This window comes from Rosa rugosa, chromosome 2 (genome assembly GCF_958449725.1).
Source record: "Rosa rugosa chromosome 2, drRosRugo1.1, whole genome shotgun sequence".
Lineage (NCBI taxonomy): Eukaryota > Viridiplantae > Streptophyta > Magnoliopsida > Rosales > Rosaceae > Rosa > Rosa rugosa.
Genome location: NC_084821.1, coordinates 42,894,886 through 42,955,833, shown reverse-complemented (window position 1 = coordinate 42,955,833; position 60,948 = coordinate 42,894,886). Strand labels below are relative to the sequence as shown.

General features: G+C 37.8%; 7 protein-coding genes and 2 long non-coding RNA genes across 11 annotated transcripts; 4 read left to right on the top strand and 5 right to left on the bottom strand.

The window, feature by feature from the left end:
• Positions 1 to 6,820: 6,820 nt before the first annotated feature.
• On the top strand, positions 6,821 to 9,790 carry LOC133734134 (ribonuclease 3-like protein 2). Its single transcript, XM_062161770.1, has 4 exons — positions 6,821 to 7,488; positions 7,611 to 7,766; positions 7,904 to 8,280; positions 9,093 to 9,790. Exons 1-4 carry the CDS (start codon positions 7,096 to 7,098, stop codon positions 9,244 to 9,246), a joined length of 1,080 nt encoding a protein of 359 aa, XP_062017754.1. The 5' UTR covers positions 6,821 to 7,095; the 3' UTR covers positions 9,247 to 9,790.
• Positions 9,791 to 10,454: 664 nt separating this feature from the next.
• On the bottom strand, positions 10,455 to 13,261 carry LOC133734190 (alpha-1,3-arabinosyltransferase XAT3-like). Of its 2 annotated transcripts, none has more exons than XM_062161825.1 (4): positions 12,985 to 13,261; positions 12,149 to 12,370; positions 11,964 to 12,047; positions 10,455 to 11,812 (listed from the first exon to the last, which is right to left on the bottom strand). In XM_062161825.1, the coding sequence occupies exons 2-4, from the start codon at positions 12,255 to 12,257 to the stop codon at positions 10,647 to 10,649; spliced, it is 1,359 nt and encodes a 452-aa protein (XP_062017809.1). In that variant the 5' UTR covers positions 12,258 to 12,370; positions 12,985 to 13,261; the 3' UTR covers positions 10,455 to 10,646. The 2 variants fall into 2 exon arrangements, with proteins under 2 accessions (XP_062017809.1, XP_062017810.1); XM_062161826.1 differs by having other exon boundaries at positions 12,149 to 12,342.
• A 3,986-nt stretch (positions 13,262 to 17,247) lies between these two features.
• On the top strand, positions 17,248 to 20,492 carry LOC133734463 (uncharacterized). The gene is made up of 3 exons (XR_009858312.1): positions 17,248 to 18,445; positions 19,119 to 19,195; positions 20,222 to 20,492. It is a non-coding gene; the product is annotated as an uncharacterized LOC133734463 (long non-coding RNA).
• Positions 20,493 to 23,639: 3,147 nt separating this feature from the next.
• Positions 23,640 to 24,766, bottom strand: LOC133733430 (uncharacterized). The gene is made up of 2 exons (XM_062161050.1): positions 23,977 to 24,766; positions 23,640 to 23,887 (listed from the first exon to the last, which is right to left on the bottom strand). Exon 1 carries the CDS (start codon positions 24,625 to 24,627, stop codon positions 23,983 to 23,985), a length of 645 nt encoding a protein of 214 aa, XP_062017034.1. The 5' UTR covers positions 24,628 to 24,766; the 3' UTR covers positions 23,640 to 23,887; positions 23,977 to 23,982.
• A 2,242-nt stretch (positions 24,767 to 27,008) lies between these two features.
• Positions 27,009 to 31,825, bottom strand: LOC133730795 (condensin complex subunit 2-like; the record flags this gene model as incomplete). The annotated part of the gene is made up of 13 exons (XM_062158317.1): positions 27,009 to 27,501; positions 27,783 to 27,893; positions 28,290 to 28,435; positions 28,790 to 28,820; positions 29,369 to 29,616; positions 29,701 to 29,845; positions 29,987 to 30,282; positions 30,377 to 30,577; positions 30,670 to 30,730; positions 30,802 to 30,875; positions 31,022 to 31,139; positions 31,228 to 31,329; positions 31,544 to 31,825. Coding segments are annotated over 13 exons (2,043 nt in total), but the record flags the coding sequence as incomplete, so codon positions are not given.
• A 213-nt stretch (positions 31,826 to 32,038) lies between these two features.
• On the top strand, positions 32,039 to 36,251 carry LOC133734127 (prohibitin-1, mitochondrial-like). The gene is made up of 6 exons (XM_062161765.1): positions 32,039 to 32,132; positions 32,846 to 33,030; positions 33,526 to 33,642; positions 34,524 to 34,694; positions 35,059 to 35,271; positions 35,756 to 36,251. The coding sequence occupies exons 2-6, from the start codon at positions 32,857 to 32,859 to the stop codon at positions 35,933 to 35,935; spliced, it is 855 nt and encodes a 284-aa protein (XP_062017749.1). The 5' UTR covers positions 32,039 to 32,132; positions 32,846 to 32,856; the 3' UTR covers positions 35,936 to 36,251.
• Positions 36,252 to 40,649: 4,398 nt separating this feature from the next.
• Positions 40,650 to 43,940, bottom strand: LOC133734128 (uncharacterized). Of its 2 annotated transcripts, XM_062161766.1 has the most exons (6): positions 43,715 to 43,940; positions 43,375 to 43,531; positions 42,470 to 42,520; positions 41,481 to 41,603; positions 41,142 to 41,234; positions 40,650 to 40,946 (listed from the first exon to the last, which is right to left on the bottom strand). In XM_062161766.1, the coding sequence occupies exons 1-6, from the start codon at positions 43,846 to 43,848 to the stop codon at positions 40,890 to 40,892; spliced, it is 615 nt and encodes a 204-aa protein (XP_062017750.1). In that variant the 5' UTR covers positions 43,849 to 43,940; the 3' UTR covers positions 40,650 to 40,889. The 2 variants fall into 2 exon arrangements, with proteins under 2 accessions (XP_062017750.1, XP_062017751.1); XM_062161767.1 differs by lacking the exon at positions 41,481 to 41,603 and having other exon boundaries at positions 43,715 to 43,933.
• Positions 42,537 to 43,349, bottom strand: LOC133734129 (uncharacterized). Its single transcript, XR_009858101.1, has 2 exons — positions 42,930 to 43,349; positions 42,537 to 42,840 (listed from the first exon to the last, which is right to left on the bottom strand). It is a non-coding gene; the product is annotated as an uncharacterized LOC133734129 (long non-coding RNA).
• A 498-nt stretch (positions 43,941 to 44,438) lies between the features above and the next one.
• LOC133730793 (uncharacterized) lies at positions 44,439 to 47,166 on the top strand. Its single transcript, XM_062158316.1, has 4 exons — positions 44,439 to 44,468; positions 46,181 to 46,183; positions 46,274 to 46,844; positions 46,940 to 47,166. Exons 1-4 carry the CDS (start codon positions 44,439 to 44,441, stop codon positions 47,164 to 47,166), a joined length of 831 nt encoding a protein of 276 aa, XP_062014300.1.
• Positions 47,167 to 60,948: the final 13,782 nt, after the last annotated feature.

Genomic DNA, 60,948 nt, shown 5'->3' with positions numbered 1-60,948 from the left:
AAAAACAGGGAGCAAACCTGCATTGAGGCGCAAGAGAATAAGACAGGATGATCCAACAGGCAACATTTGTTACTTTGGCTTATAGGGAGCACAAAAGATACAAGTATTATTGGTACTATGCTATTAGAACTAGTAAGCCTTAAAACCTCGTTTGGTTTGCGGAATTGAAGCATCAGAAAAGAAAACTTATTCATTTCCTGTGTTTGGGATGCAAAAGAAAAGAAAACACTTTATTGAAGGAAGGGAAAATAAGGAGGACTTATAGCTCCAATGATTTATTTTTCTCACTTATTTCCTTACATTTATTACTCACAACAAATATTTTGTTGCATTAATTACAAATTCTTTAACAACTTTTCTAATAACTTTTTTTATATTACCAAATATTAGAATTAGACCTGTAAATGGATCGGATTTTGATCCAGACCCGCTCTTGATCCGTGGCTATTGGACGGGTTTGGATTGAAAATTTTGATCCGTTAATGATCCGAATCCGTTAACCCGTTTATTTAACGAATCAAATACGGATTTAGGTCGATCCGATCCGTTAATGATCCAGTCCGTTTTCCTAATAATAAAATATTATTTTTATTAATACATTATTATTTTTTGAAAAATATAAAATATTAAGAATTTCTAATACAATTTTTTAGCAAAAATCTAAAGGAGGGTCTTCGTAAATAAAGTCCATTAGTCCATCATCCAAGAAGCATTATTGATAAAGGCTTTGTTTAGTTTACTAAAAAGCTAAGAAGGTTGTAGAAGCGCAATTAATCTCATACACATATCCTAACGTCTCTCTTAATTTATCGGGTGTAGGGAATATTTTGATAATGTAATTCTACTTTCGGTGATACGCTTCATGTTGTTTTAATATTTTATGAGGTATCATGATATAAACTTTATATTACTATTGAAAATTTAAAAATATTTAAAATTATAAACGGATCAGATTAGTGGATCGAGTATCCGTTAATCCAGCGGATACGGATTTGGATCGAGCTATCAACGATCCGCCGGGTTAACAGAGTGGGTACCGGTTGAATTTTTTATATTAGTAAACGGATTTGGATTTAGGCCGATCCGCTCCAAATCCGGTCTATTTACAGGTCTAATTAGAATAGAAAGTTCATGAGAAATTTAATTTCTCATCTTATGAGAAAGACAAAGAAATTACTTCTGTTTTTGTAAACCAAACGAGGCCTGAAAGTAACACTGGACAGTATAAGTGGCTAGCTAGCCCTCACTGCTATGGCTAAATAAATAAGGCATAGTAGCAAGCGTTTGTTAATCATTAATATTGTACACTATTACTTAATTGTGGTGTTTTCGAAGCTTGTAAGTTCTAGTAGCACCGTGCCGATATAACTAATCTTGTTTTTAGCTCTCTGGAAGCTAGAGCAACAAATGTTGTTAGATCCTCCGGTCAAATTCTCTTTTGCTTCTTTGCAGGTTTGCTCCCCTTCCTTGCAAACTAACCACCGGCCTGCTTGTAACAATAGATGTATGGCTATATATCAATCAATATATGACTGGAGGCCATATAAAAATAATTTCAGATTTGCCACCGAGTAAAGTGAGAGAATATTTTCCTTTCAAGGAGTATAATTACAAGGAAAATATAAAGCAAACCTTTAAAATCCCAAATGTTGCTCTTTAGATTTCGTTTACTCATCTTTTCTATTCACATTCCCAGCTGCATGTTTCATACATATATATAGTCTCATTCTAGGTATTTTTGTCTCTATCACTTTATATTACTGACTCTTTCAGTTCTTAATATGTTTTTGGCCCTTGTTAATTAATTACTCTCACAATCTAAGTCATATGGTAAGTCCTCTCCTAACGTGGAAAATATTTCTATTGGCCTGCTTTTGAGATAACGAGCTTCTATAACTAGTGTCTTGATGATTATGCAAATTGAATGTGGTTGGAGCCTAGTTGGAAGGTCTAGGGACAATCCTCAAGGAGGATACGAGTAGTTCCTTGAGGTTTCATGAAGTCCAAAAAGTTTCCCAAAACACAGATATTCCAGAGGTTTTGGTCGCTAAGAAACAGGTCATGGAGTTATTTTTTATTTTTATTTTTATTTTTATTTTTATTTTTATACAAAAAGAAATTTATTAGATGTTGAAGCTCTTTAGGCAACCTGAATTTACAACATCAAATAAAATGGCTCTAGAAGCCTGGATAGGAATGACATTGGACCAAAATTGGTCATTATCAAGAGGATGTCCTATATTTGCCTAAAGCATTAGTTATAAAGTTTGCTTCTCTAAAGATAAGGTTAAAAGAGATACAATAAAAAAGACTTGCAAGCTATTGAATGTCGTCAGGGATGATTTCATAATTCTCAAAGTGGTGTGAAATTAACTCTGGCAGCATCAATTATAAGTTTTGAAACACCTTCAGCTTGAATACGTCTGTAGCCTTCCTGATAGGTAGTATTGAGGCTATCACACAGGTCAACAACTTGAATTACACCAATTCTTTTTGCCCCAGAAATAAGAACTTTGCCATTGAAATCTCATATTAGAAAGCCACTAGGAGCAGAGTTGCTAGTAACCGAGCCATCAAAATTTATCTTGACAATGTATGGTGGGGGAGAAATCCAATTTATGGTTTTGCTGTTTGGATTTGGATCTTCCCTAACTGTAACCCTTTTAGAATTGTCCCAAGTTGCAGACACAGTAGCTGCAGCAGCTATTACTGAAGATGGATTAGGCCTGGTTTGTCTGAAGATAAAGCCATTTCTTGCCTTCCATGCATACCAGCCACTAGACAGTGAGAATTCTAAAAACTTTAGAAAATAGGCATCGTAGAGTTTCATACAAGATGTTACAAAGATATCTTTGTGGTAATTCTCAAGGACCATTGTCATGTTCCTAGATGGTTTCATTACATGCAACATGACGTCATTCAGAGTGCTTTATAAGTTGGGTTTTTGTCCATTTACCACATTTCTAAGGATTTTTTTCCCACTTACCCCATTAAGTTTTTTTAATTCCCTCTTACCCAAAACACTCTAAGGAAGTCTTCCCTAATACCCATTAAGGTTATTTTTATTATTTTTAATACCATTTTACCATCACCCCTTTGTTACTTAGAGATAGAGAGAGAAAATGGAAGAGAGAGAAACCATAGGAGACTTTGCCGGAGTCCATCACCCGTCGCAGGATTCCGGCCAACTTTCGCCGGAATCGGGTCACCGGCTGCCACCCACCGGATTTTTCTGAAAACCTCTATTTGCCCCCAATAGAGGTCTATTGCCCCCCCCCCAATAGAAGTCTATTGCCCCTAATACACGTCTATTGCCCCCTAATAGACGTTTCGATTATCGAAATGAGAACTAATTTTCCTAAATTTAGACAAATAAAACTTTGATTCAAGAAAAAAAACGAGGAGATTACATCAATTCAAAATGTCTATTGCCCCCCCAATAGACGTCTATTACCCTCCAATAAACCTTTAACAGTGCCCCCCAATAGCCCTTTAATAGACCTTTAATACCATACATGTTCCGTATTATTCAATTTCCAAAAGAAAGAAGAGAAGCCAAATTGGAGTATTTGTGTATTTTGCCAAAAAATTCCCTAGATATAAAAATACTATACCCAAAACTGGACATGCAATAAACAAAAACTTATCACAAAAAAGAAATTATCTAATTTTCTTGCTAATGAAGAAAGACAAAAGAAGAATGAATAAAAAAACATTAAAAAAACAGACAAAAGAAGAATGAATAATAGCACCCATATCCCATACCTAACAGTTAATCACCATTCTCCTACAATTCTACGTGGCTACGTCCTACCTCTCTTCTACCTCTCTTTTCATTATCCATTCCTTCTCTCTTTAAGCCTTTTTCCTCCTTTCTTCTGTTCCATTCTTCCATTACACTATTTGTATATTCCCTAGCCCTACTGCAAAGCTCTAAGACAAACCCAACTCTGCAAAAATGGTGAATGAGACTGCAAGCACTACTCTTCCGGTCAAGGCCATCTATTTCCTTTAATAGAGATCTGCAAGCACTACTCTTCCAAACTCTCCTCCTCCATACCCTCATCTCTCCGCCAATGCCCACTCCTTGAAATAGCTGAAATTTCTGAAGCACCACAGTCGGATTCGTCTTCTCTGCCATTGGATCCATGTTCTGCGTTCCCGGCGCCGACAGCCCAGACTGAATCTGTGACCTACCGCCGACAGCACTGACGACCGACGCTCTTCGACATAAAATTTCCAATCCTATGGGTAATCGGTGATCGGAACGATAAGGGCGAGTTGCTCGACGGCGAAATGTTTCTCGCCGGAAAGAGATCAGAGAGGGGAGGGGAGGGAGGGAGAGAGAGAGAGAGGGGATCGAGAGAGAGTGGTTTTATGAACAATCGGTAATTTTATAATTCTTTAAAGGTTAAAAGTGACATTTCGCAATTAAATGGGTTAGTGGGAATAAAAATTTGTTGATGGGGTGAGTGGGTGAGTGGGCTAATGTTGTGTCATTTTTGTGCATTGGTTCAAGACCCCTTATAATTAAGTTACAACCAATAATAAAAAGGATTAAATACTGTTTACTCCCTATACTTATAGAGTTTCGTCGTTTCAGTCCCTGACCTTCAAATTTCACCTAAAAAGTCCCTGAACTACCAATTTTCTCCCAATTGGTCCCTGCCGTCAAGCATCCGTCAAAGACTCCGTTATCTTGCTGACGTGGCGATCGATTCTCCCCTAAAAAGTCTATTTTGCCCTCACTTAAAAAAAAAAAACTCTTTTTTTTTTTTTTTCGTTTTTCTCTTTACCTCTTCGTTTCCAGCTCTCTCCCTTCCTTCTCTCCTCCTTACTGTTTATCTCCATCTCAAAATTGTTGGGCTTTGCAATCGTAAACCCTAGCACTTGCACATATTTGCATCCCTTCGCACCTGAAACCAAATTCCATCACCTTAACCTCTTCCATATTCACCAAATTCTAGCACTTGAAACCAAATTCCCTCACCTATCAAAAACTTTATTTCCGTGTACACTGTACCTTGCTTCCTCAGAAACCACTGACCCCAAATCCTTCTTTCTCCGATTCTTCGTAGCCCTGATTTGATTTCCTCCATTCAGCTCTCAATTTGTTAGAGTTTCATTTTGTGAAGTGAATGCTGGTTTTTTGCGAGCTCTGAACTCAGCGCTTCGATTTGATGGCGGCGAGGACAATAATGACCGCCGCCGGAGCTGCTATGATTATGTACTACATGTTTGGCCGGAGCTGCTCACAGACATCCCAAATCTTTAACACCAACACCGCAACTCACAGACCTCCCAAATCTTTAACACATACACCACTAAATGATCTCCCAAAACCAAGTCAAAATTTGCAACAAAACCCAAGATGATCTCCAATCCAATAATCCTCACTAAATGAACAAACTCACATGATGATCTAGACCAACAACAGAGAGAGTTTCCCAGACCAAAAAATCTGAAGCATGCTAGACCGGAGCAATGTGCTGCTATAAACTTGGTCCGCTTCGACTTGTAATGCTCGACCCGAATTTGACCCTGGTGGAGCCCCGGACACGCTAGCACCGCCGGCCCGGACTTATGCGAGACCTCACACAGTCCCTTAGGGTTTTCCACGGTCACAATTGTATCAAACGGCTTCTAATCATTGAAATTAAAGACGACAATCTTGTGGAGAAGAACAACTACGATTCGGTCGCGGCGGAGCTTAACCTACTTGACCTCGAACCGGAACGAGCGCTCACTGACGCAGCGGGACTGGAGATCTTCATAGATCATGACCTTGTTGGGCTGGCAGAACGAGGAAGCCGCCATTTGTTTTTTATCGGACCAATGACGGGGGCTATGGGGCCATGGTGGTGGAGGAGAGGATTCTTGGATCTGGGTGGATTAAGATCGGGTCAGATTGATCGACTTCGATTGGACACACAAACTGGATTCTCTATAGGCGGTGACAAGCACAAGGTGTGCTCGTTAGAGGCAGATGACTTGAGTGGCTGGCTTAGCCATGCAGATTGGGGTGATGGCGGAGATAAAAAGAGGAGGAGAGAGAGCTGGAAGAAGAAGAGGTAAAAAGAAAAAGAAAAAGAAAAAGAAAAAGAAAAAGAAAAAGACAAAAAAAAAAGAGAAAAGAAAAAATAAATTAAAAAAAGAGTAAATAAGGGTATATTAGACATTTTAGCGTGAAATTAATGCCACGTCAGCAAAATAACGGGGTCTTTGACGGAAAGTTGACGGCATGGACCAATTGGGAGGAAATTGAGATTTCAGAGACTTTTTAGGTGAAATTCGAAGGTCAGGGACTGAAACAACGAAACCTTATAAGTATAGGGAATAAACAGTAATTAACTCTAATAAAAATAAGAAAAGACATACAAGAGAGAAACATAGGTTGAACTCCTAGGGTAGGTAGATTATCTGTGGCTCAAATGTAAAGGCGATTATGGTGATTAGAGTTTGTGCTCTATCGAAATATCGGCTCATGATATCTGTAGGTGCTGGTTATGCATTAAGGTAATCAATATGTCATATTCTTTGTTTGGAGAAACTGAGATTTACGCCATCATTTTCACCCTTGTAATATTTTGAATTAATGAAAGTTAATTCAAGAAAAAAAAAATTAGGTGGAATTGAGGAACAGATTCAGAGTACCGACGTGCACTTATTCTAACAGGAATGAACGGCTAGTCAGCTATGTGATTTAGTGTACATTTTGGTAATTAAAAAAAAGTTGATTACAAATATCAAAGACTGAGATTATATAATAGACACTACCGGTGCATACAAAAATTTTCGGTGAAACCACGCAGAAACTGCGGTCTTTAAATTACGGTATACTCTCCTTGGAAAAAAGTTTAGTCGGAAGAAAGGAAGGATGACATCTCCCACCTACCCAGGAATTTCTCGCCCATCACTCACCTTCCTCGAAGCAGCCGAGAAAGAAACAATCGACAAGAAGAACAAATAACTTTAAGAAACAAAAGAGTGAGGCATGAAGACCGTTGGATAAAACAACGAATAAATTGCAGACCCTTCGTGTCTTTCGTTTTCCTTTTGTTATTGAAAACCTCATCCACCAACAACGTTTGCAAAATGAACGGAGGATCTTACGAGAAAATCCCCACCGTGACACCACTCGACCTCCACACGCCGTCACCGGAAATGAAAGAATCGGTGGAAGCCGTGGAGCGGATCGTACACTATGACTTCAAGAACAACAAGAAGCTTCTAGAGGAAGCTCTCACCCACCCCTCCTTCCGCACAAGCGACGCCGTTTCGTATCAGCGGCTGGCGTTCCTCGGCGACGCCGTTCTTGGCCTCGCTGTAAGTAATTACCTCTTTCATGCTTACCCTGGAATTGACCAAGGTGACCTCACTGAGCTACGCTCCGCTAACGTCAGCAAAGAGAGGTTCGCACGTGTCGCTGTGCGACATGGGCTTTATACCTACGTTCGCCGCACTGCAACTGCTGCTCTCGATGATCAGGTATATATGCGTGTCTATGATTAGTTCGTTTTGTTTTTTGTTGGTCATTTTGAAAAGACAAACTTGAATTTTAATTTTTTTTTCGTTTTTCCTGGATAAAATTTGTGTTAAAATTTTATTAGGTTAGGGAGTTTACTGAAGTTGTAAGCCGAGAAGAGGAGAAGACGCCGGTATATAGAGGTTCTGTAGAAGCCTCCAGAGTTCTTGCAGAGATTGTGGAGTCTGTGGCTGGTGCTATTTTTATTGACTTGAATTTTGATCTCGAAAAACTTTGGAAGGTATGTACTTGATCGAGCTTCCTTTAACTTGATATAAGAAGTTTAACTGTTTAAGAAGCTTTGTTAAGTTGTTAAGTTTTGAAGTGATTTGGATTATAACCTATTAATTAGTTCTAGTTATTGATCTATATTTGCAGATTTTTAGGCATGTTTTGGAGCCTATAGTTACTATTGAAGAGTTGCAGCAACAACCTCACCCCGTCACAAAGTTGCATCAGTTTTGCCAGAAGCACGGGAAGCTTGCCAAGATCGAGTGCGAGAGAGATGAGACCAAGAGTACTGCGAATGTGTATGTTGATGGCATGTTTGTTGCCTCGGGTTCTTCTGAACAGAAAAAAATTGCTGAGGTCAGTGCTGCTGAGATGGCTCTGTGTAACTTGATGCAATCGATGTGCACGAATGATGCGTCGGTTGAAGATGCTGCTGGAATTGATGGGTCATTTCCTGTTGAAAGAGCAAGAAATGAGTTGCATAATCTTTGTGCCAAGAAGAAGTGGCCTAAACCAATTTACACGTATGACTCTTTACTTGTGAATGAATTTGATTTTATGATATGCTTGCTACTTTCTTTTGTTGGCGCCTCCTATTAGATTTAATTTGTCAGCCCCACATGACCCCTATAGTATAGCTTAGTCTCGAAGATATGTATGTGGTCTAGCTGATGCACATTAGAACCATATTGAAAACATTATAAAACAGAATTAATTATGGGTTTGGACAATTGCTTTTACTCTGTATAAATTTCAAGTTGGCAGGACTATTGTTTCAGCCTGCAAGATGCAAAAGGTTTCAGCCCTGTCCTGTTAAGAATTCAAAGGGATTGGGAGATTGATTTTTTTTTTTAACAGATAATTGTTAGATTTAGTACTCATATAATTTCACCATGTAATGTTGGTTCTTGCTTTCTGTGGGTGTGGCATGGTCAGATCCAAACTTATTTTTAGATTTGTTTAGTTGTTGAGAGGTTTGCAGTCTACACAGTAGGATTAGTAGTTTGCAGACTGGGGCATTGCTCTCCATATGGCATAAGAAAGTCTAGAAAGAGTAGAGTGACAATGTTGCCATTACTTCTCTTTTGATAAGCTGGTGATAGTCTGTTTGATCTTCCTTTTTTTCTTTTATTTGTGACCTCTAATTCATTTCTGGAGCTTCATTGATACTATAGGTATGAGAAAAAAATCTTTGTAGTTGTGTAATTTGGGTCTGTACTACTGTAATGCTTGTTGGTACGTGATTACTGCTAATATAATATTCCATATTAAGAAACTAATAAGCTGATTTTGAGATGTTTTGTCAAGTAAATCCATATTTATTTTTCTATTATAGCACCGAGCATGAAGAAGGTCCTCCACACGTGAAGAAGTTTGTATCCAAGGTAACTATAGATGGTGTGCTATCTGTAACAGGAGATGAAAAGTCGAGACAGAAACATGCGAAGAATTCTGCTGCTTCTTTGATGATCCGCCGTCTGCAAGACTGATACATCTAAAGTTGTTAAACAGTCCGAACACATCAGAAAGGCAAGCCAATGAACACCGCCAATTCAACATGGAAATTTTACTGTAACAACGCTTGAGCTCTACGCACCACGGCCATCACCTGAATGAGTGTTTCATTTCCGGTAATGGCGGTGATACGCAGAGGGTGAGGGGTGTTAAGTTGAAGAATTTCATTTTGAATTGACGCGGTTCACTGTCAAAGACTGAGAGAGTTCTGGAGTCTTATACAAATGATTGGTGGTGTAACTTCAGATGTAACGGACAAACTATCCGAGAAGAACCCCCAGTGTTATAGAGGGAAACTGTTATGGGTGCTTATAAGTTTGAAACATTTGGTTTGTGCTTCTTATTTATAGAGGGAAACTGTTACAGGTGCTTGTAAGTTTAAAACATTTGGTTTGTGTTTCTTATTCATGGATGCTTTGGACCTATTTGACATGTTGATCCTGATTGGAAGCCATGATAATTCCATATTTGGATATGTTTGTTATTGGTTCCGGTATACAATCAGACTCATTTTCTTTAGCTGGAAATGGAAAAAATGATCTTCAACCCCTTTAGGTAGCAACATCTCCTATTCTCCTCGGGTGTTTACATTCTATCTTTCATGTTTACGAACGAGCCTCAGGGTACAAAAATCAACGATTAATTACAAAATACCCTCCAAACTATGAGGCTATTTTCATTTTCATACCCAACTACCAAATTTTTGCATTTGCATACTTTAGTTTCCTTCCTAACATTTTGATACCTTGACCATTAACACCGTTAAACTTCAACTGATTTACAATGATTTGAAGAGCCAGACAATTCAGGGCTATGATTTACATTCTAATATTACATCCTCAAGCCTGACTGTTCTTAAGGGAATGAAATCAGAAGAGGAGGGAGAAGTAGAGGTTTATAGCTGCTACATATCAATGCATAGGTTCAAGACCTAATATTCTAGCTTTATATGTAACAGCCTGCAACAATAGCCACAGTTGGTGGAAACTAATTTGTTTGTAGGATTAGAGCCTGTAACATTTGGATTGTGCTTGTAGTTTACTGATGGTCTGGACCTGTTCACATTGTGACATTATTGGAGGGAAAGGCAATTGCAGTTGTTATATTTTTTTTTTCTTTGATTCTTGGATCCAATTAGCCTCCATTTTTCACAAAAAAAAAAAAAAAAATTAGCCACCTTTGTTCTCTTCATTTTATTGTTAGGGTTTTCACCTAAAATATAAAATGCAAAGTGCTCATTCAATAAAGATACATTTCCAACTAGTTGATGCCTGTATATTTCGTTTTCAAGAGCAGGAAGCAAGTGATACTAAATTGCTAGTGACATTTGACACATGAAGAATAACTACAATCCTAAAATATCCTACATGGTTCTTCAATTTTCGGAAGTAGAGTGTCCTAGAAGTTTCATGGCTTCAACAAGGGTTTTCCTGAACCTGACCAAGTTAATCTTGAGATTCTGGCCATCAACATAAACAGCCCTGGCAGCCTCATAGCCCTTCGCGAATATAGACTCGGGATCAGTAATGACTGGGTGATCAGGACCATAGACATCAAAGAGGGAACTTTCCTCTGCTTTAATTTTGTACTCCAAGTATTCCAACCCCATTCCAGTACCTACCGTTTCTCCATAATAGGCAGCCGAAGCCCAATCTAACCCCAGAGGCACCACTTGCACCATCACTGCCTTGGTTGGCAAGAACACTGCATTTGTAAGGCCAGCACCATGAGCTCCAACAATGACACTGCATGAGTTCACCAAGCCGGAAAATGTGTCCAAATTTGATGTCTGATTGGGCGTTGCCACAATGACTTGAAAGCCTAATGCTTCCATCATTTCCACTATTTTATCTTCATTCAGAAACTTCCTTGTTTCGCTACGAGATAGATGCATTAGCATCGGCCTTTGCCTTTTCATCTCCGAGACATGCTTCATTTTCAGCATAAATGACTCTCTAAGGAATTGCTTGAAATCAAGCATAGAGTACCCTCCTGGAATTTCTGTATAATTTAGAGCCAAGTTTTCATGATATATCAGCCCCATGACAGCTCCAGGAAAGCAGTGAACACTACCATTCTCAACCGGATTTATAACATCATGACTGGACAAATGGGATAGAACTCGACTGTACTTTTCCACCCACCAAGGCTTAAAGTCAGTTATAACAAATTGAATGCGGGATCGAAAGTGGTGGCAGGTGAGGAACAAGGGGATGATGATCTCATTAAACTCATGAAATAGGTTTCCTGTGAAGCCACCTGAGGAGAAGATCACTGCTGGAACTCTGTGAATAAAATCGCAGGCTGGTGGTGTAATGTTACCATGTAGTATTCGTACTGGTGTGACGATCTTCATTGCAGTCTCATCCTCTTTTCTTGCATATGGCTTAACCTTGTATTCAGATTTGGCTTCTTTGGAAGGTATATAAACTGTTGATGCATTCTTGTCAATTATGACTGGTTTATTAGTCAAACACAGTTCAAAGTGAAGGTCAGAGTGGCAAGACAACCCAGTGGTATCGAGCTGAACTTGATCTTTTCCTGCAGTATGCATCGATGTATATTAATATTGATCCTCACATAAATTACAGAACCAAAATAGAAACCATTTTTGCAGCTGTGTTACTCAATAGTGACATGTATTTGGAAGCAAGTAAATGATCAAAATGGTCATGTATAAGAAGGACTAGACCTCTAACCAGTCTTCTGAAGAGAAATCGCAGAGGTTCTTCCCCTCCAACGCTCTTACCATCCAAATTGGATACCTTGTGCTTCCCTTCAATTTCAAACTCAAAATTACTAAATTCAATGGTTAGAGAAGGAAGGATAAAATTGCAATCATCACATTAATAGTAGCAAAATGATCTGCATACTTACATGTCTCAAAGGGGTTTATGGTCAATGCAGCATAAAGCAAACCAATGGTAAGAAGGCAAATCATGATTGAACTTGCACCAAGCATCACATTGTTCGATTCTTTGGCCATCCTGTATTGACTTGAAATTCCTTTTCGAAGACTTTAAGTTGTGTATGGCATGAACAAGAAGAAGACCTCGACAAACCATACTAATCTGTTTTGTAGAGTAACCGTTTAAGTGCCTACTAATTCAAAGACTTTGCGAGTCATTTTTTGTTCCACATCGTTAACCAGCAGCCATCAAGTTGTTTGAATCCTAATAATTTATAATACTTTTAATATATAATTTGTATAATAGAGCAACGTGAGCTGCATTTCATAATCAATTTGTTGTTGCTTCTGCTGGAGTCACATGAACATTTTGTCTGTATATGTAATATTGGTTGTTAGCTCATGGTTTTTTTAATTGCCTAATGATTCGATCACCTTCATAGACATCTTTTGCTTCTTTTTAAGTTCTTCATTAACTAATACAGATACATATAATCTAAAAATGACAGTTAAGCTCTGACTATTCTTATTACTTCACATGCCACAGCTAGAAGCCTGGAATGCCAGATGAAATAGCACAAGATAGAACGACTAACTTGTACAGAAAGTGCGTCTCCAACCAACATTCTAATGATGGAGCAGTAATAGTAAACGGATAGGTAATGGACGTGAGTAACACATAAGCAATTATATGCGATTATTGCAACAAATTTATTGATAGCCAAATCCATACTCGATCGAGGACAAAACCTAGCCAACTTAAAGCTAATGGCAATGCATGGTGCAGAGGAGGAAGAAAGTAGACCTTGAAGATAGAAGGAGGCAGCCAAATCACCCAATAATCCACATTGCATCATCAATCTCCATCAGGGAACAGGTTAGGGCATATCCACATTGTCCAAGGCTCAAATATGGTTCCAGGAAATCCACAATATTGTTCTCAACTGACTTAAGATTCTTTTGAAATCCTTGACAACAATGGTTTCTGGATTAGTAACCCTATTTTGCCAAAATGACCAGGTTCATCTTTGCGATATCCTAAGGATTTGATTCCTCTTCTTTCTAATAGTCGTTTGGGTTTGGAAAACTTTAGCTCGTAAGTCGTAACCTCTAGGAGCCCAAAGGACATCAACTCATACTCTAAAAGATTGTGCCTACCATAAAAAAATAAAAAGATACACGGGAGTGGACAAACATTTCCTTGAGGAAAGCAAAAATAAAAATGAACACAGTTGTAATCGCCATTCCGCCTTACCTCTATATTAATGAAAATCTCTATGATATTTATCAAGAAAAAAAAAAAATAAACACAGTTGTGCCGACAACAATTTTAATTTTATAATAAAAAATATATATATATATAGACTGGGTTGGTTGGGGTGCGCACTACCGATGACATTTTAAGGTTGGCATGCCGGAGCTGGTCGGATGCCGAAGGCGGTGATGAGGCGATGGGTTTTAACCCTTGGCCCAGTTTGGTTTATTTTTAATTCTATCTGCTTTTTTCTTATATTGTTAGTTTGTATTAGGCCTTTAATTAATTAATTATTTTCAACTGGTCGCAACATTCTAGGGGCATGACGATCAGATTTATTCTCTGGTTGCAACACAGTTGGAAAAGTTGTTTATGCTTTCTATTTTTTTACCATATAGACCCCTCCTGTTGGGAAGCATTCATGCTCTAAAAGTAGAAAATCAACAATTAAGATGTTGAATGTTTCCTGGTGGGAGGCTCGACTTGAGCTACTTATGAGGAAACTCATTCAGTAGTTTTTGATGTTGTCACAATGACTACACAATTAAATAGGAGTATGATGGTTCTAATTTTATTTTGCTCTATACTAGTAATTATTTTGTATTTATGAGTGAATAAACATATGTAAGTGTAGCATTATGTATCGGGAACTTATATTTACTGGGCATCTCATGGCAAGTTCTTTAGTATGTTACCTGCTTGATAATAAAGTTATCATTTCTACTTAAAAATAAATAAATAAATAAATAAATTTTAAAAAAAATTCTAGCCTTGGACCAGTGTATGTTAACTCAAAAAATCATATTAAAACTAAGGGAGCCTTTCTAATGAGGACCACTAAAATGAGGACTAGTTGAAGACTTTTGTGTTAATTAGACCCACTTTTCGATTATATTTTCGCAAATCAACCATTAGATGTTTAAATATTTATGTGTAGATCATTTATACAAATTTTCAACCAAATTGAAAATCGTTAAGACATTATAATCATGATTTATCAGTTACGAACATGAACGGTTCATGTTTGACATATTTGGTTAGTCCATTAATTTGATCTAGTTCGATACCTTAACGATTAGCAATTTGGAATAAAGTTTTCAAAAGGGATCTACTCATACATACATAAACATTTAATGGTTGATTAGCTGTAATGTAATCAAAAAGTGGGTCTCCCAAACCGTTGATTAAAAAGTCTTCAACTAGTTCTCATTTTAGTGGTCCTCATTAGAAGGGTTCTCTTAAAGCTAATTCTATAAGTTATTTATTACAACCATGACCACTTGGTTTAATGTCATAAGTCTTCAGTTCGATGCTTGGAATTGTAAAATTGTTAATTTTTAATATTTTTTATCCAATATAGGGTAATTTAGGTATTTTTATATTTGGTAAAGCCTAAGCATTTGAATGTTAATTTGATAGATAGATAGATAGATGGACATACACATGTTTACCAACAAATTTATCATTGGCAAAAGCCTTTGATAAAAAAAATTACAAACAAGGATATATTTGTACAAACCAACGTTTCGTCGTTAGAAACTTTCAATAAAAAAAATTACATAAAAAAAAAATAGGACTCACTAGTGTCTACGAATTTTTTGTTGACAAAAGCTTCCTATAACGAAGTATAAATATATGCACTTGAGCAGTTGTGGTGATGAATCTTAGCCACCGAAAGCTTCCGATTAAAAAAAAAATTTGAAATTATAGTAAGAAGGATGCACATTTGCTTTAGAGAATGAGTCTTTTATAGAGAATGCACTTTTACCAAAGGTGGATTTGGGGTCGAAGACCCATATGATAGCTGGTGTGATGTCATCAATTAGCGGCGGCTAAGGAGTTTTTGATCGGAAAACTTTCAGACTATGGACATGTCCTCCATCTTTTTCCTCAATGATGATCCAATATCTTGCATTCTCATCCTCCGGGTAAGAACAGATTACAGATGTCGTAAGAGAACTACTTTGAGCGCTCAATAAGATGTATGCCACAAAGTAATAATGCTGAGAATTTCTTATAAATTTTTTTTTTAAAGTAATAATGCTGAGCTTATCTAATTTTTTGTTTTTGTTTTTGTTTTTTTTTTGAGAAATGAGAAAAGATTATTTAACTAATTAATTTATAGTTCAATATTTATTTGCAAGCGCAAATCGTTGCGATTTGCTTGGAGTAGCTGCATGAGCTTCTTGCAATCGGTGAATCAGCAAGTCTTGTTCTCGATCGAACTGGTACCATTCAAATTAAAATTGTGGTGATGGAGGTTGGGGACTTGGAGGTGACAGATCATCGCCGACATTTTCCAACGAAGTGGGGTGTGGTTAGAATTGGTAGATGGTGGCTGCCGAGCTATGGAGGTGTTCTTTTCGGTTTTAGTTTTTGGATCTATGTTAGATCTCAAATAAGTCCATATTTTTTCGAGTTAGAGTTGTTGTAATGGACGTAGACAAGTGGTTGGAGTTGGGTAGCTGGTTCTGTAATAGGACCTAGGTTTTTACCAGCTTAAGGCCGTGCATTTCATTACCAGCCTGTATTGATGGATAGCTCACATAATAATTATCTATTGTGGTCACTTGTCTCAATTATTGCTGCCTATTTTGGTCAATTAAGGTCGGGCAACTGCTTAAATCTGTCTTCATCGTTGGATCTATTGACATGTTAGTCTCTCCTCTTTAGAGTGATGAATCTTAGGGAAAGCCTTTTTTTATTTTTTATTTTTTATATTTTTTATTTGACACTCTCTTTTCGGATTGTTCGAGGTATACCAAAAGCTTTCTAGGCCCAGAGATTAATCTGCAGGGAGCCCGAACAAACAACAGGGTATTGCAGCCTCTCCTTTGGCCACGTTTATAATTCAGTAAATAATACTAAATGACCAACCCAGCGTTCGAACGTATGACATGGGGGTTCCACATCTTGAATATTTCCGTTGTGGGACCCAGTGCATCCACTGAACCACTTGCCATGGTTCTTAGTGTTAGTCTGTTGATGCTTGTCTTCGGTTTTAATCCCTTATTTGGTGTTGTAATTGTGGTCAATTTGTAATTATAGTTTGTTGGAATGAAATTTCTCTTAATAAAAAAAAAAAAAAAAACTCTTTATTTAAGCTTTATATTTCTAGTTGTGTTGTAAACAGAGTTGTAGGTGTGTTGATACCCAAAAAAGCACAAAGCATGCCGTACGCACATTTCAACCCCGATAAGGAAATACACATGCAAAACGTATTCAGAAATACAAAAAATTACATATCTTCTTGAACATTTATGCCACGTATGTGGACCCAAGCCACAAATACGATCTTGGGGCTTGCAGAAGTGGGTATGGTGTGGAAGGTTACGGAAACACATAATGCTTGTTTATTGATTTAGCGCCATCGGTGGTCTCCGTCTTGGGCCTAAGACCCAAGCCCGGTAACTTGAATCAATAGCGAATTGGTGAATATGAGATTTGGGCCAACCTCTTTTCCTTAAAACTCAAAGCCCAAAGAAGGCCCAAAACCCAAAGAAAATAAGATAGCCCAGGCCTTCCTCATCTTTCTTCTAGCTTTGCTTCCTTTCCCTGCAGCAGTCAAATACCCAGTTCAGACCCAAAGATCTTTAAGAAATATTGATTCCTCCTGTTAGCTGGCAAAGGAGAAACTTTCTAACCAGTAGAGAGATATCATTTTCTTCCTTAAACGATGAGGGCACAATTCTCAAACTTTCTTGTCAACCTCGTTCCAGGTTTTGTGCCACTGCAGCTGTTTTTACTGCAATTTTGTTGATGGCGACAACGACCTTCTCCCTCTCCCAAAGCTTCATCTCTCAAGTAAGCTTTCTTTTCCTGATTTTAAGGCATAAATTGTGTCTAGGTGAAGAAGTGTTCTATCTAGAAATCATGTGTTTCCAATGAAGCCTATATAAAGGGTGATTTAGGATTGAGATACTCATCCAGCACAATCAAGCAAAACCCATAAAACTTAGAAACACCTATAGCAAATCAAGATGTCAAGCCTTCAAGCATAAGTCTAGCTTTCAGCTATTTTCCCAAAAACCTCCTTCAAACCCATCTTCTAGAAACCCAAATCCAGAAAACCCCCAAATTCTCTCACCGCAGTGTGTTTCTAGCTCCCACACCATGTAATAACCCATTTCTTTTAATCAAAGCAAAACAACATTGCTTTTACTTTCATGATTTTGATGCTTTACCTTTAATGATTATGCTTAATTAGTAGGGTTACTGTTTGAGTTGATTGTGATCGACCGACACTCACACTCTCCCTCTCTCTCACTCACACTCTCACTCTCTCTGTCGGCCGAACCCAGCAACAAACAGAGCACGGTTTCTCCAATCTCTCTCTAGCACCACAGACCACCAAATGACACCGGACCACGTCCTACGCCTTCACCTCTTCCTTGCGCAGCTGCCGGTGGTATCTTTTGGCCGTCTCGTGAGCCGTACACGGCGGTGGAGCACGAGGCCGGTTTAACCCGATTTGGTCCCGAGCTTGATAACTCGAGCTACAAGCCACCAATCCTTGCCAAACTCCATCCTCAGGTTCGTCTCAACCTTCTGAAACTCCCAGAAGCACCCTTGCACGGCGGCGCGGCTCGTAGCAGCTGCTGAAGTCAACCCCGAGCTAGATCGAACGGAACTTTCGATCAATATATCTCGAGCTACAGACCCTATTTTTCTGTGATTCTTGAACCAATGAGTCCGTCTTGAGTTTCTTAACAACTCTCTAGAAGGAATCGAAGCCTGAAATTGAAGTTTTGACGTCGAAATCAAGCCTTGCCGGATTCTGCAAAATTCTGGAATTTTTCCGACCACCGAAGCTTTCGATCGGTATATCTCGAGCTACAGACCATATTTTTCTGTGATTCTTGAACCAGTGAGTTCTTCTTGAGTTTCTTAACAACTCTTCAGAAGGAATCGAAGCCTTAAATTGACGTTTTTACGTCGAATTGGAGCTCGCCGTTTTCTGCAGTTTCTCGCCGGTTTCTGGAAAATTCCGGCCACCTTCATACTGTTCAAGGTAATTTTCGACCCCTTCCGGTCATTTTCAGACTTCGTGCTAGTTATGAAAGTTGTTAAGCATGATGAGAGGAAGAAGAGCAGCCCGGCCCCGACACCATTGGTGGTGGTCGGCGGCGGCTCTGCCACTAACTCCGGCGGCCCTTTCCGGCCACCTCCGGGGATCAAAAATATGGTTTCTGTACATTTTCAGATTCTATATTTCAATACGATCATTTTGATATATTATACGCAATTTTTGGATATCATATGATTAAGTTATGAATTTTTACGTTTCGATCGATTTCGATCGTTTGATTCGTAATATGTGAAGTTAGGACCGTCAGATGGACTTGTAGTTTTGTTATGATGATCTTATGACTGTCCCAGTGGCTTTGTGTGGTCATGGGCGAAGATCCGACCGTTGGATCTTCGTATAATTGAGAAATAGTGATTCGGAAGGCGATTCGTGAGAATCCGACCGTCAGATTTTCATATAATTTTGTGGAGATGTTTGTAAGGATGATTCGAGAAGATCTGACCGTTGGATCTTCGTGATAATATTGGAGGATGATCCTAAGGGCGATCCGTGAGGATCCGACCGTTGGATCATCATATAATTTCGATCCGACCGTTGGATTTCTGTATATGTGTGGTTTATGAATGATTGCTAAGTTAAGATCGTGTTTGACTAGGTGGTTGATGGATTGATTGGTGAACGATTTCGGATCGTTGTTTTGAGCTGTTAAGAAGACGCAGCGGGAATTTAGAGGTGAGTAAACCTCACGTGGTTCATATTACGAACCGAGTACCTTTAATTACTTTATTTTCTGTAGTAATTGTGTGAAAATATTTATGGAATAAATATTTGTTTTAAATCATATGGACTTGATCAACTACGGTCCATAGGTAAGTAAAATGATTTAATTATACAAAATGAATTTCATGATTTTCTTGTGTGAACTATAGTTGGTATTAGTGGTCATTCCTGAGTGGGTGATTACGTATATATATATATATTTACGTGATTATATGTGGAATGGTGTGACATTGAAGAGTGTGGAATTGTGATGATTTATTTATTATGGTTTGAAATTTGACTTATCATATTTATATGTGATGATCATGATTGATGAGTTCTTGTTAATATTCATGATTTACATTGGAGTATGTATAGAGTTGGAGAATGTAGGATTCTGAGGACGAGGTGTCCGAAGTTTGACGGTTATGGATAACCGGAGTGTTTGTGTACTGAGGACGGGGATGTCCAAAGTGCGACGGTTTATTATTAACCGAAGTTGTGTACTGAGGACGGGGATGTCCAAAGTGCGACGGTTTATTATTAACCGAAGTTGTGTACCGAGGACGGGGATGTCCAAAGTGCGACGGTTTATTATTAACCGAAGTATATGGTGCTGAGGATGGGGATGTCCAAAGCGCGACGGTTATAGTGTTAACCGAAGTATTTTTGCCGTTGCTTGACCCTAGGCCAAGGTGTCAGAGGTAACGAGGCAGTTAGAGCTCTAACGTGTTATTGGGATGGACCAGAGTGGTGTTATGTGGGTTGGGTGTTTGCAGGACCAGTGTGGTGTATTGTGATTTGAGGATTGTGAAAATGTATTCCTTGTGGTTTTCCATGAGTGGTTTGATGTCTCTTTGCAGACGTAATACTGTTGAATTTTACTTGAATTGTAATTTAATAAATCAACAGTTCTTTCTTGTTTACTCATACTGGCTGTAAAAAGCTTACCGGGTTTTGTGTTGTTGCAACTCCCGGTACACTATTCAAATTGTGTAGCGGGTAATCCTACAGGACAGGAGAACCAGGACGGTGATCGTGCGGTTAGAGCAATGGTTATAGTTTTACAGCAATTGTAATAGTGAGGCGAGTTAAGCTCATTTGAGCATTACAATTTGATTTGGTGGGAGTGTGCTGTAATAAATAACTTGAGGATTTGGGTTATTGTAAATTTGAGAGTTGTGAAGTGTGGTTGTTTGTGAGAAAAAAATTCAGGATGTTAGTTGTAATTTGTTATTATTCATGTTTCGGATTTGAATTGATTATTCAAAATTCGGGGCGTGACACACCATGCTTCATGCTGTCAAGCCCTATTCATTAGCTGAATCACGCACAAAGTCCTCCCAATAATCGAATTGTTGAGTTGATTTTGGCCTAGTCAATGTTTAATTCAAAAATGACCCTCACAAGGTGAAATCATTTAGTCGGTGACTACTTTTTCTCGAACTTTTATGGGGCGGGTTATTATATATCATTTTGTTTTATTTATTGCATACAATCAACATTTGTTGAAAAAAAAAATTTATTGAAAATTTTCTAATACGTACAAAAGACATATTTGAATTGCTTCTAAAAAGTTTAAAAGCATTTTTTTAATTTGGCACAAATGTTTTTTTACAAGAAAGCACTCCCTAAAGAACTTTTAATCGCTTCTAAAACTCATTAACGGCACAAATCTTTTTTCTTTTTTTTTTTGCAATTTTTTTATCTAAAATTTTTATATTAATTCGAAAACGCTTTTGAATCTCTAAAAATAATCTTCTAGAATATGACATTCTCCTAGTATTTTATATTTTATTTTGATTGTTTTGTTATTTTAATTATACGTGGCTTTATGCTGCCAATAAGTCCCTACCATGTTGTGGTAGGGCGCTGTGGGCGCTGTGGGCTCTGTCCTTGTCTGACCTAGTTAGGCGGTGAGTTTCTTACTTTGCCGAATGCTTGCAACCTCTTAGTGGAGAATCAAACTAAGTGTCATCAGATGCGTTTTCCAGTGGTAACATAGTGGGAAATCTGATCTTATTAGTTATTAGTATATTATTTCTTTGAGTAAGCGTTTACTTTCCAATATGTTACCACCTTTGTAAAGCGAATGGAGTAACCAAAAGTGCAATATTCTTTAATTGGTGCATGTTAGAATACATATTTTTTGTTGAGTCGACTCTCGTTGTAATTTGGGGTATAGGTATCATGACCGCGTTATGCATTCTTTCAATAATGATTAAGACATAAGGACAGCTATACTGCCATTTTTCCTATATATATATATATATATATATATATATATATATATATATGTATTTGATTTTCTACCCATCGGGAGCCCCTTTAACATAAAAGGGTTAGAGGCTTCTAAATTTAATTAAATCATGATGGCTCAATACATATGAATTTCAGTGCTGCCGACCTATATTGACCAAAGACCTACCCATACGGCCATTCTCTATAGAAGGAAGACTACTACCATAGAATTCTATATAGGAATTGCCCATAGGATACGAAATTACACATTGACAAAAAACTACCCATAACCTAATCCTATGTAGGACATTTTTGTGAGTAGAACTTCTTGTTCTTGTTTAAATTATGTTGGACATACCTGGAAACATAATATTTTATAGGTTTCCCATAAACATGAACATATATATCGTGCCTATCTTACTATTCCCTACAATTACAATACATCTTGCTTTATATACCTAATTTTGTCATCTATATAACGTGTAATAATTATGCATGGTCAAATCTATAACCTAGGAAGAGAACCATATCATTCATATTCATGCATGTTAGGTAATAGGTAGAAGCATGATGCATTACCTTGGTAATTTTCTAGAAAAAGAAAAGATGGATACATGAATACAATCCAAAGGTTTCCAAATGCAAATGAAACTCGGTTTATATTTAGGCTTGAGTGTTCATTTACGCATTTGATTTTTCCATATATATGTGTTCTAAGCAATAAAAGTCCCAAGGGCTGGAGCTTGGTGGGTCAAATGGTCCATTCTCTGCGTATGGAGAAACAGATGCTTTAGGACCATAATCAGAAACATATTCCAATGACGATTGTTCTTTTTCTTGTTCCATCTCTCACTTACCACCACATATAAAAAGAGAAAATGGTTTCGACTATCTAAACCCTTTTCTCTTTTGGTTTAAAAAAGGGATTCAATTTTTTATAAGCAGAAAGAGAAATGATGAAATTGAACATATAAGATCTTTGGACAACTTGGACAACAAGTTCATTCCAGTCACACAACACTCCAAGAGCAGTTGGAGAGAAACTACTAGTTTTTTGAGACATAACTTGCTAGCTTTGCGAATGGTAATATCTATCTTTCTTTTTGGGAAGAAGAATAACCGTGTTTAATTACTTCTGGTTGCAACTTGTCACCTAATTATGATACTTCCAAATTGTAACAGCGAACGATTATATAAATATCAAGGGTTGAGATCATTTTATAAGTGTTGGATCATTTGCACCGTCGGTGCATAGAATAATTTCCAGCATTTCTAATGAAGAAAGATGTTCTCCTAATAATCACTTAAATAAATTGTATAAAGCAAGAAGTATTAGCAATTGAGAATAAGATGTCAAGTTTAAATTTCTCTTCTTCAAGACCACGCATAACAAGCCCGTTGCTCGTCATTTATCCATGCACTAGCTAGTTCACACCACGTTGTCTTACAGTTATCTTGTGTCTAGTAAATGAAGAACTCAAATTAAAAGTCACTGATGCAGTCTCGCCATCTATTCCTCTTAAAACATATATAAGATGGAACTGGCTACGTATTAGTTACTAGTTACTGGTTAGTTTCTGCATCGAAGTACAGTGCTATCTTTCCTTAAGGTTAGCACACTACATAATTCCTATCCACGAATGTAAACAATGAGATGATGATCCAGGTTGGATAACCATTAGATAAACAAGTCACTTTTCCAGTAGCTCGAGTCACTCATGTACTTTAATCATTCTTATTAATCTATGTAGAGAGTTAAGTGGTGATTCAACTTGAGAGGTTATATAGAGTTGCCATTAAAATCCGTTTACATGTTGTTACTCTTTCATATTAAAGATGCAACTAAATACTTGTGAGCCTAATTTCCCAAGGAAATCAGGTTTTCTTCTTTCTTCATTTTTGAATGCAAGTAGTTGGTAGTATAATAGATAATCCCAGATCAGATATTTATCGTCTGGACCTGTTTGGCATTCATTTATTCAGAAACACCTTTACAGATTGTGGAAATAATGCCAATGCACTAATTGCCTTTGATATTCAAAAATTAATATAAATTAATATTTATTTGAACTGCTCTTGGATTGCAGAAAAGGCAACACCAACAACAATTAATTGCTAGCTTCTGAAAAAATAAAAGCGTAAAAAGCAGTTTGGATCCAAGAATAATAAAAGGACATAAATCAAAACTTATATTCATACATTAGTTGAAATGATAGTCGTTCAATACAAGAAATTTTATATGTAATTAACCAATATCCCCTTTGTTTTTGTTGACAAGCTAGCCCCCTTGTTGTGAAAACAGGAATAATCTAGCATAACCCCTACACAAAGTCTGTACAAAACCAGTATTTGAAAAGAACCATGATAGTTGAATGATACGGTTCCCCGGCCACTGACAAATCACAACTCCAAAAACCAATGACCCTAAAAATAAAGAAGAAAATATTTCATATAACTAATATAAGATATGAATATAGCTAGCAGAAGAAGAAGAGCAGCTAGCTAGAGGTAACCAGTCATTAGAAGGCTTTGTGATAAATCCCATGAATCCTTTTCCATGACTCTTCCCTCTGCATCTTCAACTGCTTGTAGAAGTTCCCGATAAAAGTCTCAGCTTTGATTAATAGCTCTTGACCACTAAGATCTGCTACATCTTCTTCCTCCTCTACTTGATGGAAGTCCTCAACCTCATCATCATCATCATTATGAGCTCCTAATTCAGTCTCAGTCTCACCACCACCTATGAAGAAAAGGCTAGGCATGGAAGGACACTTTTTCACGCTCTCCATTTTCACAGTGCAAGTAACCTTCTGAGACTTGCTTTTTGCAACAACCTTATTAGCACCATTCTTTTCGGAACATTCCGAAGTAACCCTTTGATCTTCATCATTTTGGGCAGCAACCCTTTTCTCAGTAGAGGCTAATTCTGAGGGCACCGCCAACACAGGTTTTTGAGGAACAGAAACTGGGTTCTTCTTCTCATGATCTATAGGCTTGGAAAAGGCTCTAAGAACACCGGCCTGTGCTCCGAGGGCAATGATGAGGAGGTTAGTGATGATGTAGAGATAGGTAGTTCTTACTGACGAGGATAAAAGAGGTGTGACGATGAGAAGAATGGCTATCAGAGAAAGCATTAGGATTTGAGATTTTTCGCAGTTCTTCATGGTTGCTGTGGCTGATGAGGGACTGGAAAGGTGGTGGGGTAGAAATTAGGGAATGAGAATTGGAGAAATGAGAGGAATGGAGTAGAAATGAAATAGAGCCTGTGGTCATATTTATAGGAAGAGTGAAGGAGATGCAACTTGTCTTGGATTAAGGATGATATGGCTGCACTATAGTATATTATTATATTCTCTACAGATCAGTCAACACAAGTACAAAGAAATTCATAGGAAATGAGGTTCTTAACCACTACACAATTTCATCTCTTCCTGCGTGTCATTTTCAAGATAAATTAAATTAAGCAAAAGTCAAGAAAATTTTGGTGATACAAATTCTTAGAAAAGGGTAGAAAAAAGGCTCTAAATACAACAAATGAAGAATTCCTATTGAGCGAGTAATTTATTGAGCGAGTACATGTGATCATTCCTTCAAACTCATTCCTTCTTCATTATAAGTAAGTAAAAATGCTCAAAATAGCTTACTAGGTGGGTATTTGGGCTTTCCTGAGTTCTTCAAACTCATTCCTTCCTCATTCTTTGTAAATAAACATGCTCAACGTATTTATAATTTGCGCTTTACAAACACCGGCCTGATACAGTTGAAAATAATCAAACCCTTATAGAAGTCATTTGAGTTTTAAACCATGCATTACTTTCATCATCCTAATGTAAATGGCCCAAGATTATTCTATTATTATGAATTTTGCATTTTATCTTATAAAGCTTCGGTTTTGAAACATAATTTTGTAAACAAATGTTTGCCGTCATGGTTTAAGAAAGCTCAAGTTGATATGAGAAAGAAACAGTAGAGCAAAACGAGAGAACAGAATCAGAGTATGCAAGAGGGGCGGAAAGATTTGAAAACAATTGGACACTGCTTTGATAGGGTCGGTGGAAAGCGTGATATTCTCTAATTGTTTCGGATGGCAACATAAACTAACGAAACTAACTAGCACCAGAGAGGCCTTTGATTTTTGTTTTTTTTGGGGGGTCTAATATTTTCGTTGGACCCCTTTGAGAATCTTTTACGTTCATCACCAACTTCGATCCCACTTGTTTCTTCTGGTACTAGTGCGCCTCTGCTGTGGTCCTCCATAAGGATCCTCAAAACTTTTTCCTTTTCTCTAATTTGTACAGAAAAAAATTGCCAAAGTATCAACAAGCATACGTGCACTGTTATTGATCGGATTTTTTGTATTTGGAGTGATGTAACGGAATGAAACCGGTATATATGATACGTAGAACATTAGCATAGTTTTTCAAGCACTAATGGATTTAGAGATACTATTGAGTACTTCTTTCGCTTGATAATTAAAATGCTCAATAATTAGAGAACTTAAGTCAAACATGGGCACACAAAAGAAACTAACATGCTAATATTACTTTTCTATGTCTTGCTCCAGGAAAATGTGTGGATTTTGCCACTCGTTTGAAGATGAAACCCACATTTTCTTTTGGGATTTATATGTCCCTTTCTCTTGTATATCCTCAAAAAAGGGTTTTACTCCATTCAAAGAAAATTAAATTCGAAGGCCCACAAAATAAAAAGGTGGATAAAGAAAATGATGTTTGCACATGATTTTACCATCCAAACTTTTCTAGTTGTTGTCACCCCAATGTCTCCAAAAAACCAAGAGATATAGCAATCCTTTTCCATCTCCAGGTTAAGTTTATCCACAATTTGGCAAAAGCATTTAGTCTCCTTTTCCTTTCAGACGTGAAACAATCTGTACCCCCTAAGTTTTCAAAGTTCTTAGATCACTAATCCAGTCAATTATACTACTGTACAGACAGATAAGGGACCCAGATCAGATAGCGTCTCTAATGCAGACAAAGCATCCAACCCAAAATAACTAAAACAAAAGCATTCCCCCCATGTTCCTTCTGTAAATGTCCTTTGCCTAGTTATGTTATATGATTTGTCTTTCTCAGTCACTTTCTAGGTTATAGGATTCACTTTTGCTTGGAATAGATCGGAGGCTCGACGATTTCACTTTTCTGGCTTTCAAATAGATGTGAGGCTCAAAATAGAAATCTCATAAAAGCAAAACTCAACGTGCATTGCACCATCAGATCTTTTGCCAACAAACTTAGATACTCCCTTATCCTTTTGATACAACTAAGCAACAGATCATTGACAACCATAACTTGTACCGGCTGCAAAATGCCTATTTAGTTGAGGGCTTAGCAGAGATTGATAGCTGTAGCGCATATAATTGGTCCGATAAGACTAACCTAGCTCACTTCAAGAGAGCTTATCCTTGAATACCTTCTCAAATTCAACAATTGACTAAACAAAACATGGTTAGAAGCTTTTAATAAACTAGATGCGTAGATAAAAAAGTTGATAGCTTAGAGGCAAAATCAAACAGAAGGCAACACTGGAAGCAACGTTTGGCTGAAACTGATACTTAAAAGATACTCATAATAGGGCACATTGAACAGCATATACATAATCTGGATAAGATTAAGCAATGTTTAGTGGCATGCTCACAATATAGACAAATGCATGCAACAAAATATGTGGATCATGACGGTTAAAATAGGCTTACTTTGCTTTCACAGATGCTGAGACCCTGCCAACTTGCATAAGGTGAAGATATGCTACCTTCAAATATTTACATATCAATATATACACTGCATCTTAGGCTATGATGAAGGCTGGACCACTCCATCGGATGAGTTTAAACAAGAGGGAAGATGAATGCTCAAGTCATCTAAACTGGGGAAGCCATGTATGCTTAGCCCATGCTCATTTGCCAAATGCAAAAGGCAGATGAAACACAAATGGGGTGAAATATCCTCAGGCATTGTAGCTTGGCAGTTGATGGGAAAGGTGGACAGGATACTTTTGAAAGATATAGTGTCCTTCAACTCCTATTGTAATGAAAATATAACTCAGCACACACCGGAAACTTCATATGGTAGATATGAAAACACAACATATGACACGAATGAAAGTTCACTAAAGAGCTTGCAAAGAGATACTAAAGTAATGAGATTTAACACATAAGTAGAAGGATAAAGCAAGTAACTTCTTTCAAGGTTTTTGTACACAGGTTTAATAACTAAACTTGAATTATTGATTGAAACCATTTTTAACAAAGATAATGAAAAAAAAAAATAAAAAATCTCATGAGTTAACAGAATATGCTCACCAGTTCAGGACCTTTAACAAATTCTTGCATGTGATCCCAAAGAGTTTTTTTCAATGCATGAAGATCAACTCGTTTTGAAGTTCTGTCATACTGAACTTCAATTCTGGTTACCTGAAATGTCAGAAGTCACAACTAAAGACATGATTCTTGGTGGATAAAAATCACTGAAAATTCCTTGAGGATTACGTTTCCGAAAACACTTTAAAATAAAGAAAGATGCAACCCTGTTGTACTTTGAGATAATAAAAAAAATAATAATAAATAATAATAATAATAATAATACAGTAAACCCAGGAAAACTAATTAAAAGGAAGATAACATTCAAGAAAAACTTTAAAAAAGTCTATTTAGCGAAATTCTTCATTTCTCTAACTAATTATTGAAGTTTGCAGCTTGGCAAAGCATCCTAAATTTTACACTACACCCAGTCAACGGAACGCCTACTGCCTAATCCAAATGAGATCAGGGATGGGTTTTTAAATTCACCAATAAGGAAGAAAAACCAACCTGGCGAGGTTGAGAGATTAGTGTATCCAAATCTTCCACATTGCTATGAGCACATCCATCATTATATTGATCACTAGCCACACTCTCAATGCCCCATGATGGCAATGCTTCATCAAAATTATCTCTTTGTTCCCATGAGTTATCATCTGAAAAAAAATAATGCTAGGATGTTAAGTTTCCAAATCTTCCTAGAGATACTTTCTATGATATCAAAGAAGGCGAAGAGATGGGACAAATCAGCCTTTTCTTCTTGAAAAAATAGCAGAGACCATCAAAGTAGTGGCACAACATGCCACAATTCATAAAAACTGAGCCACAAGATGGAAGTCGAGAGAGAGAGAGAGAGAGCAGTATAACATGCATGAATTTGATAAAGATTCAATATCATTCTTACGGTATGACAGGATGCATTCGATTAGATTTTATGAAGAACACAAAAATATAGCTCATTCACCAATAAATTAAGAAGAGAGAACATTTCCAAGGAAAGAAGTTGATACCTATATGATTCCGTCTTCTCTTCCCAAGCAACTACAATCAAAACTTAAACTTTAGCCACAACAAGCAATAGAGGGGTTCAATCACATCTACAAAATCTATGCAAAAACACGAGAAAATTGCAAAACACAAATATTCAACCTGCAGCTAGGGGACACTAAGCATTTGGGTGTCTTCTCAACCAGACAAGACCACAATTTGATTTTACCCCCAATAATAAATTCAAGATCTGCTTAACCTAACCTATGCTTGGATAATACCAAAACCAGCGCTTACTTCTGTACGAAATTAAGCATGTCAACAGTACAGTACATGGCATTGTACAAGTAAACAAATTTTGAGCAGTATCATGTTAAGGTACAAGTAAGGATATAATTCAATTCATTTCTTAACTAGTAAACCATAATTTTGTGGATACTTATGCTGTGGCCATCAAAACCCATGGCTATCTAGTATGCTTAACATATTGGGATCCTATAACAGTGGAATCATGATTGCATCAGAATGCCCATGTTAATTTACAAATTTTGTCATGGATATGTCTACAACCTAATTGTAGAACATGAAGAAGTATATATTACCAGAACACTAGGAAGAAGGAACAACTTGACAAGATCGTCAGCTGGATAATGGCAATCTTCTGGAAGCCTGTGACTTGGTACTCTATTTGCAGGTAGGAGTAAGGACTTCAAATTTTTTGGTGGAGAAAATATATCTGGAAATTCTTTGTCTATAGATGTTGTGAAAACAAGCTCAACTTGTGTATTGTTTTTGTTCTTTGATCTCTTATTAGTTAGTGTACTTGGAGTGGCAGGAGCATCCTCTGAACCTACAGAACAGATACCAAAGACAGAAAAGTCAAGGTTTACCCACAACATAGCAACCTTATCGCCATTTTTGTTTGAATACCAACCCTTAGGCCTCCAATATTTCCAGTGATCAGGACCGGCCCATGCATTTTTCTTGGAAGTGATTGCCAACCCTTGTAACAAAAACGTGGAAACTTCCTCAAATCTGGCATCCATATCAGCTTCAACTGATGTGTACGAGTTATTATCCTACACAAATTACCAAACTTATTTATATTATCTTTTCCTTTTAGCAGGGATCCATAGAGAATTAGAAAACTATTGAAGCATGTTACATGTGACAAGCAAGTATCAAGGTCTAAATGAATTCAGCATAGCTATATAAAATACCTCCTGATGACTTTGAAATGTTCCAAAATTTACATCCTCATGACTGACATATATATCATCATCACGTTCATGTTCACGGTCATGTTCAATGGTCACCGTGTCATATCTCCCAGATGAAAAGTCTAACCCAACTTCGTTATCATCAAATGCATCTGCAGGAAGATCTGGATTCTGGGTTCTATTAAAAGCTTGTGCTGATCGTCGATTATCTTTATCAATATGGCATAGTATATCACTTAGAGTAGGAGAAATTTCATTTTTTCCAAGCATGTGAGTCACCATCTGCTGAATTGATTCTACAAAGAAACCAAAAACAGTGGGGGCATAAGGTTGTATTTTAGGCAGATAAACCGGAGAGACTTTACTGTCAAAATCAGAAATGCCACACACCTTTCTCAAAAGATAAATCTATCAAATCCAAGGCTTTATTTTTCAATCGACATGATCTGCACTTCCCTGGAATTTCTGAAGAATCAAAAAGCACCTGGCACCTTCCATATACTCCAAGATTATTCAATAGCAGACCCTTGGCTCCACCTTCATCAAACTGTGCAGATGTCTGATGATACAGGGGATCCACCACAAATGCAACTAAATCCAGGAAATAACAATAACTCAGAATTCATAAGGCAGAAAAAATGATAAGTCAATGACCAGAATAATAAGCTATCTTGTAAAAATACCTTCAAACTTCTTTAAGTTCAGAGCTTCAAAGGACGACTCCAATGTTGATAGTGGAGATACCTTCAAAAACCACATCCATTAGTTTGCACTTGCAGTCAAATTATATTATCCATCTAATTGAAAATGCATACCTTCCGCTCCACCTCTTTCTTACACTGACTCTTATCCTTCCCATCGCTGACATTGCCATCCTCCATAGTGGTCTCTGCCACAAAAGCACCGTATTAGGGTACTTACCAAAGCAACAAAAGTATTGAACCTCCACATTGTGAAATGCCAAAACGAAGAGCGAGACAAAACCAATAACCCAAAAACATCTACAGACCTAAACCAATGAGTAAAGGGAGATACCTTGTCCATCTTCAAGACCAGCTCGATTGATCCTACCCAGAACTTTATACGCTTCAGCGTGCACTGAATCCACCCTCAGAGAGTAAATTTTCACCCCTGCTTCTAATGTACAACTTGCCTGACCACTCAAAACAATACAATCATAAAATCCATAATTCCCAACACTATCTCCAATACCAACTTATTTTACCATAGATGCTCCAAACCTTTTGGAAATTTGTCTCTGAGTCATTTCCCGCTTCGACTTTAATAATGTCGCTGAGATGATCTATAAGCTTAAGCTCCCAACTGTTCTTCTGGTTTATTTTCTACAATACACAATCAGGATGAGAGTTGTGAGCTCTGTTCTTCTGGTGTTCTTAGCAACCAAACGAAGCATTATCAAGTAAATCAAGCAATAAACCCTAAAACTACAAATTGAGCATTAAAGAAACCACAGTTTCTTAAGCATATTTCTATATACGGCAGCAACGTATATATATACGTATAGATAAAAACAAAGAGAGGAGACTGTGTACGGACATTTTCGCTGGCGAGTTTGATGCAGCGGTGGAAGAGTTCGGCAACCTGTTCGTCGCTGAGGCAAGGATCGTTCGGCGGAGAAGGAAGACTGGTAACCGCAGCAGCTTTGCGCCTATTGGCGGCGGCGCGTGCGGCGCGTACCTGTGCGCGTTCGAGCTGGTCGTTGTTCGGGCTCAACACGAACGGAGTCGGCGATTGGATACCGTTCGCCATAGAAGAAGCTCTCTCTCTCTGTATATCAGAGAGAGTGGGAAAGTCTCTGCAATTTGAAAAAGAAATGGGGAGTGGGTGGTTTTACTTTGGGCTTTGTAATTTGCAAAACGGCGTCGTCAGCTCCAAAACTTCTTCTCCCTCAACACGACGTGTCGTTTCTTTGGATACCCTGGAGCGTACGACATTTTTTGTTGGATAAAGAGCAAGAAGTTGGGGCACGTGCGAGCACGTGAGGAGTACTAACCCCTTTCTCACGCATACTGGCCTATTTCTTTAGGGACTGTCACAATTTTCTCGCTTTTTTATTATTAATAGTGTTAAACCCTAAACCCTTCTTCTCCTCTACAGTTCTCTGTTGGCGACTATTGGATTCTGGGTATTGTGATTTTCGTTTTGCCTTTTTTACTTTTCGATTTATTGTTGGGGTTGCAATGTCTCTGTTCGTTGTTGATTTCTGCATTTACTTGTGATTTGTATTTGGGTGGTGAAATTAATAGTTCTTTAGCAAACAAAACACAACGCAATTGGGGAAGAATCAGCGATTTGGATCAAATATTTGAAACCAGTTGGTGTGTTCTCTATCTGGGTTTAGCGTTTGCGTGGTGAAAAACGAGATTGTTGAAGTTGGGTTAGCTTTTTTGTTTAATTCTCCTACAATTGTGTTGTTTATACACTACTGGGTTGTTTTTTGGTGTTAAGAAGTAAGAATGAGCATCGGTTTTTTATAAAATTTAGTTTGATTTCCTGAAAACCATCTGGCAGATTCACATTTTGGGCTCCTTCTTTTGTGTTTCGATGTTATCGGGTGATGTTTGGTTGCACAGAAAGTTGTGGGAAAACAGAACTAGAGATATTTACCTGCATAATATTACTACCAATTAAGCGTTTAGTTCGTTGGCTATGGTATTCTTAAGCTTAGTAGAGTTGTGGTTATCTATTTGTGGGAGTTGAAATTATTGTGATTACCGATATCTTTTGTTGTGCTCTATTTTCTAGCAATCCAAAAGCAAAGAGATATGCTTTGTTCTCTTTTTTAATTATCTCTGTTCTGCTCACGTTTAAATTGGCATTCATCTTGCACATTCTCAGCACTCACAAACATGAATTTCAAGAATATGAAAGTTCCGAAAGTGCCAGTTCGCGGGATTGGTACTTTGCTTACTGTGGGAGTTATTGGTGGTCTTGGTGTTTATGGACTTGACAATGGTCTCTACAATGTTGAAGGAGGGAGCCGGGCTATTGTGTTCAACCGCATTACTGGTGTCAAAGACAAGGTTATGCTTTCCTCAGATTATTATTGTACTAAAGTTGTTGTTAGTAATTGCTTTTCTTTTGTAGGTTCTTATATCTGTGGGTAAAATTTATGTGGACACATGAAAGAATCTATTTGTTATCTTAAACTCGTGCTTTTACACATCATGACCATTTGATCTCAACTGAGGCTCGAAATATTAAAACCTAATTACCATATCACGTGGTAGAGAATTGATTTTGTTTTGTTTTAGAACGCTGCTGATAAATATTTTTATTACGAACTAGGGATGTGTTGGGTGACTTGGGTCCAACACATTACCTTGAATGGAATTATGATGAGATTCCTGGTAATATCTTCTGCAACTGAGATTGACCGAGTATGCAAGTGATGTGGGATTCTGCAGTCGCATATTTGGATACCTTCCTAGTCCTTAGTTATGAGTATAGAAGTCTTTTATGTTCTACTTTCTGTATCTACTATGTCAATATAATCCACTGATATCTTAGAGTTGCAGGTCTATCCGGAAGGGACACACCTAATAATTCCATGGTTTGAGAGGCCAATCATCTATGATGTCCGCGCACGACCCCATTTTGTGGACAGCATTGCTGGAAGCCGTGACCTCCAGATGGTATGAATAAACCTTTTCTGGAAAAACTCTGAAAATTGTATAATAAGGTTTGGCCATTTAAATACTCGGATTGCAAATATTCAGTCCATTTCAAAACACCATTATTCCAACTACCTTATGTAAAGTTTTGACACAAACTTTGAAGAACATGTCTTTAAAGTCTGAAATTAGAGCAGTACTGCGTCTTTATACTTTAGTCAGCTAGGTGCGGTTAGAGCTGAAAAATCATTTACTCTTGTTGCATACAAACTTCTATGCCATATGAATCTTCTGATATGAAATGGTGATGGTGGCTAATGTCTATAGTGATTTTTAATTGGCGCATCTCTTTGTCAAGACCATCAAGCACTTGACATGAAGGTCTTTATGTTGATATGATTGGAACTTAAACCGTTAAACATATGAAATCATTATCATGATATAAGTACAAAGATTTCACATCTGTTACCTCAAAAATATCAGATGTCATATGAAATGTTGGTATTCTTATCACCCTAAAGTTAAAAGACATATATATATATATATATATATATATATATATATATATATATATATATATATATATATACATACATACATACATACATACATACATACATATATATATATATATATATATATATATATATATATGGTAAACTGTTCTATCTCATCCTGTTTGTGTGTATTGAAATTGATATCTCCTGTCTTAAATAAAATTGGTTGTGCCTAGAGACTTCTAGTGGAGTGCTTTAAATGTTGATAAAAGAATTTACATATGCAGCAGTTATGTTTTTGTTGTGGAAGATGATTTTGATCATATCTCTGGTGTATTTGATACAAACACTTTATTGTTGGTATAGCAAATAATAGTAAATGTATTTCTTGGTTTTGCATTGCAGGTGAAAATAGGGCTTCGAGTTCTGGTCCGTCCTGTGCCTGACCAATTACCTACAATTTATCGTACTTTAGGTGTGGATTATCTTGACAGGATCATGAAGTCAATCATTCATGAAACTTTGAAAGCTGTAGTTGCACAATATAATGCAAGCCAACTGATTACTCAGAGAGAGGTATGCAGTAAGGCCTATTGGTTTCTTTGAACTATAGGACTGTTTTTGTTCAGTTAAAAATCACCAATTTTCTTACAGACTTTTTTCTTCTTTGGTTACCTTCTTTTAACAAACCAAAACTGTAATTCAGTGAAAATGATTGGTATGAGTTCAGTTAATTAGCAAAGAAATGACCAGATATATGTTCGTGAGATAACCCTGTTTTTTAATACCATTATTTCTATCATCCAAATCATTTATATTTATACCCATGATGAAGGGTCTTTGTGTTTTGTAACGTTCGTCTTTGTACATTGTCTGAAGGATAAGTTGAAGATTGGACAACGTCAGTGATTGTTGATTTGTTGTATTCTTTCTATTTCAGACTGTTAGTAGGGAAATTCGGAAGATTTTGACAGAGAGGGCAGCCAAGTTCAATATTGCAATGGATGATGTATCTATTACCAGCCTGACTTTTGGGAAGGAGTTTATGATTGCAATTGAAGCTAAACAAGTAGCTGCTCAAGAAGCTGAGAGGGCCAAGTATGTTGTGGAGAAAGCTGAACAAGACAAGAAAAGTGCTATTATCAGAGCCGAGGTGAGACAGAGACATGCTAATCCTCATATTTGTTTATATGTTTGGTACAGATATCTGCAATTTCTCTAGTTTTACTTAGAATGCACCAGTTTTAAAGAAAGCATGGTAATTGTTAGCATTGGTCCGGTGCCCTTTTATTTCATGGTAAATAGAAATTGCTTGTTATTGAGTAAATACATGGTCAAGAAAACGGTGGAACCCTTCCACCTCATGATCAATTGTCAACCCCTTTGTCTCATTTGCTTGTTAGTTAGTTTGCCAAGTCATGGCCGCTCCCACAACTTCACTCTGTATTGGTGCTAGTTAGTGGCTCTTTCATTCTACTTGCTTGTTTGGTGAGGAAGATAAAGAATGTTTCTAATAATACCATTCCCCAGACAATGGTTATCAAAATGCATCAAGATTTCTTGGTTATGAGTTTCGTTTTGGTTTGTTTGCTCCTCTGAATCTAATGTCTACTGTTTTATGTTCCCTTGCTTTCCAGGGTGAAGCAAAAAGTGCCCAGCTGATAGGTGAAGCCACTGCCAAGAACCCAGCATTTGTCACTCTAAGGAAGATTGAAGCTGGGAGAGAGATTGCACAAATCATCTCCAATTCAGATAATAAAGTTTATCTTAACTCCGATAGTCTGTTGCTCAACCTTCAGGAGTTGAATTTGAGTTAAGTGGGGAAAAGAAGAACATATCTGCTTGCTTCAACTAATAATCGTCCATCTTAGGGTAGTTCAATTGTGTGGAGATATTCCTTAAAAGAACTCGGTAGTAACAAATTAGATGGTTTTGTTTGTTGATGATGGATTTGTTGGAAATTCATATTTCCAAGATCGTAGGGCCCTTTGACCTCTTAGAAGTTATATATGCATCAGTTGGCATGGAGACAACATGTGAATATAATCTGTGAATGCTGGTTTTTCTTGGCTAAACGATTGTCTGCTTGTTGTAGAGTAGAGTCTCTATAGTGCTGGAATTGGATCCAGAGTTAATGAACTCGGGGTCATTTAAAAGAATTAAATTGTTGCCATTGAGAAAAGTGCAGCATAAATCGTCCGACTTTTAAACCCACACTCATATATAATCTTAGACATTACACTTATTTGAGTTGTCTTGCTATTTAGGCATTTATTTACCTTCAAAATGGTGGATCACTTTGCCTTTGGATTTAGCCCAAGTGGTGAAGGAGGATGCAGGGCCGGCCCTGTGAGTTTGGAGGCTCAAGGCTAAAAAAATTTTGAGGCCCCAAAACAAATGCTCAAACCAGTACGAATGCACCTTCTTATTTCTTCTCAAAATCTAAATCAGAGGTCTTTATTGCCACTGACTAGGAACCCAAATCGAATTTGTGGTAATTGGAATGCATGCAAGAACTCAAATTTCTGCCTTTCTGGTAAGTAATTATACTCAGCCTTTGAACAAAAACCATTTCTTAAACCCAGAAGAAAAAAAATAGAAGAGAAAAGCAAAAACCGTGAAATTGATCACAACTCTTACCAGGTCAATCTATTCAGACACCAAATTGATCAAAATCTTAGTAGATCAAGCTACCCAGACACCAAAGACATAGGGAGAGAAATAGCACAACCAAAAACCAAAAACCCAAACGATAAGAAGAAACTGATGAGAAATAAGGAATTGATGACAAATTGTGTATTAATTTAGAGAAAAATCCAAACCAAATGTGCAGAGCAAAAGGGTTTAATTACAAGGAACGGTGAGGCAATGAGGTTGCTGCATAAAGGCAAAACAGGGAGGTTACGATTGCCGGAAGGCGGCCAAGATTTTGAATTGAATTCAAAATGATCTGGTATGCAATATTATACTATGCTTCTTTATTTCTCTCTTTCTGAACTGAGTTCAAAATGTTCAGAGACTAACACAACATATCAAAGAGAGACCCACCCTCCCATTGCCAGATCAAACCAAAACCCAGATAACTCTATGACCCTATTGGCCCACATCAGTTCGAAACTTCAAATTTTCTTCCGATACAACCAGAGTCAAGTCATACTACATCTTTGCAATTCGATTAAAAACAGATCAAATTTCTTCTATGCAATTTTGGGTTGTGAGAATGAAGAATGAGAGGAAAAACAGAAGAGAAAGAGATAAAAAGGGGGAAGAAAGAAACTGAGGATGGGGGATTGGAGGTGATAATGATGTGAAATTAAACTGGTGATTTGTTTGATAAGAACACAGGAGAGGGAGAGAGAGCTCTGGAAGGAGAAGAACAGGAGATTGTAACAAAATAGAAAAAGATAAACCAAGTTTTGCTATCTTTTATTTATTTATTATTATTGCAGGTCTACATAATTTTTTTTTTTGAGGCCCCCTGAAATATGAGGCCCTAGGCCTGGGCCTGCTTCGCCTAGGCTCAAGGCCGGCCCTGGGAGGATGGGCTAGCTAGCTTAGGATCTGAATAAAAGTCATGAGTTTGATTCCATCTAATGTAATCTCTACTGCTATAAATGGTGACCCTCTTTTCGTGTCAAAAGGCTTCATCAAATTTTGTGGCCAATTTTTTATGTCTAAAAAATAACATTCATTTATCGAAGTTTTGCTGTAATTTTTTGTTCTACTAAGCTTTTTACCCTAACCACAAAACTGATCGAGCATCATGATTGAGAGTGCTGCCCTCTAGGATGTGTGCATCTAGCATCTTGGCCTATTGATTGGTCTTCTTCTCGTTCTCATGTGCGTGAAGGACGGAGTTCGCTTGGGCGAAGAGCCTTGGAGAGTTGGAGAGATGGAATGTTGGGGTCAGATAGAGGCGTTGGATTGGTGGCGATTTAGTTCCACCATGGCCGAGTTTCTGTCGGATCTTCCATCTACTTCATTGCCTTCCTTGCTTCCTGGATCTATCCCTGGTGGCATTGGTGGTTGGGGGTCTCTATTTTAAGGGATTTCACCACGGGTGCAAGCAACAACAGTATTTGGAACTGGACTCATCCTCTATTTTGAGTTGGGCTTAGGGTTAAATGTATTCTTGGGCCTGCAAATATTTGAATTCCAATTTGGGATTCAAATGGTTTTACATTATAACATGGGATCCAAGTCATTTCTGGTCGACTTTGGTTTTTTTTTTTTTTTTTTTTTTTTGGGATTAATACCCACGAGGTACTAGAGGACTATTGATTCTACGATGTCAACAAGTCTACTAATTGATTGAGCGAAATGTCTTTAACTCTTTATTGATTTACTCATCCCTAAGTGGCTAAGCTTCAGTGAATTGGCGGGGTGGTATTGCACATTCTTCCTTAAAAAAAGAGGCATGGTGTATCCGAGGCCAGTCCTAAGAATTTGGGGCCTCTAGACGAAGTATAATCACAGCCCTGGAGACCTCTTACTACATTAAACTATATTATTTGACCAATTGAAAAAAGAATATTGAATGAACCTAAAATAAAACATAATTTTATATTCTGTTTTCAACGAAAATAAGAGACGTAAGTGAATATAACAATTTATACATGATTTTCTTGATAGTAAAAGATGATGCTCAGAGTACATGGGATGAAATAGAACTTTCTGAGCTCTGCTTGTGACCGGTACGGAGGGTTGTAAAATATTCTGTTTCACCTCGGCCCTCTTACACGACGAGTAAATGACGGCCGCAAAGAGAAAGTTTTTTTTTTTTTTGATCAAATAAGAACTTCATTAATAAAAACGAAGATTACAATGAGAATGGGAGATAAAAGCTTCAACCGAAACTTTCCCCACTTTAGACGTCAAAATGGACATCTATACTGACGCACTGTTGAAGCCAAACTAGGCCCCGACTCCAAACATACTAAAAAACTTAACTAAAAATACTAAACTGGCACCAGACAAATTGGCAGAAACAACAAAACGTGTTGGAGCAGACTCAGCCAAGAACACCAACTCCCACCCAGAATCCACCTGGCCAGCAATTGATCGACCAAGCCAACACTCGTCGTTGCTTTGAACTCGATCAAGGGGATTTCTGGACAGTCAGACCTAGGACTAAAGAACACCCAACACCGTCATCCCACCACTACTCCAAAGCGCCATCACTTCCAACCCAAATCCTGACAGGAAAGACCTCCTAGAAAGCCATTAATGCTCGTCTATGCCACAGGCAAACTTTGTGCTGACTCTAAACTAGGCAGGAACGACCCTCAGGAAGGCCAAAGTGATGATTGTCTCTGCCACCACCTGCAGTGCACCCGACCTAAAATAATGAAAGAAAAAAACACCAAACCACTGTTTCCCAGATTGGGTCCAGATTGGGCCCAACACCACTGACCCGGCCTAACTGCGGCTCCATCATCCCGACTCCCATTGACCGCCGTGACCACAGTTCCCTCGCTCCTTCGTCGTCCAAACCTTGGTAACAGCCAAGCTCGCCACTAGGCAAACCCGATCCAGTTGCACCACCACCATCCCAACACTGCCCTTGACGAACAAGCACCGTCACCACACCAGAAAAAAACAACCTTTGGAACAAAGCCGAGAGGGTCCAAGCATCAACCCCAACCCACGACAATGTTTCCACATCCAGCCCGTCCACCACCATCGCACCTCTCAGACCACCGCGCCGTTGCTGTCGGACCCAGACGATTGTAGAACAGACACCGCCGGCAGAACACCAGCAGATCAGATCGCCCACCGCCACAACCCCATCCCTCGAGAGCCCGAGCAAAACGATCCCTGCGCGGTGACTCCCTCCGCCCCTTGCTGTTATGCGATCCGAAACCACATCACATCCAAACTCCACATGATCTGTGAGTCGGATCCATCCACAAACCCGGAATCCAGATCGATTGCGCCCCTCAACCACACGACGGAAAACCACCCTCGGCCACGCACCTTTCTTCTGTGCAACCACCGAAGCCACCTGAAAACAATGAAAAGGAAGGCCTCCCAACCCCCGACTCGGATCATCTACACAAATATCCCGTCCGGCCGCACTCGACACACGCCGACGAGGCCAGAGGCCAAGGCAAGCATGGCGGCGCAGCCGGACGAGCGGACTTTCTCTCTTAGGGTTCTCTTTTTGCCGCAAAGAGAAAGTTAAGCTGACCTTTCCTCCAAGGCAATTTGAATATGCATAAAACCTTGAATCCTTGGTATTTATGATCAAACATTCAATTTGTGCAAGGCAAGGCATTTCAACTAAAGAGGGAGGGGTAATTCTTTCCCTCATGGGAGGTTTCGAGTTATGGCCTTTCTCTACAGTGAATACTCTACAAATCCCACATTCGAATTTACAAAGAAAAAGATGAAGTGATGAACACCAGCCCGTTGAATAGACTGCCGCAGCAGCAGGATCTCAGTAGTCACTGTCACAACCAGATGATCGATACTGGGGGTGTTTTCAAACACTACCAATGAGTTAGAAACTTAGAATGTATGACACTGGTATTGCTTGAGCTCAAGAGCATCTTTATATATATAGTCAAACTGTTAAAAGGCTTCAGAACACTACTTTTCTACAGTTGAATTGTGAGTACAAACTTGGCATACATTTTTGCTCAATCCTTTCCACTATTTGACAGAAAAGCAGACTTTGGGAAGTCTCCTGTTGTACGCTTGCACTGACCTCTACAGCCCGTTGAACTAACACTTGTGACATCAAAGAATAATCACTGGAATTACCCACTGCTAACTCGAACACATAAGGTATGCCACTATACATCCCAACACTGCACCTGCAAGAACCTGCAACCATAGGAATGAAACAAAAATTATTTGAATATAACAACAGACACAGTTCCAGGCTTGAATAAGAAATTCACTCTAGACAGCACATCCGACATAGAAGTTATAATCATTCACGGCCAAGTTTCTGACCATTAGTCGTTTCCATTAAAATCAAGTGTGTGAATGATCATGAACATGAAAATTGAAGCAAACCTGCAATGGAGTATGACCAAGTGAATCCCGTAGAGGTCTAACACTAGAAACCGGGTGTTCTGGAGGTAGCTCACACACTATTTGATTTAATAACTGCAATAAGATATATTGTACTACATTAGAAAATAAAATATAAAACAAGCATACCACAAAGAGTACACCAACATATACAGAAACACTAACACGTGTTGCATGAAACTAGGATACCTTTAACAACAACCATAATTAAATTAATGCAAACGAAAAAAGCCATAGTAAAATTACTTGTCAAAGAGGAAAAACAAACGAGATTTGAATAAAGTATGAAGATTCATAAGTTCAACAACAGTGAAAACTTACAGAACACATATATGAAACTATGATCGCTCTGAAAAGATAAGAGATCCAGGCAATGATACAAGCTGCAGTAGAGCTGACCCTTTGCCTAGCAGGCAAAGGGATAGCAAGTTTGCACATGCATCTCTGGGGATTGTCCAGAATTTCTGTTAAACTTACACTTCAATGCAACAGCGTATGGCTACTTAAGATATAATGCAAACTCAATGAAAAGTGAACCGTCTCTCCATTGAGAATTGAAAATATATAAAATATTTATACACAATTTTTTTGGCACTCCAAGATTAGTCATTATTCCCTTCTACTCATGTGTTTACATCCTGAGCTTGATATAACTACAACAGCAGCAGTGCCTTTAAACTTTAGCCATCAAAATAATACATGCAGATATTTCATCCTTACATTCAAGCAGGACACGTCAATCAGTCTTACAGCTTGTCCAGTTGGACTATCAGCAACATCTGTAATTCTTTTTCCTTTTGTTTTATTATTATTATTTTTTAATCAAAAAGTAATCTTGACGAGCTTTAAAAAGATGTTTAAAGGAAACTGTTACAGAAACCAATGCATGGATAACAATAGTTGTATAACTGTCAGATTTATGAGGTTTATATGTATCAGTCTTACAGCTATGCCATGCGTCCCGGGTTCCAATACCAATACAACATATATAAAGGTGTTGCCAACTATACAACCGGGCAAATTACAAATAGCAATAACCTTAAAGGTAGACAACAATATATTAATAATCACTACCACTGAAATATGAACCAAAGATTTATACAGATAATCAGATAACATTTACAAATATCATGAGAAGATAGTCTAAATTATATTATCTTGGAGTGGCATATTCCCTCAGTATGATCCCACCATCCCCAAGCCTAATTAACAAACTTTGCCATACTACCCCAATACTTTAGATACTGCAATTGTAGACAGACTATGATTCTATGAACACAACATGTTGAGCTCTAGAAATGTAATCTTACTTCAGCTTGACGACCAGCATGGAGTCTTACACCAGTAGCATCATACATGACCTGCAAGAAACACAACTTATAAATACAGGCAACAAACTCCTCAAGAAACTGTGCATAGTATATAAAGTTATGGACAACAATGGAAACCAAACTGAGACTGATGTAATAAAATGATAAAATGACTACTTGCCATCTTGTTTATGGAGTGACAAAAAATGATAAGATTATGGTCTCTTAAACTATAACTGAAGATTTAGTGGTTTCCATGTTTCACCTTTGATTGAAGTTAGTTCACTTCATCCCACCAGTTTCAGTAATTTCTGTATCATGGGTTCTAGTGTACAAACAACTATTCAAGCAACACCCTATGAAGTAAAAACCTTGTTTCACAGGAAAAAAAGATAAAAGACTGAGTGCAATTTAGATTATGAAATACAGATACATATTATAAGCAATAACAATTGGATACCAGTAAAAGGCTTCTTTAAATCCTCCTTTCAATCATATATGAGACAGTGCACAATGTCTAAATGGTCAAGACAGGAGATTTCTGGTCCAAGCCAAGATAGCAGCTGATTATGGTTAACATAACCAATAAAAAGTAGTAGTCTACAGGCACTCCGGTCACAAATGGATAGTCGATGATGCACAACACAAAAACACAATCCTCAACAGCAGAAGGAACAGCTCGTAACAATAAACACGCAATTAAAGTTTCAATGCACAACAATAACGAGATGAATTCAAGATATCAGTCAAATATAATGTCACAACAAAACCTAAAAGAGGCAAACAAATCAAACTTTGAGATTATGTTGAGCATTTCACATACCAACCCGAAAACACTAAACGCGAGAATGCATGCCTACAAAAAAAAAAAAAGAATGAACAAGACCTGGTTAAGAGTTACATACAACACATGCCAAAACCACTGCAATGGCAAATGTCGACCCTCCGGTTCCGTCCTGGAAACCAATAGCAACTGCAAGTGCTGTCACAGTGGACGAATGTGACGAGGGCATTCCTCCAGAGCTAAGCATCCTTCTAGAGTCCCATCTTTTCTCCTTGTACCTGCCACCAAATCACAATTACAAGTTCAATTCCATGTAATTCACATATTGAAGCACAAAACCATCCAATTGAGTCAAATCATCACATATTTTCACAAAATAAAAAGAACCCATCACGACCCAACAGCCAAATTGCCTGAAAACGCAAAATAAAAAACGGACCCAGAAGTTAGGTGAGGGTTACCAGGTGGTGAAAAGCTTGAGGAACTGGGCGAGAGCGCAAGAGAGGAAGGCGGAGAGGAGAGGGAGGTTGTATGGAATGATGGAGGACTTGGATCCATTGATGGAAGCATCAGCAGCTGTGATCACCTCGTCCATGAGATTTGCGTCCGAGAGAGAAAAAGAGAGATTCGAAAACGGAGATGGTCAAGTAATGAAACCGCGTGGTAGCGTAGCTCAATCGTTTTCAGATTTTATTTTATTTTTTTCTTTTTGCGTAGCTCATGAGCTCATCAGCCAAATGGCAAGGTCCTTTTTATTTTTTATTTTATTAAAGGGATGACTACTCGATGTCATATTTATTTGGACCTCCAAATCTGCTATTTGGATCTCCGTCTTTTTTCAGTTCTTCTTTGACTTTGTTAACTCATATGAAAAGACAAATAGAGACAAAGAGATATAGAAAAAATATATATATATATTCTTACTTCCACGACAAATCTCTGCAGTTTTTATTTTCACTTTCAATGCACAGCTAGTCCTTCAATCTCTCATGCTTGGATTCGAGATGATATCTTTGTAGAAATTTTCAAATTGTTATTCTTTCTAATTAAAGTCTCTTTCATGAAAAGTTGGTTCATTTGGCAAGGGCGGACTTGAGGTGTAAACCCACACAAGTTCGATCCCCGCTACCAACAATCTCTCATTTGGTGGGCAATCTAGAAAATGTCCTGCATAATTCCATACCAATGGGCTGGGCTGGGACACTGGCCAGTTTCGTAAGTCCTGTTGGGTTGAGGTCGTAGGTTTGCCCTGACTCTGGTAGTGTAGGGAAGCCTCCCTCTTACCTAAACTTTTTCTTACCAAAAAAAAATAAATAAATAATTGAGGGGAAATGAGTATATGATTTATGATTTATTGGTATGCAAGATCAACATCAAGATGATAATGAATCTACTTGATATAGTGGGGTTGAATTGGAAAGCAGGGAAGATTATACAAATCAATTCACGCCAAGCGGGGTAATAATTGTTTATTATATTTTCTTGTCTTGCAAATTGTAGACGGTACATCTTCTTGGTAAATATTTTTCTTCAGTTCATTGGTATCTTTCAATCTTTCAAATTGAGAGTTGTTTCTTTTTTTTTTTTTTTTTTTTTTTTTTTTTGATGCGCATCCCCTTCTTTGAGAGTTGCTTATGTTTTGGTTCTACACGTCTATTCTTTGTGAGCCATTTAATTGTACCCACCTACAAGCATCACACTGTTAGTTTTATGGGTTATTATCACAAATGGTACCTGAACTATATCTCAATCTTATCGATGGTACCTAAACTTCAATTTTGATCACAACCAGTACCCGAACTTTTCGATTTCATTTTAAATGGTACCTAAGGCCACATTCGGTCACTATTCCGGCCAAAAAAGCCAAATCTAAAATATAAAAAAATTTAAAAAAAGTTCAAGGCAAGTCTATTACCAAAAAAATCATCACTATATATGATTGCAACCCTTGAAATCATCAAAGATCATCACTATGATTGCCTTTACATGCCATTTTTAGTTGGAATAGTGACTGGAGGTGGCTCTAGGTACCATTTAAAATGAAATCGAAAAGTTCAGGTACTGGTTGTGATCAAAATTGAAGTTCAGGTACCATCGATAAAATTGAGGTATAGTTCAGGTACCATTTGTGATAATAACCCTAGTTTTATATAGATGTGAATGAACTTGTATCAACATTAACTTATCCTATGATGTTCTTTATTGAAGTCCCTTTGTTATGTATGGTCCCTTAACTATTTTATTTCTTTATTTGATTTTAAACCAAAGTATCCAACTATAGCTTTTGTTTCTGATGGGTTTGTCAATTAGTTATGAAGTAACATAAATGAGTTGTCAAAGAGAACTACAAAAAAAAACTACTGTGGATTGACTTTGGAAGGCTATAGTTTCTATATCAGTGGGAATATGGAGTTGAAAATTTGCATGAAGTTAGAGTTAGATGTCTCACATATGCCTGAGAAATAGTTTTTAATTTTGTTCCCTGTAGCTTCCACGATGGTAAACGAAATACACCAATGTCAGAATCAACTTACAGTAGAATATGCATATAGAACAGTGAATTTGCAGGCCTATAGTTTTCTACTCAGATTTAATTGGAGTGTCAAATTTTATAGGAAGAAGGATGAATGTGTCTAATTTCTGTTCCAGGTAGTCTTACCCTTTTTAGTCTTATGGATTTGGAGAAATAGAAGTTTGAGTGTCTATAGGTTTGCAGCAATTTGCAGAACAGTTTAGCAACTTTGACAAGCTTCCATTTTCAACTCGGTGGAAATTGGGTGACCTGCTTTATATGGATGGAATGATCTCTGAGTTTACTTTCCATTTCAAATGGAATCACTCCATTTGGACTTTTTTATTGGGTTGTGAGCATTTGAAGATGGAATGGTCAATGCTAAAAATTTCTAATCTTATTGTTTCTTGTGTAGCATGTAATTTCTTAAGTCTTACCTAATGGAAATCCAATATGTTTCTGATGATATATTTATCATTCCATTGATTCAGTGGTATGGTTTTTTCAGGTCTTCAAAAGTAAAGATGCATTAATTGAGTGGGTTCGTGCTGTTAGAAGGAAGAACAATATGGTGATTATCATTCGGAGGTCTGATTCAGGATTTGTCGGGAATAAAAAAAAAAAAAGACCAAAGATAAAGTTTTGTTGCAAGCGTGGCAGTGACTACAAGCGTGTTTTAAAGTTTGATGCTCAAAAGTTTTATGCAAAGAGCCAGAAACAAACTGATGGAGACAGTCAAAAGAAAAGGCGTCCTAAGGCTAGTGGTACGAAGAAATGTGGGTGTCCATTCGCATTGAGGGGGATTAACATTGTTGAGGATGAATGGACATTGGAGGTGATATGTGGTGTACATAACCATCCTCCTTCTCAATCCCTTCATGGTCACTCATATGTCGGACGCTTATCTAAGGAAGAACATGCAATGTTAGTGGATATGTCAACTAGTTTGATGAGACCCAAGGATATTCTGACTACTCTCAAGAAACGGGATAAAGAAAACAAAACAATTATGAAGATGATATATAAGGCCAGAAGAGTACATCGGACGAAGGTTATGGCTGGGAGATCACAAATGCAATGTTTGCTACATAGGGAACACAATTATATTGAGCATCATAGGAGTGAAGGTGATATTATCACTGACTTGTTTTGGTGTCATCCTTATTGTCTTCAGATTTTACATACATTTCCACATGTCTTATTGTGGACTGCACCTACAAGACAAATAGATATTGTTTTCCTCTTTTTGAGATTGTCGGGGTGACATCTACTGAGAAGACCTTCAGTGTTGCATTTGTTTATATGTCAAGAGAGGTGGAAGACAATTACACATGGGCTTTGAGTAGATTGAAGACTCTTTTGCGTGATGACTGTACTTCGAGTGTTATTGTGACTGATTGAGAATTAGCACTAATGAATAGCATTAGCAAATTATTTCTCGGTTCTCGACATCTCTTGTGTAAATGGCATATCGATCAATAAGAACGGATGAAAGAGTGTAAGGAAAAGTTTGCAATGAAAGAAGGGTGGGATGCATTTAATGGTGCTTGGAACACTGTTGTTAGTTCTACAACTGACGGTGAGTATTGGAAAAATCTCAAGGAATTGGAGTCTAAATTTAGTACATATCCCAATATAATGAACTTCAGTGTGTGAAGAGCAAATTGGTTGGACAACTATAAAGAACGACTTGTGGTTGCATGGACAGATACTTGCATGCACATTGGTACCACTACTTCAAATAGGTAATCTTTAAGCTCTATTTCGTTTTTTCTATATTATAACAAGACATTTAATTTAAGTAATATGTCGTAAACTTACATATTTATTTTTTTGAGTAAGGTGGAAAGTGCACGTCCAAAGCTAAAGAAACAACTTAGTTCTAGCCAGTTGGACTTCAATATTTCATGGGACAATATACATTCATTGATGGAGTTGCATCATACTAATATCAAGGCATCTTTTGAGAAGAGCCGATGTTTCCTGCAACATGATTTCAAGCATGACTATTTGAAGGAATTGATAAGTTATGTATCAATTACAGCTTTGAACAAAATAGTGTGTGAAGCTAATAGGTAATTTGGAATTCGATTAGAATAAATATATATAATATATATTTATATTAAAGTTTAATTAATTGTTGTAACCTCTTCATCAAATGTAAGGCTGACAATATTAAAGAATTGTCATGTTGTGGTTGTACTATACGTGTTACGCATGGTTTGTCGTGTGCACATGAGATTGCTAAGTATAAACGCTCTAATAAGCCAATTCCTATTGATGCGGTTCACAGGCATTGGAGACAGTTGGGTGTCGATCAACCCATGCATACTAGTGACACTGAAGAAAAGGTTCCAGTAAAACAACATATGGTTTGATTGGAGTAGTGGGTTGAACAACAAAATAATGTAACTAGACGAGAATTTTTGATAAAAATTGATGAGCTGATGAATCCAGGTAGTACGTTCCTTAAAGAACCTGCAGAAAGAGTAAAGACCAAAGGGCGTCCACGTAAAATTGACACTAGTACTCGTCGTTTGCCATCCGCATGGGAGATTGACAATGTTCTTTCTAGTCAGGACAATAACTCACTTTCACCTGCAGTTTATGAAGTTGGTCAAGATGTTCCCCATGGTCCTATTGTTCATGTTCATCATACTACAAAAAATAAAAAACCAAAGGATGTTCGGAATAAATTTCAGGTATGAATGTTTTTTACATAATGACAGCAATTAATTAAATGATTAGTTAATATTTTACTAACTAAATCATCTACTTTACAGAGCCCAAAAGATTCTACATTTGCACTTACAACAATATATAATTGCCAATTCCGAGTTGGAATTCAGCCATATATTATTGTCGCATATGATGTTGAATATGATGGCAATTGTGGTTATAGAGCTGTGGCTTCGGCAATGAGATTTAGTCGAAAATCTTGGCGTTGAGTTCGTAAGGATTTATTGAATGAGTTAGATAGTATGCCACAATTGTATGAAAGTCTCTTTAATATAAAGAGGTTCAGAAGGTTAAGGATGCACTTAACCATTATAGCTCTGGGAACGCACCTAAAAGATGTTGGATGTATTTCCCAGAAACGGGGCATTTGATTGCAATTTGTTATGGTGTGGTGGTGATCGATTTATCAGATGGGCAATGCATAACATTTCTTCCTCTTGTGGAACACTGTTACACCCTTGAAGGTGCAAGGGGTGAAAGCACCGAGGTTAAGGCATGTCTTGCGCCTACCTTGAGTGTCGAAGGGCAGCAAGGGTTGTCCAAGGAAGACAAGGCAAGGAAGTCCAGTGTTTGAGTGTGCAAGTCTCGCTAGCCAAGCATGCAGGCAGCGGGCAAAGCCAACATTGGCCATCAGCAGGCAAGGAGGGAGACTTGAGGGCTAACCTCGCTAAGCACTGATGGCAAACCCATGCATTGAGAGTAGGCAATGCATGGCCTGTGCGAGGGACTGCCAAGGGCAGCGCACAGCGAGGGGCGAGGATGGCATGCTGACAAGCAAGCAATTAGCAAGCTGCAAGTGCGTGATGCAAGCGCGAGCAAGCAAGCTGATGCAAGGGCGATGCAAGCGGCGGTTAGCATAGGTTATTAGCTCCTATCCAAAGGAAGTTGGAGGAAGTTGCCTTGAGCAACTCCCCCTTTGGATAAACCTAGGTGGTTGGGGTTGTCAACCACAAGATCGACTAGTTAAGCGATCTTATCCCTAGGCGGTTGGGGGTATCAACCGTAAGAGAAAAGCGTGAGATGCTCGACACACGTACCTAGGGAAGTTGGGGTTGTTAACTTCCAAGGGTTGGTTGCCCTCTATAAATAGCCAAGTGTGTTGAGACTCTAAACACATCCAATAGGGAGTGTATTGTGGAGATCCAACACGAGTTCCTTTTGTTAAGTGTGAGTTAATAAAGGGTTGGGGTTTCCCCGTATTTCGTGTGTCTTGTTGATTGAGACATCCACCCAAACATTGGTGTCCACTTTGAGTGTTGGGTGGCAGCGAAACACTTGAGTGATAAGCACATTTTACTCTGAGGTGTGCTAGGCTGGTCTTGTTGTCATATGGGGGGCAGCAAGGCGCCATCACGGACTTGAGGGAAGCGGAAAAAAAAATTCTCTACTCGAGAACGTGTCCGTGACAAACACCATAGTGGACATTTCAGTAGCAATGAGCTTCAAGAGATTGGAATTGGTCATGTGAATAGCAATCACTTCGTACATGTATGTATATTTAGTCAAATGCATATGCTTATGTTTTAAGTTTTCTTAATCAGATGCTAATAAAGTGTTTCATACGTTTCAGCTTAAATTGTCTCCTGGACATCCTTTGCCAAAAGTTGTACCAAACTGGGAGAGGAATGCAGACGCCAAAGTTATACATTTGTATTCTAGATACCAGAACCGTCTACAGTAATACAAAGAATGTTGTCCTATTACCGTAGTTTCGGAAACTTTTACACTCGATGATTGAATATTGTTCAACGATATTAAATTCCTCCATCAATATAATATCTAATTAAATTGTTATTGAATAACACAGGCAGAAAAAAAATACATAAATATCTCATAGAAGTCAAAGAAGAACTGAAAAAAGATGGAGGTCCAAATAAAATAGCAAATTTGAAGGTCCAACTAGAACCTCCCTATTCCTTTTTTCAGAAAAAAAAAATTATTCCTTTTAGGCCACGACAGGAAGAAACTAAGAGGCATTTAATGCAATCAATTCAGACAGAGCATATTTATACTATATGCATATCGAGCACAAACATCGGAAGAACACGGTCAATTGGCCACCGAAAGAGGTTTGGGTCCTAACTACAAGGTAGGCTCAAAGCCCAACATATATACTAGCCTCACATTTCCAACTTTGATAAGTTGATAGGCCACATCTAGGCCCACATTTTAAGGGAATCTCTTGTGGGACTCACTTTTCTATCGCATTTCGGCATTTCGACCATTCAGTTTTTAGGTCATAATGTATAGATTTCTGTAAATTTTAAGCTAAATTGATGATTGTTAAGGTATCGAATTAGATTAAATCAATGGACGAACCGAATCTGTCCTACCTGAACCGTTCGTGTTCATAGTTGTAAATCGCAATTATGAGTACTTTAATGATTATCAATTTGGCTGAAATTTTGCAGAGATGATCTACTCATATATACATAAATATTGAACGGTTGAAATGTGAATATGTGATCGAAAAGTGGTTGTAATAAGCGATCCCTTAAAATGGCAAAAAAAAAAGGGATATATAGGGATCCATTTTTGGGTCATTTTAAGGGACTCTTAGTGGGACCCACTTTTCGATTGCATTTCAATATCTCGACCGTTCAGTTTTTTTTTTTTGTCCTAATGTATGGATCAAATCTGCAAATTTTCAGCCAAATTAATGATTGTTAAGATACCGAACTAGTTTAAATCAATGGACGAACCGTTCTGTCCAACCTGAAATGTTCATGTTTATAATTGTAAATTACATTTTTGAATGTCTTCATGATTATCAATTTGGCTGAAAATTTGCAGAGGTGATCTACTCATATAGGCCCAGAAACTGAACGGTGGATATGTGATTGGAAAGTGGATCTAATAAACTATCCCTTAAAATGACCAAAAAAATGGATCCCTCACTAGAAGTGCCATGTATATATTTATAGGGCACTTCTACTAAGGGATCCCTTGTGTTCCTATTTTTCGATCACATTTTAGCATCTCGACCGTTCAGTTTCTAGGTCCTAATGTATAAATCACTTCTGCAAATTTGCAGGCAAATTGGTGACCGTTAAGGTATCGAACTAGATTAAACCGATGGACGAACCAAATCTGTCAAATCTAAACCGTTCATGTATATAATTATAAATCATAGTTATAAATGCTTTAATAATAATCAGTTTAGCTGAAAACTTACGGAATTGATATACTTATATAAGCTTAACAACTGAACGGTGGAGATGTTGATAAGTGATCAAAAAATTGGTCAAATAATCAATCCCTTAAAATGGCAAAAAAAAAAAGGATGTCTCACTAGAAGGGCCTCACTCGAGACTAAAATCTTTAAACCCTCAATTGCTCCACCTCCGATTGAATTGTGAGTTCCAGTTGGGTCAGCCATCAAGGTTGCAGAAAGAAAAACCGCTTGGATACATGGCTATGAGTGGCGATTGGAGGAAGGCAAGCCCAGAAATGGAAAGGCCATGTGGATGCGCTTCGAACGGCGTCGGTGCAGTGGTCTGGGATGGCCAGACGGCAGAGAACCTGTCCAGTTGTCGTGTTAGGTCAGGCTGGAAATTCGGGTCGCGTCGAGAGAAAACTCAAATTAGGGTTTGGGTAATTTTCCGAAAATGAAAAATTACCTAGGTGAAATGGCTAGTTTCCCAAAAAGTAAATTTTGCTTTTTAGATCATAACTTCTTCATACGAACTTTGATTTCAGCGTGCCATATATCCACGGACTCGGTTAAACATGATCTACAACTTTTGTGAAGGAAATTTTCTCAAAAGATGAATGAAATTAAAAGTCAATTTTGGGAGCCCTTAAAAGCTGGAAACGAAGATAAAAAGTAAGGACAATTGTCGTTTACCGTCCAGATGATTAGTGAACAGGTAAATTTAGGTACGGGATGTAACAGTTGGAGGTAAGGTTGCTATGGTGTTAGGTTGCAGTGGCTAAGGTTGTGTGGTTGGATACTGTGGTGGATAAAGGTTGTGGTGCTGATTGGCGGCTGTGGCAATTAGGATGGGATCAAAGTGTCGGATAACAATGGTTTCAACGGCAATCTTAATGGTGCAGGCTTTGATTTGGTTGATCGGCAGTAGAGGATTTGTGCGGCGAACCAGGTAGGATTCGGGTCGCAGTGTTTTAGCTTGGGAACGACATCGTTTAAGGCTAATACTCGGGAAGCATCATCTCGTGTAGTGGAAGCAGCTTGGTGGAAGCAACGGATTTTGCTAATGGTTTGGCGGCAAGTTAAGCCGCTCCAACCGAGGTGGTCCAGTTTGGATGGCAGGGGAGTTGGGTTGTTCTGTGCTTGGTCCATGGGCCTGGCTCAGAGTGGCTTGATTTCCTTTGTCTGATCCAAAACAGGGGGTATGGAGAATGCGTTTGGGTGTCAGGCTCTGGGCCTACTACCTGAACTCATTTTCTTGTTCTTTTTTCGAGCACCCTTCAGGCAGACCCAGTTCGATGGCTAGTATTGATGTATACGGCATACCAATTGTGGTCCTTGATAGATGTACTAGTTTATTGCTTAGGTCGTGTAACATCAACTAGGTCAAGGCCATTAGTTTTTTATTTTTTTGTCAAAGTCACTTTGAATAAGTGTGCAGTTTGTTCTTTAATGAAATTTATTTGCTAGGGCTTTGAATCCCGTTTAGGTCGAGTAGTCATTACAATTTAATGTTGTGGGGACTTCAGTTCTAGTGTATATATTTTTTTTGATAGTGACTCTAGGTAGCCATGCAAATATATATTATTCATTCTCTTAAAAAAGAAAAATCAATTGATCTGACCATGCAAGGTAGAATCGACAGAATGGCAGTCTTATCATCTCTGCTATCATTTACAAGTTGATATGCCTTTGTACCAATCGAAACACTTGTGAAGAAGAAATTTTAGATTAGAGTGGGTGCTAAAAACACTCTTCAATCCTTAATTAGGTTTGTTGTTTCTCAATGAAAATGGTTGAGACAATAAAAGAAAAACAAGATTATATATATATATATTGAGAATTTATGAATCTTATAAAGACATTTCTGTAAAATTAATACAGTTCGGTTCATTTCTCATCTTAGTTATTGGGTCGTTCTAAACTCCAGAATGGTAACACTAATTCTAACCACCACAGGTGGTCGAGTTGGTTAGAGCCTCCATATATGGAACCCCCACATCCGGGTTCGAATCCCGCCGACGTTGATTGGAGTTTAAATCGCAATCTATTCTTGATGGCCAGGGGGAGGAAACGTTTTGACATGACCTTCCGCGCACGAATTAGTCTATGGGCTTAGGAAGACTTTACTCTGCTTCACAATCCACCAAATAAATAACATGCAAATCCTACCAAATTTCTTGTTAGAAAGTAGTTATTGTGACCTTACATTTTTCGGTTGATCATCAACAAGTGACCTTAAAAAATCAATTTGAACGACAACATAGTGTACGTATATCAATGTGTTGGTGTTGTTAGAGGAGCTGGTAGAACTTGTGGTGGATTGTATAAACTTCGAAAGGAAATTTTTTGAATGTTGAATGCAGTTTTTATTTTGATACTGTGATCGAAAACAAAACCGACCTGATAAACATAAATATTCAGGCACAAATATAGGCAATAATCAATTTCACCCAATCATGAAAACATCTTTTACAGGTCCATACCAATTGCAAACTCAAACATGAAACAAATGTAACGTCTCAAATGCAAAGCACCATTATATGCATCATGCATGCACAACTGGGCATGAAATTAACACAATATATAGTCTTATGCCCGAAATATAGAAACACAATATATACATATGCGCATTAGCTAGCCCTTCCATTTCTCTCACCTTACCTTACAATTAGTCTTCTCGTTTCATTCCCTTGAGAGCCATAAGGCTTGGCCTAAGCCAAGTGAATGCTTCATCTTCATTTGTGCTTTCCATGTCATATTCGGCTAAAACCACCTGCCTTGTCATATCATAGTAAATTCTTGAACCAGCGGCATCTATGGTGAGTTCATTAGAACAAGCACGCAACTTAATGATCTCCTCATCCAAATTCATCTCGTCCTTCAAAATTTCCAACTGAACCACAATCTTTCTTTCGGTCCACCTATTCTCCATGTAATCCTCTAACCTTAAAACACTGATATCTTCGTCTCCAATCTTCGCAACAGCAACATGCCCATCCCATTGGCAAAACAGAACTTCAGACAAGTCTTCGAAAGCTTCTTGTGGCACACGGCAAGTACTTATGATGCATTCCTTCCACTTCTCCAAAGTGTGCACTTCTAGTCGATAACCTTCTCCATCTTCAATCAAGTCAGCAAAATGTCCAATCCCATTGTTTGCTCCAATATACTCTCCATGATCGGCAAAAAGTATGCCTTGTTCTAACAGCTCTTGGTTTGGATGTCTCATTAGCCTCCACTGCTCATCTCCAACAGTTATGACTTGAAACCCTGCTTCACAATTACCATTATAATAGTAACATACCACTTTACACTCACCAGTGACTTTATTGAGAGCAAAGTCGTATTGGTTCGCACCCTCGTGTGCAAGAGGCAAATAAACTACTTGGCGGGTTACCGGGTTTCTGATGCGGCATGATCGGCTATCAGTAAGACTCATCTCTAAAAACAAGCCAAAACAACTCGCAAACTTCTTGTATTTTTGGTTGATATTAATAGGCTGTAGTATGCCATCGATTTCCTCTTTTACAAGATCACTAATTTTTTGAAAGCTACTAGCGCGTTCAAACTGCCTTTCTATGAGCTTGGGGTTTCGAATCAAGGCATACCAGTCCTTGCAAACAAATTGGAATCTGAGTAAGTGCTCAATGGACACCCAGGTCAGGATCTCAAATATCAAATCAAATGGAATGTGTGGGACAAATTTCCCTCTTTTATTGTCATCCGCCATCTATTGAGTGTACATGCAGAAAATATAGTTGACAAATCATCTTCATTAGATAATTAACACTTGAATCATGACAATAAACTAGAAATTAATAGGGTATAGATGAGGTATTTGTAGGATTTTTTTTTTGTCATTAATGTTTTGAAGTTAGCTTATATCTTGGCCAATATACTTGATTTAAGTACCTCTACTAAACTATTTCATCAGTTCATCAACACATCATTGTTAACCCTTTATGTAGCGCTAGCTAGACCAACTTTGTATAAAGATAGACTAATACAACTGCTTCTCATCAGTTTACCACTACTTGTCATTAATTTACCCTTATATGAAATTGGTTTATTATTAATTGAGTGACACATTCATGTATTGATGCATTAAGTTAATAAATTATGAGGACAAAGTAATGGAAGGAATTGTTTAGACAAAATGCTTATAAATATGTTGTGAAAATTTAATTGTGACTTATTGGGGAAAACAAATGAGTTTCATACTTAAATAGGACGCAATTCAATTTCGCAATTGAACTCATGCATAAATCACAAATCAGATTCCAAAATGGAATCATCGGAATGTTTATTGATCTTTCATTCAATTATGCAATTTCTTTCTCATAACAACATAGAAATGAAAAAGGATCTTTCTAAATGTACCCAGCAAAGTCCTAAGTATACCCAGTAAATTTATTTATTTGTAAAGATATCTAATTAAACAACATAGTTTCCCAAGTTACCCTTATCTTGTACCCAGCAAAAAAACACAGCGATGAAAATTTCCCAGCGTAGGTACTGTAAGTTAGAGAGATGGAGGACAAAAAATCTAATTGTTGGCATTTGGTTTCAAGTTGTGGGGTTTTGGGTGTGTTCGATTTGGACCAGAATGGGTTTCTTAGACCAAAGAAGCTTTGGTTTCGATAATGGAAGTTGGGCTCGTTACAGCTTCAGTTTCAAAGAGGGATTTTGAGGTGAAGGTAGGGAACAATCTTGGAGTAGAGAAAAAAGATGAAGTTGGTCTAGCAGAAGGCAAAGAACAATTGTCCGCCATTACATACTAAACAAACCCTCAGCAAAATCAACAAGAGAAGCTACAAATTCTTATCTAATCAAACTTTGCCATTCCAATTCTTATCTAATCAAACTTTGCTATTCCAACTGCAGGAATCCCTCCCTTATCTATAAATGAGCATATATCCCACAAATTCAGTCAAGTTGAATATAAAAGCTCTATGTTTCCCATGACTTCAATCGAGTTAAATTAGCATACCCAAGAGCCGTGATGAAGGACAAGACTTGAATTAGTGAATCCATGCTTTTCACACAACAACAAAAAAAAGGATCGGTTAATCGAAATCACCAAAGAGGATGGTACCAATGGATGCTGAGAAGTTTTCATTGCCGTGTTTCTTTTGGTGGGTACAAGGTAAGGTTAGTTTGGTAAATTATGTGGTTTAATTAGATATATATTTAAACAAATAAATTTGCTGGGTATACTAAGAAATTTGCTGGGTACATTTAGAAACACCCATGAAAAATCAAGGTTGCAAAGCTAGCCAGCCACAAAAAAAAAAAAAAAAGTCATACACTCGAATTCTGCAACAAACAAAAATTTATAACAACAATGAAATTGAAATTATAGGATTTTACACACAAAAGAATTATTAAGAAATCTAAAATATAGAATCATTCAATTAACCATTGCAATTATACTAGATAAAAAAAAACTATTATAATTATACGAAATCTAACAATGATTTTTACCTCTGGATTCGACTGAGATCGATCGTGAAACTGTAAGGGTCGAACTGATAACAGGGTGCAAGAGAGAGCTACTAGTATGAAATCACAGAGAAGAAGGTCTAGAAGAATCTATCTCGAGATAGCGGCGGATTTCAGTAATAGACCAATCTCAAGAAATGTAAAGACAAGATGTTAACCTTTAGGGTTTTTAAAGGCAGTTTTGTCTCTTTGGCAAAATTTCTTAGAAATGAAAACTTAGCTTTTTGCTCTTTGGGGGGCCAATACTTTACTCTTTTTCCTAAAAGTTTCTTTTTTATATTATTTTTATCCATTATTGGTAAGATATTTTTTTTGACTCACACATGAAAAAAAAAGTCTATAAAGAAAATATATCAAAACATCGGCAAATCAATTAATTTCATGAAAGTTAAAAAGAGGATAGGAGAAATCTTAGAGTTTTTAAGGTTATTGTCATAAATTTTTTAAAAACATTTCTTAGAAAGGTTTCTCTCTGCGAGACCATTTTTATTTTTTTTTTTCATTTTTTTTTTCGAAAGAGGGTGTGTCAATCTATTAATGTAGAGAGATGCAACAATACACACAGTGACTCGCCCATAGTGAACATGTTAGAAAGAGTAACTGTATAAGTAAGATCCTCTTTAACAGTCCTGACACTCTAAGTATTCAAACTATCCTAACACCACTTGGCCGGGTGATTGGTAACTATTCAGTTAGAGCTCTAGTCTGTCTGCCATTGTATATCATGGGGGTAACAAGGGTGTTACTTGCGACTCATGAGTACACGTTTTTAAAAGAGAGTTTCGGGTGTGTATTATTTCTTCTATTTTCCAAGAGGGACATGTGTTTTGTATTTAAAATGCTTGAGTATTCAATGGAGTTGAAATGGTGATTCATTGGCTTTGGCGTGAGTTGTTTGATTTTCTTATTTATTTTCTTTCTTTTATTTTTGAATTGTTTGGTCTTTACGTAATCTCCTGAACTAAATTTTATGCAGGAGTTGCTATGATTTGACTTATGTGATTTTAAGTGATCTCCTGAACTAATTTTCTATGCAGGGATTACTGTTTTATACCTTGTGTGATTGTAAGTTCGGTTGTGTATTGTGGAATTAAATGTTGTTTTTTTAATTTATTCATAAGTTGAGGAAATTATAAGCAAGTGTGTTTTGAGTGATTCAGTTGAGTTTTACTCATACGAGCTTAAAAAGCTTACCGGGTTTGTTGTTGCAACCCGGTGTACTATTCCATAGTGTAGGGGTTATTCCTGCAGGTCAGGACAATCAGGGTTGAGATCGTGGCTTGTTGTTGCAGCAGTGTTAGGTTTAGAACCTATTTTGTGTATTTACTGTTGTTTGAAGGTATGCTCCTTGTGAGATTTACGTTTACCTTGATGCTTTCGAGTTTATGTAAACACCTTGTAATATAATATGTGACTCTAGAGAACGAGTCAGTATTGACATTTGTGGCTTGGTTTGTTTGTTGCTTAGATTAAATGAAAAAAAGTTTGTATGTATTTTTGGGCGATTTGTTGGTTTATCGCATTTCAGATTTGAATTTTCTTTATTCAAAATTCAAGGTGTGACAGTAACTTTGTTATTGGTGAGTAGTTTTTGTTATCAGTGATAGTAGCATTTGGTGTCAGTGAGAGTAGTTTTTGGTCTGGTATCGGTTAAAGTAGTTTTTGTTGTCAGTGATGGTAGCTTTTGTCGTCGGTAATAGTAGCTTTTTGTGCTGTTGAGAGTAGCTTTTTGAAGTTGGTGAGAGTAGGTTTTATTGGCTATACGTAAGAGTAGTTTTTTGTGCTAGTGGGAGTAGTTTTTTGGAATTGGTGATAATAGCTTTCTGGAGCTGGTAAGAGTAGCTTTTTATGCTAGTAACAGTAGCTTTTTTTGAACCCGTCAGAGGCCCCACACGAAGTTGGTTAGAAGTTGCCGAAGACCTGCCGGAGGTAGGCTGGAGACCCCACCGGAGATGACCGGAGGTCCGCCGGAGAGGAGAGGGAAATATTGTTGTCTTTTTACTCTAGTGGCATTTATGTAAATATATTAATTTTTAGGAGGTTGCGCTGAATAATATTTGGAATTACGTCGTATTCATGGATTGCTGCAGATATATGTGATTCCTCCCAATATATTTTTGATTGAAGAGATGCTAGGGAGGGTGATGGAGGTTGACAAGAGAGGGTTTTGAGAAGGTCGAGTTTGTGTTCAGGTGGAACTTTGTTTGTGTGATCCGATGTGGCTAGCAAGGAGGTTTAGATTTTCTCCTAATGACTTTTCAATATGAGAGGATGATAGGTGTTTGTACTAAATCCGTATGGGGTGGTTGAGCAGAAAGAGGTTGTGACTTGACTTCTCCCTTAATATCTCCTAATGAACCTACAACCAAGGAAACCGTTAGGAGGAAGTCCGGAAGGTTCTAGACTTCTCTCCTCCAACGCTCAAGTTAGACATGAGAGTAAAGCGAAAGCTATTGATGAGAAAGTCAGAGAGGGAGGAATGGAATGAATAATGGTTAACCGGAGCTTGAGGTGAGACCCCTTTTATATAGGCAGTGGTGTGCGCTTGTACACTGAAATCCACACAAGCTGTCACTTGCTAGAAGGTTCCTTGCGTGCATGCTTGGGTTATGATCGCACCAATGCAGCCATACGCTGATTTCGTGGACCTACCAACAATAGGTAGGTGCTTGGACTATGCTTCCCTCAACCACATCAGGGTACCATGTCCATAGTAGCCCCAACATGATATCGTGGTAATGCTGGAGGTTCGGGCGACGGTAAAGCCTGCTCCTGGTTTACCGCTAATGGTGTTTAGGGTCAATGTTTCCAAGTCTCTCTCTACCTTATTCCTATAGCAAAGTCATCTGATGTGTGCATTTAGGCCAAAGAGATCTATAGTGTTCAAGTTGATGGAGGAGCGGTAGACGGCGACAGATGAGTGACCATGAATTGTGGATTTGTAGCGGAGTAAGGAGAAGGACATGGAGATCGTTCCCAAATGGAATAGGTTTGCTTTAGATTTAGTTTCATGAACCTTGATTGTAGAAGATCTTAGCTGACTTGGAATGATGATAGAATGGTGGAGGTGCATGTGTTGATGGCTCGGGACGAGGCGAAAGCACGTGGCATGCACTGGGGACAGACGAACAAGCTAGAGTAGGTGGAGATGGGTACTAAGTCACCTACTCCTTCTTCATCTACTTCCACATCTCTCTCATTTTCTTCAGGGAAGAGGAAAGAAAAGGTGTAGGTTTTGTATGGTTCACTGTTTTGCTGCTATACTCATGGCAGACTCTTGGGTGGTACAAAGGGTGCTTAGTACCACAATTGTGTTCATTGACGGGTAACGTTTTATCTTCTTAGGAGTTGTGTAGTTAGTCGAAACATGATTTTCATTTTTACTATTTTTGTTTTGTCTTACGCTTTAATAAGTACACAATAAGTTCTATGATAGAGTTTGCTTGCTAGGGTTCTCTTTTCCCTTTTAGGCCGAACAGACACAACATTGTATTGATGTGTGCGCTTAAGCTCTGATGTATGTATTTTCATGGCATTGACTTAGTGAAACCGTGCGAATATATGAATATTCATCTCCCCTTAAAAAGAAAAAAAAAAACTATGTAATTTATTGTTGATCTTTAACAATTTTTTTTTTGAAAGCATTGATTAAGGTAACTGCAGAATACATGAGAGAGAGGGGGGGGGGGGAGTCTCAACTAAAGAAATGTATTCTAACCAGCACCAATTAGCGAACAATGCTCTAATGGCTACTTCATTCATTTTTATATTTGTGGTGACATATCGGA

Excerpts from the sequence above, each read along its gene's own strand:
- LOC133734134 (XM_062161770.1), top strand. The coding sequence starts at position 7,096 with ATGAACGGAGGATCTTACGAGAAAATCCCCACCGTGACACCACTCGAC. Across the intron at positions 7,489-7,610 it reads CTGCTGCTCTCGATGATCAG|GTTAGGGAGTTTACTGAAGT; the intron begins GTATATATGCGT and ends AAATTTTATTAG. Across the intron at positions 7,767-7,903 it reads ATCTCGAAAAACTTTGGAAG|ATTTTTAGGCATGTTTTGGA; the intron begins GTATGTACTTGA and ends CTATATTTGCAG.
- LOC133730793 (XM_062158316.1), top strand. The coding sequence starts at position 44,439 with ATGGGCTGGGCTGGGACACTGGCCAGTTTC. Across the intron at positions 46,845-46,939 it reads TGGGAGATCACAAATGCAAT|ATTTTACATACATTTCCACA; the intron begins GTTTGCTACATA and ends TATTGTCTTCAG.
- LOC133734190 (XM_062161825.1), bottom strand. The coding sequence starts at position 12,257 with ATGGCCAAAGAATCGAACAATGTGATGCTTGGTGCAAGTTCAATCATG. Across the intron at positions 12,048-12,148 it reads CATAAACCCCTTTGAGACAT|GGAAGCACAAGGTATCCAAT; the intron begins GTAAGTATGCAG and ends TTGAAATTGAAG. Across the intron at positions 11,813-11,963 it reads CTTCAGAAGACTGGTTAGAG|GAAAAGATCAAGTTCAGCTC; the intron begins GTCTAGTCCTTC and ends TGCATACTGCAG.
- LOC133734128 (XM_062161766.1), bottom strand. The coding sequence starts at position 43,848 with ATGGACGAGGTGATCACAGCTGCTGATGCTTCCATCAATGGATCCAAG. Across the intron at positions 41,604-42,469 it reads ATGCTGGTCGTCAAGCTGAA|AGATGCATGTGCAAACTTGC; the intron begins GTAAGATTACAT and ends GACAATCCCCAG. Across the intron at positions 40,947-41,141 it reads TTGGTCATACTCCATTGCAG|GTTCTTGCAGGTGCAGTGTT; the intron begins GTTTGCTTCAAT and ends CTATGGTTGCAG.
- LOC133733430 (XM_062161050.1), bottom strand. The coding sequence starts at position 24,627 with ATGAAGAACTGCGAAAAATCTCAAATCCTAATGCTTTCTCTGATAGCC.
- LOC133734127 (XM_062161765.1), top strand. The coding sequence starts at position 32,857 with ATGAATTTCAAGAATATGAAAGTTCCGAAAGTGCCAGTTCGCGGGATT. Across the intron at positions 34,695-35,058 it reads AACTGATTACTCAGAGAGAG|ACTGTTAGTAGGGAAATTCG; the intron begins GTATGCAGTAAG and ends TTTCTATTTCAG. Across the intron at positions 35,272-35,755 it reads GTGCTATTATCAGAGCCGAG|GGTGAAGCAAAAAGTGCCCA; the intron begins GTGAGACAGAGA and ends CTTGCTTTCCAG.